General features: G+C 40.0%; 1 protein-coding gene and 2 long non-coding RNA genes across 3 annotated transcripts; all 3 read left to right on the top strand.

The window, feature by feature from the left end:
• Window positions 1–32,836: 32,836 nt before the first annotated feature.
• On the top strand, window positions 32,837–33,665 carry LOC113353064. Its single transcript, XR_003361055.1, has 3 exons — window positions 32,837–33,085; window positions 33,401–33,490; window positions 33,601–33,665. It is a non-coding gene; the product is annotated as an uncharacterized LOC113353064 (long non-coding RNA).
• A 191-nt stretch (window positions 33,666–33,856) lies between these two features.
• Window positions 33,857–34,953, top strand: LOC113350769 (110 kDa U5 small nuclear ribonucleoprotein component CLO-like). The gene is made up of 5 exons (XM_026594891.1): window positions 33,857–33,879; window positions 33,955–34,015; window positions 34,121–34,319; window positions 34,451–34,561; window positions 34,888–34,953. The coding sequence occupies exons 2-5, from the start codon at window positions 34,011–34,013 to the stop codon at window positions 34,951–34,953; spliced, it is 381 nt and encodes a 126-aa protein (XP_026450676.1). The 5' UTR covers window positions 33,857–33,879; window positions 33,955–34,010.
• Window positions 34,954–35,654: 701 nt separating this feature from the next.
• Window positions 35,655–36,479, top strand: LOC113353065. The gene is made up of 4 exons (XR_003361056.1): window positions 35,655–35,690; window positions 35,790–35,891; window positions 36,068–36,120; window positions 36,244–36,479. It is a non-coding gene; the product is annotated as an uncharacterized LOC113353065 (long non-coding RNA).
• Window positions 36,480–72,089: the final 35,610 nt, after the last annotated feature.

The raw sequence follows: 72,089 nt of genomic DNA on the forward strand, positions 1-72,089 counted from the left end.
GGTTTTTAATTGATGGGTAACAGTGGCATTGTTGCGGGGTAAGCATGAGATGGTGACATACAAGAGTAAAATCGAAAGGGCAAGATGTGAACAGATTGCCAAGGAAGTTCGACTAACCTTGGCGGAAGGCATGAGGAATCTGTGATCCTTGCATTAGCGGATTTTCATAAATTCTGCCTGGCCATGGGGTGTTGGCATCAGCGCTGCAACTTTGGCTACTGACCGGTAGAGATGGCACTGCAACTTGGTCCGTGGAATGGGCGCTGGCCGGTTAGGAAAGGTAGATGGTGTTGTTGGCTTTGAGTGATTGATGGCGCTGCTTGCTTGGCTACATCCATGGAATTGTGGTGCCGGCTAGATCCGCGGAGAAGCAGTGATGGCACGGCTGGCTCCTGATTTGTGGAACGGTGGATGGTGCTGTTTTGAACGGCTAAGATGGCGCCGCTTCGGCTGGCTAGGTCAGTGGCGCTGCTGGCTATGGAAAGGTGAATGGCGCCTGGTTTCAGTCCATGGAGCGATGAAAAATGGCTTCAGTCCGCGGAATGGTGGGAACAACACTTGGAACTTTGGCTACCAAACAGTGAGGATGAAGCCGGCTAAGTCACAGGATGAACGGAGATAACACGGCTTTGATCGCGGAGTGCTGGAGTCATGGCGCTGCTTGCTAGGATGTAGAGTGAGCGGAGATGGCGTTGCTTGTCTGGTGGAGCGGGCGGAGACTATGCTGCTTTGAGCGGTGAAGAAGGCGCTCCTTTGGCTAGGTCACAGAATGGCAGGGAGAGCGCCTGGCTGGCATTGCGGGTCAGGTTGCCTCATGTGCACGACCCGAAAGAAGAAACCTTCTTCTACTCAAATTTCAAAGTACAATGCATATAAAAATGCGTTTTCCACCCTTTTATTTTCGTATCTTTGGCTTTATCTATGTAGCGGCAAGCCTCTTTCCATCAGCAGTCCAGGTGAGCCAATTATCCTTTCTTTCATATAGATCATCATAGAATTGCATCCGTCCTCTTCACAGGTATCGTCTCGCGTCTTTTCTCATAGTTCTCCATTTTGTGTTCTTCATCATGTAGATTGCCGATGCAGACATAATGTAAAAATAATTTTTTGTAGTGCACAATGGATCTTCGGTGATGATCATACCTCTGACTCTTCGGATAAATTTTTTGAAGTCGACGAACCCAAGTTTTCTTCACATGAGGAGATATTAAACCAAATCAACCCTTTGTTCCATGCAGCCGGCGGATTATTCAAGGCATGTCTCTCACCCATCTACGCATCGTGCGGGTGCGTGCTCAGGCTTTCATGGCTTTGATGGACATGTAGGATAAGTGGAGACATGAAGAAGCATCCCAGAAGTCGGGAAATATCAACTGACGAAGCTTCTCCACATCCCAATATCAGAGCTAAGCGATTCGCTTCTCGGTTGAAACGACGAAGGACTGAGCCTGAGAAACTTCTGGGCGAGAGCCAGTTTGATTATCTGTCCATAATGGTATCGTAATCCTTGATTCTGACGTGAATGAACTGGAGCATCCTCAAGAGGTTGTTGGAAAAGTTCTGGAGGAAGATGTTGACACGGCTTGCGAGACTGAGGCAACTTCCGGAGTGGGCGCCGTAACTGCTGTTGGGGAAGTTGGAGCGACCTGAGGATATTGTCAAGGTAGATGGGAAGACGGTGGAAGCATATGTTGGAGCCGTTGGAGAAGATGTGGGGACATATGCTAGAAATGTTGTCGAAACGGATTCGAATGGGATATTAAAGTTGTTGCTGAAACGGCTTCTGGATGGAATGTTGAAGCTGCTGCTGAAACGGCTTCTGGATGGAATGTTGAAGATGAAACAACTTCTGGATGGGATGTTGAAGTTGCTGCTGAGATAGCTTCTGGATGGAATGTTTGTTGTCGGAGAACGTGCTGGGGCAAGTGCTTGAAAAATCTGATGGAGGCGTCATTGACCAAGGTGTTCGTCATTGACAACTGGTTTCCAATTTTGCGGTTTCCTTCCGTAGAGAAAACAATCTTTTCGTAGCTTGTAGATGTTTTTGATACTTCAGTTTTTCTTTTTGTTCGTGCGACTGAAGCCATATTTCACCAAGTAATATTCTTTCATTTATGCTGCTTTAATAATTTCACATCTTTGATTGAATGAATAAAATCTCCCGGAAGAGACCTAAAACCCCTTTCGCGAAAAATAAGTTCTTCCACCCTTCCAAGGCGATTCAGCGTATGGGAAGCCAAATTACATAAATGACGCAGCAACAATGCTAGTAGGCGTGTAACATTCTCTCCGTTTAGCTACTTCCATGGGAACGCCTCGCATGTCGTGGCAACAGTAACTCAAAATAGGGAAAAACAGTAGCAATGATTAAGGATTTTGACCAACCTTTTATTGGATTTTCCCTCGCAAATTACACAGGACGTATGACATGCCGCCTGGGTATGTAGAAGTGTGAGCCGTCACAAGCTAGGAAGCACATCGTGAGAAGTAGAGAATCCTCGTCGGGCAAAAGTTAAAGCCAGATGTTCTTGAAGGAAGGTGTTTGTGTCGCCACTCGATGATCTTCTTCCTTGTACATTCCTTCTTCAGTATTTTTTTCGAATAAGATATTTCTTGTAAGGTTTGATTTTTTCTGGTTTTTAATTGATGGGTAATGACTTTGTGGGTTTGCTGGATACTTTTCCCTTGAGATGATTTAGGAAAACTTATTTTGTTAATTAAAATCGAAACCCTGATTATGAATGCAAGCAGTGGAATCATTTTGGAGGGATTACAAATATTGCAGGGAAAAGGGAAATTACTGAAGGAAATACTTAAAAGGAAAACGCTGGAGGAAAAGGTAGCACAACGTTTTAGGTATTGAAGGGCTTGGGCCATCGTGAATGAATTGTCACGCCTTCCAATTTGTAGGCATTGATGAGTTTGCAGTAACCACCCAAGATAACATCTGCCACCAGGTATGGCTCGTCTTCCCTTTCTTTAGGCGTATCAGGTTGAGCGGTAGCTTCACTTTTACATCTCCAACTTTAAACGCGGTCCTTGATTACCATATCTCCAATTTGAAACGGGTTTGGGCGTTGTGTAACCACTTGATTTTTGAGCTCGTTATCTTTGACTGAGGCGGATTCTAAATTTTTGACAAAGCATTTGAAAGGCCCATCATCCCATTCACATCTCTTAATGACGCCTGGGTTGATAACTGGACCGAGTCCCCATGCCTGACCGAGAGGAGAAGTGACTGGGTGCAGAAAGGTTATTCAATAAGACTTACTTGTGTTCGGAATCTTCAGATGAACGTCGACAGGCTTTCTCCAGGTAACTGAGTTACCTTGGTAAGTTGTTGACACGGCAACATGTGATCTTCAGGGTTGGATGGCTTGTTGGAAATTCTTTCGGGTATCGACACCGGCAGAGGGGATACTCCTAATTTCGCTTTATTGCCATGTACCCATGAGCGCCCAGAGAATCATGTCGTAATTTGAGAGTTCTTTGACAATGTGGAATTGCCATGTGTTAGAGCATCTCCCACCTTAATTTCAAGGTTGATGTAGCCATATGCGTCTATTGCTTCTCCTTCCAAGTTTTTGACCACAATTGGGGAAAGAGTAGCTTCCTCTTCGAAATTCTCACAGCTCTCAGAGTCTTGATGGTAACGATGTTTAAGTCAGAGGCCGCGTCGATCAATGTGCTATTAAGCTCGGCGCCCCTCATATAAACCGTGGTCAGCAGTCCCCAGTCGCATCTTCCAATACTGCTTCCTGAGAGAGCTTGGGATTCTAGCGCGGTTTCTTCAATAGGAAAAAGTCGCTTGCCCGACACAGCGCAATTAAGGGCTGCAAATATATCTTGACGCTGCGCCTAGGAGAAATAGAGAATTTCGCATACATGTTGCATCATGGATTGCACAGTTTTGTGAACAGAGTCCCCAGAGAGCATGCAACTCCTGAATGGAAGATGATCTCTGTGAACTCCCTCATTGCCCAGTTGAAGTTCTACTGCCTCACCTTTTCTTTGAAGATACGCTTTAATCTATTGCAGTGTCGGTCGGGTGATGGACAAATCTATGGTATCGGAAATACTTAGGATTTGTCGTTTCCTCTCAGTTGGTGGGCGCCTGATAGGAGGCAGCTTGATGGCATCATCCTGGATCCATGCTACTAAGAGTTCAATTACTTCTTCGATTGGGAACGGGAAATCTAAGGCTTTTCTCCGGCTTCTGGATGTTGCGCAAGAGCCTTAGCTGCGGTATTTCGTGGTGGAGCCGCCTGATGTGCTGGAATTGTGCGCTTGGATTGCTGTTCCGTCGCTGAGAGCTTTCCTTTTTCCTCTTTCACTTACCACGCTCACAGAGGGGCCAGTGTTATATTGCTTGTTAATGAGGCGTCTATTTCCTTGAGTTTCGCGTGCGTCTTCAACCTTGGCTGGCCTGGTTCTTTCCAACAATGCTGGTGTTGTTGTGGCCGACCGTTTAGCAGCCTCATGAAGTTCAAGAATGTTTGAATCGCAGATTCTCCAGTAAGGCACGGTAGATGGGAACCATGCCATTGATGCAAGAATATACTAATTGTTGTTCGGTCACATTTGGGTCGTGACAATCCAGCGCTTGAATTCTGAATCTTTTGACATAATCATTTGGATGCTCATTGTTTCGTTGAAACATCCTTCCTAAATCCGAGAAAGTATTTTCTCAGACACAAAAAAGTACTTCTTGTAGAAAGCCGTAACCATGTCACCCCAGTTGGATATGCTTTTGGTGCAATGTTGTTGACCATGTGTGATTTTCCGGTAAGAGACTTCGAAAACTCCTTCAAACGGAGAACATGATTGTATTCATGCTCGCCCAAGGATTCCAAAAATCGAGAGACATGTTCACGTGCATTACCTATGTCGTCATACAAGGAGAATTGAGGAGAAGAGTATCCTCTCGGAAGAGGAATTCTTTATGCTTCAGGAGGATATGGGGGTTGATGTTGATGTATGTCCGCAGAATCACTTTTGTCTCGGTTTCGAAGAAGTCGTTCCAAATCTTCTCGTGTGACAAAATTGGATGTTTGATTCCTCTCCGCTGGAGCTCCTTAACGATTCTCTTCATCTACAAAGGTGCGCCTGCTGAGTTATCAGCGCCAGGAGTATTGAAGGTGTTCCTTGTTGGCTCTGGTTGGTGTGATGCCTGTGGTAGCCGCTCCGTCAGTGTCTTGAGGAAAATACGCACTTCTTTCTGAGTCGAAGCCATGTCCGTCTGACCTCTAGCGAGAACTTCTGTCTTTCCATCAAATCAGCAATAGTAATATGGGATCGGCTTCTGCTGGCACCCCCAGTTTCTCGTCCTGATGGTTGAGTAGCAGCGGCTCTGGTGACGGTTGGAGGTGTCACACTTGAAGGAACGTTGAGGGTGGCGGCAGCGGCTCTGGCTCTGGTGACTGTAGGTGTAACACATGAAGGAACATTTTCCGCGTTGCTGGTGTTGACAGGTGGCATGTTAATTCCACTGGAAGGAATGTTAATACCGAGAGTATTTCAGCGCTAGTGTTTTCAGGGTTTTGTTGCTGATCCGGACCTGAGTTCTACCATCTTGAGATCGGGATTGAAAAATGAAATTTGGAATTAGTATTGCAACCGAGAGATTAATCTCCCACTGTGGTCGCCAATTGTTTGTGGGTGAAAACCGTTTCTGCTGATTTTGGTAATTTTGGGTGTGTGGATGAGAAACGAATCTAAACCCTAAACAATGCTCTGCACGGAGTACTTTTGATTCGAGAGATCAATCTGTACAATCCTGGCCTAAACCAAGAAATGGATGTTCCAGGCTTGCTTCGGTCACAAAGTGAAGGAGAAGGGTTGGTCTTAGGGAGGGAAGCGAAGAGAGTGTTGAGACCAGAATAGTTGATTCTGAAGGTGTGGTTGTTTATGACTTGTATCTGAAAGTAGAACTGGCTAGAAGAATGGAAAGCTACCAGGTGATTTCTAGATACTGTGTTGTTGCCGACCAAAACTTGTTGTTTGGTGAAAATAGGTGAAGCCTATTTATACATCATATTGAAACGTACCCTGATCTCGTAGGAAGTGGAAACGATTGAGTGGTGGAAGAAAAGAGTAACGTGTAACTGTCAGTCATTATGCTTCCATGATGAAGGAAGTGAATTCGTTTACACCGTTACTTTTTTACCACCACTAATTATCCTGCTTCATGACACTTTCTTGTAACGGGCATTGCACGCCGCACGCTGTAAACCGCCAGACCAATACCCTGATGAGCATCCCCCAGTTTGTGACATGTTTGATGTCTCGAGTGTTTTCGTGGAAAATATGTAGCACTTTGCTACGTGGAATGTCAAAGTCAAGGGACTTACCGCAGGAAAATAGCATGTAATGCTATTGGCTTGTTTTGGCTGGTCGCCTAAACTTGCCACAGGTTTGTTAGTTCGGTGGTGAACTTCGATGGCTGAGATCGCATCTCATGAAGGAGGGTAGCCGTTGATTATGGATACCTTGCGTTGGCGCCTGATAATGGCGCGGTGGTGTACGCCAGTGGCAATGTGGCATGGCTGGCATGACTCGTGCATGCCAGTGGCACGGTGATGCAAGTGGCGTTTGGCGTAGCCATGGCCACTAGATTTAGGCAGCTGGTCGTCTGAAACTTTCCACAAGTCTGTCAGTTCGGTGGCGAACTTGGATGGCTGAGATTGCATCTCATGAAGAAGGATGTCCATTGATCATCTCGATGTATAGCAAAGTGGTGCCTGGCGGAGCCATGGCATAGCGGCATGCCAGTGGTGCAGCCGTGGCAGCTGTTTTGGTATATTGGTGTTAGACCCAAATATGGCTTCTGGCAACATTGGCCTTGTTTCTAAGTTAATCTTGAGGCCTTAGGAGAGTCACTAGACTCAGTTAGCATGATAACTTTTAGCCAAATTAGGGTTTGGCGCATCGCAACTCTATTTAGCACGTGCGGCATGACTGCGGTATGGCGGCGTGGCTGGCATAGTTAGCACATGTCAGTGGCATGAAGTAGCGTCTGGCATAGCCATGGCCGCTAGACTTTGGCACCTCGGTGTTGGAACCACATGTGGCGTGGCAACATTGGCCTTGTTGCCACATCAATCCCAACGCTCTTAGAAACATTACTTGGCTTGGTTGGCGTAGCAACTTTGCCCAAATTATGGTTTGGCATGTCGAAACCCTAATTGGTGCGTGTGGCATGCGGCCGCGGCATGGCGACACTTTTTTGTGCAAATGGTGCCATAGCTATGCCAAGGCCGTAGTGTGGAAACGACCACAGAGTAAGGATTGTCGTGGGTGGCTATGACATGGAGCCATTCCAAGGGCTTGATGGGCCCCATACGGCTCGTGGCATGTTGTGGGGCGAACTGGCATAATTTGTGTTGCGAAAATTAGGGTTTTGGTTAATGTAGGGTCGTGCTTCTGACTAGAAAACCCTAATTTGAGCTTATCATGGCGTTGGCCCCGAACAGGAGGTAGGTTAGCACGTAGGGCGCTAGTTTATGGCATGTTGTCACGAAGTGGCATATTTGGCATGTTGGTGCGGCGGAGTGGCATGTTGGAGTGCCGCTCAACTTATTGGCGCAACATGGCACGTTCGGCATGTTGGTGCGGCCTTTCGAAAGCCAATTAATATGTTGTTGTGGCAGGGCGCGTTTGGCTTGCCAATTAGTATGGTGGCACGACAGGGTGCGTTTGGCCTTTAATGTATAGTGACGAGTTTAGAGCGACTTGATTGGTCAAGAAAAGGGATCGACCAAACATAAGGCGTGGCCACACCTCCAGTGCTCGTGGCGCATTTTAAAGTGACCTGATTGGTCTGTAGGAAGGAGAGGGGCCGGGCAAGCATGGGCGTGGCTACACTTATGGTGTGAGTGTGGCGTTTTAGAGCGACCTGATTGGTCGATGGAAACTGGGGCCGGCAGGTATGGGCCCAGTCGCAACTGGTGTGAGCGTGGCGGTTTTAAGGCGACCTGATTGGTCGAGGGAAGTAGGGCCGGTTTAGGATGGGGCGTGGCCAATGGAAAGTGGCGCCAAATGGCCTAAGGCATGCCACGCCTCCCTTTTCTGCTGCGTCTCCCTGTTTTCTGATTTCGGGCAAGGTTTTGCACTTACTAATTCATGGCGGATTAATTACCTAGTTTGCCTAGGCTTACTTTCGACAACCAAGGTCTGGTATACTGCGCAAGGCGCAAAAGTAATTGATTGAATTATATGTGCTGACACAGAGTTCTTTAAGTTCATATCCAGGGAGCAGCATGCTTTCTGATTGAATACTTATGCAAAGACCTTATCCTTGATAGTTGGAGATACGTGCTACTCTGCTGCGAGTGAACACAAATTGTCATGCCATATCAACATTAAGGGTTCAGTGGGGAACATAGCATAAAAGCATGCAAAGAAACTTATTTACAGAACATTGGATGGTTGCTACATGCGCCAGTCTAGATAAATTTCATGTAAATATATTGAATGGCTCAATAAATATGTCAGCGGAGAGGTTAACACTCATGGCTCCGTTTCCTTACAGAGTGACGTCACATCAGATGTAAGGTTTTATAATATTAACCCTAAGCTAAAACCACCATCAACACTTGTATTAGAGTCTCTACAATTACGGGTCGAAGTGGTCTTAACTAGCAATAGAATTATCAACCAACCATTCAATTTGCAACTTAAACGATTGGGAAATAACTTCATAAACATTATTGGCACGGTAGAGAATAAGCAATAAAAAACATTGCAAGAAACAGATAGTTTAAATATCAATTTGGATTCATGTTCGGACGTTGAAATCCTCCCTAATCAAATGCAATTAGACTGGAGTTCATGGAACAGAAACAGCAAACTATAATACTAAACAAGCAAACCAATCTAGCAAACCAACACAGCAGCAGGTGGAGTGAATGACAGCCTGGTGGTGACTGTGGAGTTGTTATTGCTGCTGGTGTTGGTCTCGAACTCAGGCCTGTGCAGCGCTCCGATGGCGGCTTTATTGCTGCTCAAAGCCTGGTACTGGATGAACTTGCTGGTATGGTATTAGTGGACTGCAGGTGATGTAGTGGTGGTAGTGGTGATAGTCTGTAGATGGTTGCGAAGGTGGATGGAAGGTGAACTACAGTTGTTGTATATGTATGAGCTAGTGGTGGTATGCAGATGTAATGATGGATATGCAGGTGGTGGATGTAGGTGGATATGAATGATGGATGCAGGTGGATATGAATGATGGTTGGTGGTGGTAGTTGTTCAGCGAGAAATCTCGCTGAAACTAGGGTTGCGGCGGTGGTGAAGGACGGGGTATGCGATGTTGTAGGTTTAGGTATTCTTTTTATATCTTCTAAGTGATGCAATTACGAATCGGATTGAACCCAACTTCTATTTCTTCGCAACTTCCAAGTTCTGTCTTTAATCCTCACCCTTTCTCGCTTCAATCAAACGGAAACAACAACATCCTTGAGTTTCTTGTCTTGCCGTCCAGTCAAGCTACATGTAGTCTTATAATCGAGTCCTAATCGCTGCCCAACAAACCCATGTACTCAGCCACTGAATCACGGCTAACAACTGCTTTTCCTGGCCACTTTCTCAAAATCAAAGATCAAGACTCACTTGTACCCACTTCTCGGCCAAACTTTGCTCAAAACTCGGTGTACTTGAGTTCCCTACAAACCCAATATTCTAAGCCTTCTCAAACACTCACCAGAACCATGGTCTAGCTGACAGGAAGGCTGCGTCAGTCAACTAGTTGCACTGAACTTGAATTTGTATAGTTGAGGCCTTTCAACAAACATTTTATGTGCCAAAAACGGTTGAAGCAGGGAAATGCCTTTGATGTTGATATCTAACCCATTGCATCTCCTTCCCTGCAATTCGAGATGGACTATCACACATTCAATCACACACATCATAATCTAAGAACTGCACTTCAATCTTCAATAAAATCCATGGCAGCAACATCAATTACTGATAGTGAAACTTCATCTTCTTTACTGATTTCCCACCAAAAGCTTCACAAATCTTCTACAAACTCGAAACTACAACTAAGCCAAGTCTTCTTCTGCGTATCAGCTTCGAAATTGCTGTCCTGATCTCCCCTGTTCATTATCAATTTCAATGGCAGTAGCTTCTCATTCTTTCTCACTTTTCTCGTTACTGGAACAAACCCAATTCATGACAAACTTGTACTGCGAGACCTGTGTTCTTCTTAGTTTCTAACTAACCCCTTGTAATCATCCGCCGGACTCATGGCTCGAACGACGACAGGGACTTGGTGCAGAGCTGGTGGAGCTTAAATGAGCTGGGACTGAATTGAATCGAGAATAAATCTCGACCTATTTCTGTAGAGTAGGCAGTTACAGAAACAGGTGGCCCTTAGCAAACGTCTGGATGTATTTAGCAGTCTTCAACTGGAATAAGTTGGTTGTTTATTGATCTTCCCTGAGCAGTAAATCCCTGGTGCTCCTCTTTAGAACACAATTGGTTGCCCAAGTTGTGTGTAGTTGCTTCAAAGCCTCGGTTCCTTGCTGCACTTCGAGTAATCATCAACTAAGGTTGCTGAAGCACTGGATTGAGCTCGTAATTTCCTTTTTTCCGTCACATGACTCCAATATACGTAAAAAACAAAACAAAGCATAATACCCGAAAATACAAGAGAAAATAATAAAGAAAAGTATACGAAATTGGTATTCAAATGATGTATTTTAAGCTCCTATCAAATTCCCCCACACTTAATCTTTGCTAGTCCTCGAGCAAACAAAAAAAATACAACAACTCCATGTCGTCGAGGTTACGGTTACTTTTAGCATAAATAACAAGCCTTTAAACCCCTAGGTGTCCCTAGTGGACGAGTTTTAGTCTCGTGAAGGTTTACAAGAGGTGTACCTACAAAACCTTTTACTCCAAATTCTAACTACCTGTGTAGAATCTATGAACGAATCCAAAATAACTACAGGAGGAGGTACCCTGATGCAAATCCAATTCATATATAAGTAAATAAAGCTCTACTTAGAAAGTCGAACAAACCACAATACTCGAAATCTAACTAACCACAATCACATATGAATAGATTAAGAAGATGGATATAGAGATAGATGGTTGCGATGTTGACTAAAGTGAATGGTGTTTCCCATATCTGTCTGAAGGTCACTGCCAAGATGAACCTATGAATCCTAATGGATTGAGATACTGGACTGAAATGTAATATCAACTCAGCTGGCATATACAATGGAACCAGTGGTCGATAATCCTAATTCTAGATCAACTCGACTGGAAAATACAAGGGAACCAGCGATCGATTTATTAATTGAACAATAATAATGATAACTTTTTTTTCCTTTTTTTTTTTCTTTTTCCGAATTGATAACATGATTAGATCTTTTGGATCCAAGCGCATGCGTCTTGTCAGCAGATTACATGGTAATTCCCGTGGATCCTGCGTTCCACGCTTGTTTGGGCGACAGAGACAGGGAGAACACACACATATTGTTATTCAAGTGTCCATCTATATTTTTTTCTTTTCTTTTTTGTTTTATTTTTTTTCATCATACACCGATTGGTCGAATTGGTCTAATCTTTTTTTTTTTAGTAACTCAATCCTCTATTTCATCCTAGCAGTAATAACAATTCGATGTTAGTGTCCCTCCAAATCACTTAGAGAAACAAAAAGTTCGCAAAAATAAAAACAGAAGGTGATATGGTGATGATTCGAGATATGGTAACAACTATCATGTTATTTCTAACACCCGAGCTATGTCCTTTTAGTTAATGGGTTCCTCAACTCCTAAAACCAAGATGTTCCATCCACTAAAATTGGTATTGTCATCCTAAAGGCACAATTTCTAGATTACGGAGTTTACAATTTTTTCTTTTTCTATTTTTCTATATTTTTTTTAACTAAAGGCATCAAACTCTAAAAATTATATACAAATTACATAACTACGAAAATGATACTCCAACTCGTAGCTACTTCTAAACAATAGAGATGAACACTAAACTAGCTATTTAGTTGGCATCTAATCCCAATTCAGCCAATATATACCTCATCGTCAAGAAAAAAATGCCATCTACTTAGAAAGGCTAGTGTTTATTCTAAATTGTTCAAAAATCTCTAAAAGTTAGAGTTTTGTATACGTCAATTTTTTTGTTCATATTATACCCTACCCCCACACTTAAATCAAACATTGTCCTCAGTGTTTCAAACCATTACAAAAAGAATAAGAGGAATACTTGAAAAAGACAAGGAAGTAAGAATTGGAATTGTGCACTTGATTGACGCATAAGAGAAACAATCAAAATAGACTCCCATATATCAACAATCTGAAAATTTGAGGATCCACCCACAAAACAATCTGCATATATAGAAATAGCTTCACAAGAATATTAGCATATTGTGGTAAAATAAAACTATTATCCCATGAGAGTCACCCCTACACTTAGTTTTTCTACACTCGAAAGTGTATACAAAACATAAGTGGAAGGCACTTCTATTTGTTCCTCTCGGCAAATCTGCATGGTGTTAGACTCAAAAACATATGGTGGATACTTGGATGCAAGAAATTCGATAAAATTTTTGAAGCACACAATTCCAGCCCCAAATGAGGTATCTTCCTAAAAGTCGGGTTAACAACTCTATGAGAAACTACTTCAAGTTTGGGAGGATCATCATTAGATAAAGATTCATGTAAAGGGTTAGCCAAACCTTGTAAAACCTCTTGTATTTCGGGGTCCTCGGCACTGCTGGAAACTTCCCTTCTCACATTACAAGTATCATCATTCTCACTCGAACTCTTGTTAAGACATTCGTTGGTTTCTTCTATAACCAAGTCCTCTCATTGGAAAAGAAATCAGAATCTTCCATAAGAAAATTATCGTAATCCTTACGTTCTTCATCACAAGTTGACTTCTCATTCAAAGTATCCACTATCTCTGAATTTGGGGTAGGATGCACAAAGAAGTCATAACCATCATCGCTCTCATACACAACATAGTCTTACCATCAATAATTGTAGTGTTTCTAGACTCAACTTCTTCCTTTTAAATAGGAGAATGATCATTATGATCATGAGTTGAGCTAGTATCACCATCATTATCAACATTTTCCAAAGGTTCATCATCCCCAGAATCTTCTTCTTGGGGCTCTTCTCCATTATCAACACGGCGGTTAACCTCCATATGTATGGCCCTAGAAATTGCCTGAAGAGTCTCTTCCGTTACTCCCTCTTCTTCCAACTTCTCATATTGTCTAAAGAGTTTCTTTATGTTAACACGTTTTCCGCTACTATTCACAATAGGTTCTCTAGACCATGTATCTTCCCTTTGAATGGGTGAAGGATCATAAGTACGATCCGGAACAGGTCTAAATACACTATCATAGATTTCACTTGGTACGAAACTCGGAACGTTGGGAGTTGAGTTAATCTGGTTCCATATATGTTGCAAATCCATGAATTTATTAGGCATCTGCAAGAAACTAGATTGGAACGTATGAGAAGTATAACTATCCCCCCATCCTTGTAATTTTTCACTTACATAACCACCAAAAGTTTGATGCGATGTATGAGAATAATCACAAGGTCTTGTAGAATAGTCACGATAGCCAAAAGATTGATTTTGATTATATCCCATATGGTTAGAAGCTATTGTAAGAGTGAGACTGAAAATCAGAATTATTACCATAATATGCATGGTCTTGTGAACCATATATGTTGTTCCCAAAAAGATTCATCTTGAAAAATTATGCGCACAACTCGTTTAGAGACTTACCTCTTGTTCCCAATTGTGCACACGCAAGAAGAATTGTTGTACCTGAAAAATAAGATTCTAAAATGATAAATTAGTAAAAGCTAAAAAATAAAAACCATATACAAAAACAGAAAATTAAATAACAACTCAAACTACCGACTGCTCCCCGGCAGCGGCGCCAATTTTGACGAGGTGTCGAACTTGCAAAAATAAATTCTTTACTTCTCTTTAAACTAACTAGTAGTATACGGAAAAGCAGGTTCGTTCCTAAGGGAGAGTTGATCTAAAGTTTTCGATTCAAATTTCTGAATGAAAATAATGCAAATAAATAAATGCAAACAATGAGGATGAGAATGATCAAGGATTCTTTCTCAGTCACTAAACGTGAATCTTATCAATATAACTATGTTTCTGCAAGGTACCTTATTACTAATAACCCTGGAATATTTAGTATGCTCAAATACTATGCATCTCATGAATTCACCGGACACGGAAGCGTCGACTACCGGATTCTACTTGCAAAGTTTCGTAGAAATACGCTCTCTAGGTGTGACTTAAACAAAGCATTAAGTTCTGTGAGATAGGTTATTCCTAGTGACAAATACATAAGCTCGATTCATCTACTAGTGTCATTCAATACATATGATTACTTAACAAAATCTCATCGTCAATAACCACATATTACTACTTGTATTAAGAGTCTCTAGACAATTACGGGTCAAAGAAGTCTTAACTAGCAATAGAATTATCAAGCAACCATTAATTTGCAACTTAAACGATTGGGAAATAAATTCATAAACGTTATTGGCTCGGTAGAGAATAAGCAATAAAAAAAACAAATTGCAAGAAATAGGCAGTTTAAATATCAATTTGGATTCATGTTCGACGTTGAAATCATCTCTAATCAAATGCATTAGCTACTGGACTTCATGGCATAGAAACAACAAACTATAATACTAAACAAGCAAACCAATCTAGCAAACCAACGCAGCAGCAGGTGGAGTGAATGATAGCCTGGTGGTGACTATGGAGTTGTTATTGCTGCTGGTGTTGGTCTCGAACTTAGGCCTATGCAGTGCTCCGATGGTGGCTGTATTGCTGCTCAAAGCTGGTACTGGATGAACTTGCTGGTATGGTATTAGTAGACTGCAGGTGATGTAGTGGTGGTAGTGGTGATAGTCTGTAGATGGCTGCAAAGGTGGATGGAAGGTGAACTGTAGCTGCTGTATATGTATGAGCTGGTGGTGGTACGCAGATGGTAATGATGGATACGCAGGTGGTGGATGTAGGTGGATATGAATGATGGATGCAGGTGGATATGAATGATGGTTGGTGGTGGTAGTTGTTCAGCGAGCAAATCTCGTTGAAACTAGGGTTGCGGCAGTGGTGAAGGACGGGGTATGCGGTGCTGTAGGTTTAGGTCTTCTTTTTATATCTTCTAAGTCCTGCAATTATGAATCGTATTGAACCCAACTTCTATTTCTTCGCAACTTCCAAGTTCTGTCTTTAATCCTCACCCTTTCTCGCTTCAATCAAACGGCAACAACAACATCCCTGAGTTTCCTGTCTTATAATCGAGTCCTATAATCTAGCTACCTGTAGTCTTATAATCGAGTCCTAATCGCTGCCCAACAAACCCGTGTACTCAGCCACTGAATCATGGCTAACAACTTCTTTTCCTGGCCATTTTCTCAAAATCAAAGATCAAGACTCACTTCTACCCTGACTTCTCAGCCAAACTTTGCTCAAAACTCGATGTACTTGAGTTCCCTGTAAACCCAATATTCTAAGCCTTCTCAAACACTCACCAGAACCATGGTCTAGCCGACAGGGAGGCTGCGTCAGTCAACTAGTTGCACTGAACTTGAATTTGTATAGTTCAGGCCTTTCAACAAACATTTTATGTGCCAAAAACGGTGTGAACCAGGGAAATGCCTTTGCTGTTGATATCTAACCCATTGCATCTCCTTCCCTGCAATTCGAGATGGACTATCACACATTCAATCACACACATCCATAATCTAAGAACTGCACTTCAATCTTCAATAAAATCCATGGCAGCAACATCAATTACTGACAGTGAAACTCATCTTCTTTACTGATTTCCCACCAAAAGCTTCACAAATCTTCTACAAACTCGAAACTACAACTAAGCCAAGTCTTCTTCTGCGTATCAGCTTTGAAATCGCTGTCCTGATCTCCCCTGTTCATTATCAATTTCAATGGCAGTAGCTTCTCATTTTCTCACTTTTCTCGTTACTGGAACAAACCCAATGCATGACAAACTTGTACTGTGAGACCTGTTCTTCTTAGTTTCTAACTAACCCCTTGTAATCATCCGCCGGACTCATGGCTCGAACGACGACAGGGACTTGGTGCAGAGCTGGTGGAGCTGAAATGAGTTGGGACTGAATTGAATCGAGAATAAATCTCGACCTATTTTTGTAGAGTAGGCAGTTAGAAAAATCGGTGGCCCTTAGCTAACGTCTGGATGTATTTAGCAGTCTTCAACTGGAATAAGTTGGCTGTTTATTGATCTTCCCTGAGCAGTATATCCCTGGTGCTCCTCTTTAGAACACAATTGGTTGCCCAAGTTGTGTAGCTCCTTCAAAGCCTTGGTTCCTTGTTGCGCTTAGAGTAATCAGCAACTAAGGTTGCTAAAGCACTGGATTGAGCTCGTAATTTCCTTGTTTTCCGTCACATGACTCCAATATACGTAAAAAATACAAAACAAAGCGTAATACCCGAAAATACGAGAGAAATAATAAAGAAAAGTATACGAAATTGGTATTCAAATGATGTAGTTTAAGCTTTATCAGCTATTGGCACTATCAACAATCCACCTCCTAGCGAATCTCCTGAAGAAACCATAGGAAATCAGCCTACCATAGTTGATCTCATGAAGGTTCAGACTGAGATGGTTGCAACGCAGAAAGAGTTGTGTGCTTATCTCAAAACTCTCACGGACAAGGTTGCGTCTGAACAAACTCAGCCTCAACGAGAAATGAAAAGCTAAAAAAACATCTTCAACCGCTGATCCTGAAATCTCTCAATCAATGTTGTAGATGATGAAGAAGTCCGCAAAGCTGCAAACGATCCACCAGCAAAGGTCCTGCAAGTTTCATCACTCGAGAGGACCTGAAGCACTTTTTAGAATATCGAGGAAAATACAGGACATCATCTGTCCACCGTCACCAACCTACGTACTCTGCTGCTACACAAAGGATTCCTCTGCCAAAAGGTTATACCTCTCCAACGTTCACTCTTTATGATGGAATGGGCAATGCTCGAGAACATGTTTCTCAGTTTCTGGAATCACTGGGTGAACATGAGCACAACCATGTCGTCCATTTGAAGGAATTCTCAAAGTGTCTGACAGGAAGAGCATACACATGGTACAACAACATTGCACCAGGAAGAGCATACACATGGTACAACAACATTGCACCAGGAATCACTGGGTGAACATGGTTAATGCTTTCTACAGAAAATACTTCTTCGTCTCAGAGCAGATCACTCTCTCTGATTTAGGAAAAATGTCTCAGAAGAACAATGAACATCCTAACAATTATGTGAAGAGGTTCAGAGTGCAAGCTTTGGATTGTCATGACCCGAATGTCACAAAACAACAACTGATGGACTTGTGCATCAACGAAATGATCCCGGTCTATAGAGCCTTGCTGGAAAATCTTGGGTTCCAAACTTTCTCAGAGCCTCATGAAGCATCCAAACGATCAGCGACTATTGCACCTGTTTTACTGGAAAGAGCAAAGTCTGCAAGGTCGAGGAACCTCGAAGCAGCCGACGCCTATGTAGTTGCAGGAAATCCTACAACACACCCCTTGTAATAATTTGTAGATCTAAACATAAAAATGATGATAAGAATGCTAAAATTGTAAAGAGACACAAGGTTTACGTGGTTCGATCAATTTGATCTACATCCACGGGGGTTAGGTTTTACTATGATTATTTGTAATTACATCTTGATTACATGGAGACTCCATTAATGAGTATTTGGAGCTCTAGGTTCTTGAAGGAGGAAGAAGAAGGAGATAATAATAACACAACCAATTCTACTTTCTCTCTCTACAGAATGTATCCTCTCCTAAAGTGTGTCTATCTTTCTGATTATCTCTCCCCTTTCTCTCTCTTGCCTTTCTCTTTATATAGGTGTTTACATAGTGGATGACAGCTAATATACAACTAACATTTCCCCTAATTTCGGATCTGGATTGCGGTATTTTCGCAAGCTTACAAATGTAACATTCGCAACATTCCTTATTTTCGCAAGATCATCACACTTTTCTCATGTTTAAGTTGATGTCATATGTTATGTCGTTTCTGAAATCATCCTGCGATGTCTTCACGATGTGTTGTTAATAATTTCGCAAGCATATTCTTCTGTGCGAGATTCTGATCCTACATCTTGCCTCTTTTTTCTTGAATATTGCTTGAAAAGCGATCTTTAAGAAAAAATCCACCTTGTTGTAGTTGTTGGAGGAACGAGCGAAAAAATATCGGACTTGAAAAGTACGTACTTGACTCTATTCTTTTGTGAAGTTATGGAACGTTGCGAAGTAAATAAGAAGTATCAACCCTTGAAGTATGCGAAGTATGAAGTATCCTTGATGAAGTATAAAAAGTACTTAATCCTCGAAATATAAGAAGAACTCTGCGAAGAAAATAAGAAGTATTTGTCCTTGAATAATAAGTATTGCCTCTATTCGTGCGAAATTATTACTCCATTTTTGGTGAGGATTCTTATTGTTCATTAGCGAACGTCCGCTTTGGGAATGATTCTTGCCGAGGAGATAAAGAACATAAAATGTTTTCTTGGTAATCCATAGTTGCCTCTGTTCTTTATCTATGAGGGTAGTATCCTTGAGAAAATGTTGAATGTGTGAATTGTTTCCTTATTCTTATCTTTGCCTCTGTATCATGTTTTGTGCTCATGCAATAGTATAATCTCTTCAAGTTGCTTATAATTGTGCGAAATAATTGAGCGAGATAATCACATCATTCGGAAGAATCATATTCTGCGAAATTCTGACACATTCTACGAAATTTTGAATCATTCTGCGAAATTCTGAATCATTCTGTGAAGTTCTGAATAATCTTGCGAAATTCTTGAATAATCCTATGAAATTCTGAATAATCCTGAATAATTCTGCTAAGTTCTGCGATATTATTGCGAAATTCTGCAATATTATTCCGTACAGTTTTGTAAAGTACTAATGCGAATATAATGCTTATTTGATGATTATGTTATGAAATGTGTATGCGATGTTTATGCCATGAAATGCTTATGCAATGCTTTTATGATGCGAGTATGATGCTTGTATGATGAGAATGCTTATCTATTGCAATGTATAGTTAATGTTTGTGTTACTTAGCTCATTTTGCCGTCTAAAATTGATGTAGCTCTAAATTGCTTCCATTCTTCATTTTTCTGCCATTTTATTTAGTGTATGCATTCTTCTTCATATATTTATTGTTCTTCACAAGTTTTTACTTGTTTTTCATCTTCCCTCTTTCCTGCACTATTAGTATCTCATAACAATATGATCATAATATCAAGTCTGCGGCATTTTCACTGCCTCAGTTTCATTTCCATGTACATATTCGCAAGCTTGTTTGCTTACATATAATAATTCTCGCAAACTTACTTGCTTACTCATTTTCTTATGTGGTCTTATTTTGCCTTCCTAGTTAAAGATCTTATTTTGCCACCTCTTGTCATTGCGACAAAATCGCAGGACGTCTTTGCACTTTCATGAAAAAACCCATTGATCTTGCCTTAACTTTTTCTTTTGTATTATTACCTCTTCAGGATTGTTGCGACAATATGACAGGCCTAAATATTCTTGCGAAAATAAAGCCCCATGACATTGTCGTCTTGCGACGAAATCGCAGGACGTCTTCACACTTTCATGTAATGACCCATTGATCTCATCTTATCTTTTTCTCTAGTATTATTTCCTCTTCAGGATTGTCGCACAAATATGACAAGTCTTAATACCCTTGCGAGTAAAAAGCCTCATGACATTTGCGTCTTAAGACACTTATAAGCTCCCTAATGGAGGGTGCCGCCCTTATCTCCCCCCTGGTTGCCCCTTCAAGGAGGCGTACTTCTACAATATAAGGTTAGCTCCTCCCATCCGGTCTTTACAACAACCAGTTGTTTTCTCAGCCTCTTGTCCCTTTTACCTATAGGGCTTATGGTTACGAGACTGCACCCTAAGTGGTGTTTTCTTCGGGCCGAGTGCAGCAGCCAATACTTGTCAAGAATGGCAAGGTACGCTCCAGACGCCCCTGGCACTCTTGACTCAACCGTGTACCTCGACGCCTTGATCATATTCTTCACTCCTTAGAAGATACCCCTATTCGTCCAACCTAAAGCAAAAGCTTAGGTTGAAAATCCAAGGTACCTCTCCTGGATGGGCTTTATTGACTCCAAATCTCCATGACTCAGGTTCCAGGGGCGGTGTAACCTTTTCGCTGAGTCATGCAACAGGTACCCCCTTCTATGACGTACTTTAGGTCTTACATTTGCCTCTTGCGAAATTTTATTCGCGAACTAGGGTGTACGCCATAAAAGTTCGCCTCTATCTGCGAAATTTTATTCGCGTTTCTGCGAAATGTTCGCGTCTCTTTGATTCTGCGAAATGTTCGCGTTTCTTTATTCTCTCATTCATCTTTTCATTTCTGTCATCTCTTTCATTCATTCTTTCATTTCTGTCATCTCTTTCACTCATTCTTTCATTCTCATAATATTATATCATTTGAAGCAAAATAAATATTCAAGAGAAATTCTAATACATTGTAATTATGAAATCTTTGTAGTTGTGAAATCTTTGTAATACATTTCTTTTGTCAAAAAATTTCATTTAATTGCAAGTTCAAATCGTTTTTCTTTATTTTGATTTCCTTTGTATAACTTGTTTCGTCTCATCCGATAAACATCTTTCATGGAAATGATCCTAATGAGGTCTTATGCAGCCTGTTGATGGAAGGTCTTACTAGCCTGTTGATGGAAGGTCTTATTTTGCCTCCTACTACTCTCCATGTTAGATATCATTCTCATTTGAAACAAAGCAAATATTCAAGAGAAATATATAAATTGATCTGTCCGAGATTTTTCTCGGTTTCTTTTGTAATTGTGGAATCTTTGTAATTCTGAAATTTCTGTAATTCTGCGATTATACCGCCTTTTGTAAATCAAATCAAAAATCTTTTATTTTCTGTAAAAGAAATCTTCTAGAAATATATATAAATTGAATTTTTTCGGTTTTTTTTTCTTTTTTTTTTTGTAATTTTGAAATCTTGAAATCTTAGTAATTTTTGTAATTTTTGAAATCTTGAAATTTTTGTTATCGTGCGATTGAATCGCTTTTTGTAAATCAAATCTAAAATCTTTTTATTCGTTCTTAGTATAAAGTAAAACATTCAAGGAAGTGGTACTTATCTTTCATGTGAGTCGTTGTTGTTGTCAAAGAAGTGAATAAATGCCTTGAAATGTATGAATTTCGCGCAGCAAAAAGAAGTGCGAGAAGTGAGACTTGAACCCTTGACCTGCTTCTTGGATTTTCTCGCACCACATCAACTGTGCTAAGCCTCTCTTGCGAAATAATCAAAGGTCTTGCGATGTAATCAAATTCCAACTGTGTGAGAGGCAATTCTGTATAAATTTCGTATAACAAAAATAAACATGTGAGAAACAAGAATTGATCCCGCGACCTGCTGCTTGCATTCATGCCTCCTGACCAACTGTGCAAGCTTCTTCTTTGCGAAATATCTCTGCGAAATTATCATCAACTCTCTTCTGTGCGAAATAATCATCAACTCTTTTCTGTGCGAACCAAGTGTGCGAACTTTCTCATGCGAAATAATCAAAAACAAATATGCAAGTGGCAAGAATTGATCCCATGACATTCTCCTTGCGAATTATCACACTGAACCATCTGTGACAACTCTGCTGTGTGAAATAACTAAACAACTGTAAACCTTTATCCTCATCTTCACCCTTAATATCTTAAATATAAATATGCGAAAAAGGCACGCGTGAGGTGGGAATCGAACACGCGACAATGAGCTCATAAACTTCGCACATGACCAATTGTGCTGCCTCTTGTTTGCGAAATAATGAAACAATATTGCGAAATTATTCATTTTTTCGCTCTCTGTAAAAAAGAATAAAACTATGTTCGCAGGCGAATTCGAACTTGCGACCACGAACGCACATACTGCTCTCTGGACCAATTGTGCAAGGACCTCTCTGTGAAATTTACGCATAACTTTTTTCCTTATTCTTTTATTCTCCCATGCAAATGAGAAGAAAATGAAAAATATGCTTCTCTGCGAATTCGAACCCGTGACCTATTTGTTGTTTGCTCAGCCTTGAACCATCTGTGCGAATTTCTGTTTGTGACAGAGATCAGAACTTCTGACTCTTATCATTATCTTCGTCTTTCCTTTGTTTCTTCACAAAATGCCTGTTGCTTTCTCCTGAACATGAAAATCTTCCACTGAAACTTCCATTTTTTCCTTAAATTTCACCACAACAACTAATTTTTTCTCTCACTCTTTTCATGTCTTTGAATTGTTGATGATGTTTACTCCCTGAAAGTTTGATTTCTTCCATAAAATTTCCATTTTTGAACTTAAACTTTGTAGATCTAGAAAAATATGAACAGTAGCTAATCTTCATGGAAACTTCTTGAACCAACAAGCTACAGGAGGGATAAACCCTTTACTCCTCCCTGTTTCTAGCGCCAAAAATGTAGTTGCAGGAAATCCTACAACACACCCCTTGTAATAATTTGTAGATCTAAACATAAAAATGATGATAAGAATGCTATAATTGTAAAGAGACACAAGGTTTACGTGGTTCGATCAATTTGATCTACATCCACGAGGTTAGGTTTTACTATGATTATTTGTAATTACATCTTGATTACATGGAGACTCCATTAATGAGTATTCGAAGCTCTAGGTTCTTGAAGGAGGAAGAAGAAGGAGATAATAATAATACAACCAATTCTACTTTCTCTCTCTACAGAATGTATCCTCTCCTAAAGTGTGTCTATCTTTCTGATTATCTCTCCCTTTCTCTCTCTTTCCTTTCTCTTTATATAGGTGTTTATATAGTGGATGACAGCTAATGTACAGCTAACATTTTCCCTAACTTCGGATCTGGCTTGCGGTATTTTCGCAAGCTTACAAATGTAACATTCGCAACATTTCTTATTTTCGCAAGATCATCACACTTTTCTCATGTTTAAGTTGATGTCATCTGTTATGTCGTTTCTGAAATCATCCTGCGATGTCTTCGCGATGTGTTGTTAATAATTTTGCAAGCATATTCTTTTGTGCGAGATTCTGATCCTACAGCCTAGTCAATAATCAGTACAATCTCCAGCCTTCAACAAGCGTTGTTGCTGAAAGGAAAACCGAGACACAGCATCAGAACGCTTCTCCAACATCCCAGGCTCCTCTGAAGACACAATGAAAAGATAACCAATCCTGAAATGCACAAACCTCGACCCGGCATCAACGAACGGGAAATTGTCTGACATACTCAAACTTCTCTCTTCTCATGAAGGAGTGATCGAGTTACTGGAAGTCTGGGTTCAAGATGGTGCAATCAAATTGTCGTTCATTATGAGAGAGCCAACTGAAGAAGAAATGGAGAATCTCATGTACTGTCTCCTTCATAGGTTCATCGATCATCCAACAAGTAACTGCAATATTTTGAAGCACATATTCAAAGAGAAGGCTGATCCCTAGCTTCAACTGGGGACTGAAGGAGTACACAAGAATCCCCTCCAGTCAGAACCTTTACACTCTGAACAACCAGTCAAAGAAGTAGTTCAATCGTTGATCGAGCATATCTGTGAAATTGCTCTAGATGTCTAAGGCACAAAGGAAAGACATGTTCACAACACCGAATTACATTGTGTCAGACATCTATCCTGGAAATATTCCTTGAACCTTCATCCACAGACACGGAGATGCACGATTGAGGACTACTTACCACAGACCATATCAGAGGAAATGAATTCGGAAGAATGCTGATCGATGCTGACACCACTATCAACATCATTTCACTGAAAACCCTCGGAGACGCAAGCATTACTTTACAAGAAGCTACTTGTGATCTATCTCAATCAGATAACTTGAAGGAACGCTCGGAAATACTTATGGTTATATCAACATAAGTTCAACCTAGGCAGAAACCAAGTTTCACATAATCAGGAAGATCCAGGATATGACATGTTCTTCAGACGAGCGTGGATTCATGCTGAAAAGATGGCTACTGACAAAGCATCTTTGGTTGCACATCTCTCCAATGAAGAAAGTTCTGATCCAAAAGATTTGGCGGGTATTCCGTCATCAGAGCACTTGGAGGAATTTGGAACTTTGACGAGGTTGAAGCAAGAACCTGCAAAGATGCATAGACATTCATCAAGAGATTTCGCACTCAGGCAAGTCTCATTCCTCCCATGTCTATGTAATTTATTTCCTCACATGTTATCCTAGCATGGGGACTTAATATGCTATAAACTCTGTTATTGCAAGACGAATGGTAGCTTCGCCGCATTAGTATTTTACCAAGTGGTTGAATCTGACATTTCTCCGAATCGAACACTGAGACATTCATTACTGAGATGATTTCCAAGCCTGGCAAAAAACACTTTGGACGTAGCCTTGTAGGAGTGTTCATGTGTGCCACAAAATCAGAAAGCTCTGATGTCTGCACAAGTATTGAATCCCACTACTGCAACGAAAGGAGTGATGAATCAACAGAAGATACTCAAGGCCGAGATGATCAAACCTAAGATCTTAAGGGACATGACGCTTCAACGCTCAAGCATCTAAGAAGCCTTCAAATTGTACTCCCAATCAAAGAGTACACCTTCTATAATGGCGCCTCTAGCTTCAGCACAAATATCTCGACGATGACACACTGATTCAACACCAGCACGATCAAAGTGTAACTGAATTTATCCCATGATAAGACTTCTGAAGCAGATGCAACATCATTCATCCATGGATGGCACATACTCCTTCAACATACACCGAGGACTTGATCTTATTGGAGAAATCAATTTATTTCAATAAATGTTATCCACATAACAAGTTATTGCAACCTGATGTGATTCCATCAAACTTCATCGACGGGTCTCTCTACATCACAAGCGCCTGCACGACTGAAGAATTTCCTCTCTTCACCGATCACATCCATAATGGAAACTGCCGCTGTTATCTACCGCAACAACATCGATTCCCTGACAAGGCACTTCACAGTAAAGGTTTGGTAGAATTTTTGTTAAACCCTACAGCCTTATCTTAAGGACGCTCAACTCATCAATTAGTTCGTGAATGTAAAGGCTCACTAGATGAAGGAGTAAAGACTATGTCGATAATCATGGATCTAGCCTTTTCGGTCTCTGGAGAAACTCCGACCATAGTATCGGCATCAACAAGCATTTCTGGAGAAAATTCTATCGTGATCCAGCATCAACGACGGTCTCAGGGGAAACATCCTCATGACCAGCTTCATCAACTACCCGTTCTCTGAAGTGTTACTCGATGGATCGGACTTCTCCAAACACTAATGATTCATATCAAGGTGTGTAAACATGAAATGTGTTCACATGAAAGTCTTTCCGAAGCTTGCACAAGCGGGCACAATCCCAAGTCTTCTACAAAATGTTCTCATCACCTCTACAAATGAGATACAACATACTTCAGCCCATGGGTTTACAAAAACGTACCAATGAGTGAGGAATGGGACAATACTTCCTCAACTAAAGATGTTCGTCTATGTCTCTTCTACAACATACCAAAAGCTCCCATCAATCGTACATACAAGCTGAAAGATATGGCCTCCACACTCAAGTTCATGGAATCTGAAAACTTGCACGGGATTACAAGTTACAAATGTGCATGCTTCCTTGGATGACCTAGACAACTCCAAATTGGTGATTTTTTTCTCATATGATAACTCGGTCTCTTAGCTTCAAAAGTTGGGATCAACCACCGAACTCCGACGACGTATGAGGTTCCTATAGCCTCCAGAGCATACAACATGCAAGCAGAAATTCGTAGACGGGATTCATAACCTCTACAGTCGATCGATGTCCACCAGGTCTTTTCGCTAAGTCCTTCATCAAGGTACCTCCTACTTCGACCACCTAGGAGTTTACATCAAGTTTTTTGTACCTGGGTCCTCTATCTAGGTCTTGCCAGAAGAAGGGAAAAAGAAAGGGAGAGATTTAACAAAATACTGGGGACTGACGGTCCACTGATCATGACGATCAGTTCACAGTCCAAGAACCGTGACTGGCACCAAGTTCACCTACGCTAATCATTCATCATAAAACGAATGCTACAACCAAGACACACAACCATGGTCATTACATCATCCCCTCTTGAGAGCAACCTCAGTTAAGGTCCCGTGACCAAGGTTTCAAAAGTGATGTTTCTACGACTGACAGAAACAAGATGGCACTGCAAGCACCATGCTCATGTATCAATCACGGGTCCTGATCTCAAGTGCATCAATGTCATTAAAATCCTTCACCAACCGTTCAATATATAAGCGAATGGTCTAAAGACACAACAAGAGTATTTTACAACAAGCTCGTCTGAGATGATTTTACACTGTCCCGCACAAAGCAGCTAGCTGGGAGAAACTGGTGAAGAATCTAGGGATGAGTCATATATCATATTCTTCGTATGGATGTCCTCTACAACATATCCAAAATTCACAACCATTGGATAAACGAGGAAAGAGATGTGGTTGAAACATTGGACTACATGCCAGCTGAAAATTTTCTGAAAGTCTCCTGGAAGTTTACTGTTTCGTCAATTTCGGCCATTAAACGTGCTCAAAAGCCGAAACGCTTCTTTTCTAAACTTGGAAATTTTTTGAGGATGAAGAAACATGGGTAGATAGCGAAATCCCAACATCGGACGAAGATTCTACAATATTTTTGCTAGAAGACCTAACTTCTGAATTTTCTGATGACGAATTATGACGAAATTCTTCATTCATCAAAATCTGAATCAGGAGCTACACCATCAACGTGAAGCCGAACTTCATATTCAGCCGATAATCTCACTTGGTGAAGTCGACGGTGCTTCTGCTGATGAGATATGAGCTTTTCATCTTCAGCTCTTTTCTTCTGTGATATTTCATGACGTCCCTGCTTTCCCTCCGCATATGCTAATACCAATAAAGCATATATCTTAGCACGGACGACTCCCAGATGATCGAGAGACATACAATGTGTCAGCCTTCCAGTGTCTCTGAAAGGTTGATTCACCTCGGCATGAGCATCTGCAGAAGTCTTCATCTTTGACTTCATAGAGCGTTCCCTAGAAGAGCCAGAAGAGTGGTTGTAACCAGAAGTCACCAATATCTGAGGCGAAAGACATGGAGTCATGGATATACAAATAAAAAACGCGTAAAAAAATGGTAACAATCCAACTCTTACCTATTTACAATTTCACTAGCTGTAGTGATTATAACGTCAGAATTCGAAAACTTGCTCATTCCTTCAACCCTGCAAAGACGAGCAAGATTCATTATTCAAAATCATGACTTGATTTTCATAAAACCATGAACAACCCACGTGAATTTTAACATCCACCGGTTTTTCAAAAATTGGACAGACATCCATTCTACAATTGTGAAAACTCACATACAAAAATTATTTCACCATGTATAATTGTCTACTTTCAACGTTAATCAAAACGTTGATTTTACAAAAAAATACGTTTTAACGTGAAACTCACGTAAATTTGAAAAACATATATGTATATATATTTTTGCTCCCTCGAGAGTATATTTTCAAAAATTTTTGAAAGCTTACATATCGAAAATAAATTTTTCATGAAAGCTCATAGACAAATATTTTTACTAACAGACGCACGTCTATTCAAAAAAAAACTTTTTCTCTCGTACAAGCATCCACCTACGAAACGAGAGTTTATTAAAATGTCACATATTTTTTAAAAAAATCTCTCCTACATTAGCGATTATTGCTAGTTTCTTAAACTAACGATCGAACGAACGTTTGTTCCTAAAACAAGGGTTTTTACAAAACTCACGTCTATACATGCATATGTATATATAATTTTAACATGAACAACTCATGAACAAGTTATCAACTTCTGTAAAAGAAATAAAAAAAAGAACGGTGCTACACCAATTTACGTTTGTTAGACGATGCTCTGTCATGCTACTGGGATCTTCGTTCAAGCCATGGTTCGCTCATACAATCGAAAATCCGGTAACATTCTATCTTACGACTAAGTTTAATTACTTATTTAGTCTGTAACTAAAAAAGTCACCATCCAGTGCTGACTGAGGAACATGACTGTCCTACACTAAGAAAGGGACTTAATGTAGATGGTGGATTTTCGACAAAGGCTAAAATCGTAAAACCATAATTGTACATATTTCTGATCCAGCAATCAGATGAGTATTGAGGCTCATGTCTCTCGTTGAAGCATAAAAACTCATGCCGCAAGAGTCTCTCACTGAGTTTATTGTCTCTCATAGATGAATATGCAGTCTCTCAACTGAGGCAACGACATATCTCATGAATACTGAGCAATTTCAGTAATCACTTTTATATAGAATCGAACTATTGGACGGCTCCTAGACAGCTCGCCTGCTAGTATAGAGCATAACGTCTTCAGGATGTAACAATGTTTTCCCTGACTATATAAAAGACATGCATATAGAATCTTAACGATTGGACGGCTCCTAGACAGCTTGCCTACTAGTATAGAGCAATAACATCTTCAGGATGTAACAATGTTTTCCCTGACTATATAAAAGAAATATGACGCTTCAACAAGCTCATATCGCTCAATTCTTGAATAATTAATGCTCCTAGACGATGGTGCTAGTATAGAGTCATCTATTAATTATTTCTAAATCATTAGATTCGTTAACTGAATCCTTAGAAAATATTCTACGTTCTTCATAATATTTCATTACTTCAATTCATGGTTGTTCCCAGCAGAATTCCATGGGTTAGTGATAAATATTCAACGTACGGGCATCTGAGCCGCTATCGAGTAAGCCCCGACCAAAATGGTGCAAGTATATTCAGCAATAATGCACTAACGAGCACCTGAATGCACGAACGAGCATTCAAAAATATGAAGGAACGATGAACCTACCCAAAATATGAAGAAAAATAATAATAAAAAAATATTAAGCTAAGGCACTAGGGGACTGGGCCCACCGTCCGGCCAGTCATGCTGTGGCCAGTCCTACGCCTAATTATTTATTTTATCATATTTTATTATTTTTCCTTCATCTCATGAAAATCCCTTCATTTGAACAAATATCCTTCATTTTAAGGAAAATCCTCAGTTTCATGGTGTTTCCTCCGTATCAAGGAAATAATAAAAACTAGGAAAGGTGTCGCGGGACCGAGATCACTAGCCGACCGGTCATTCCCTAGTTATGGCCGGTCCCACACCTTTCGTTCATTATTATTTTATTATTATTATTTCCTTCATCCCATGAAATCCCTTAATTTCATGATATTTCCCTAAAATCATGAAAATAATATAAAAATAGGAAAAAATGCCATATGACCGGGCTTATTGGTCGGACGGCCATGCCTTGGCCATAACCGGTCCTACACTTCATGATTCCTTATTTTATTATTATTATTTCCTTCATCATATGAAGTTTCCTCAGTTTGAGCAAAAACCTTGATTTCTTCATATTTTCTCAAATGAATGCTCAAATGCACGCCAGAAAACATCAAAATTCTCAGGACTGAGGCACGATCACTTTGGTGTCATGAGCATATTAACTTGACCGACCAAGGTTGGTTCTTTGGCTTGCAAGAGGCCGGTCCCACACTTTTTCATCATTTGACCTAATTTGTTCACATTAGGTTCAAACTCTTCCAAACAATTTGGAATTTCATAAAACGATCGTCAGTCGGTCCCGTGACCAACCAGGGCCGGTTTCATGACCCCTTGATCGGTCCTTCATCTCTTTACAATTTATTAGGTTTTATCACCTAAGGTTCAGACGAACATTATTTTAATGAATGATTAAACCAGCATTTAATTATCTTTTCACCAACTGGTCTTCAAGAGACTTTGGTATTAGCTCACTCGAGCATTTGGGCGCTACATGGTCGATCCATCATCCCATGTAGTCGGTCCCTCCTTCACTCCGTGGTTGATTTTCAATAAATCATCAATTGATCAGAAATTGATCAAAATTAGGGTTTCGAATCCAAAGCTCTGCAAAACATAATTCTGAGCAGATTCAAACACTAATAATTTTACATTGATCCCGTGATCAACATTTTAATACTCGGTTCAGTTGCCAGTATTTTAAATTAATATTTTATTTGGTCCTGTTACCAATAATTCATCAGACGAGCAACATTCGCTCAAATGAGCAATATTTGCTCAGACTAAGGAATATTGGTTCAACTATCAATATTCAACAATTCATCAAGTGAACAATATTTGTTGACCTCAACTCTCAACATTTATTCGATAATTATACCTCTGTCTCAACAGACACGTTCAATTCATGAGTCCCAGAACATTTTTTCAACTCAGCAATACAAAGACTCATCGTCTCATCAAGTCAGCAACTGACTAATTAAAACCACGAGACATCAATCGTGTTACATGGGGGGATATTAACTAGGGTTTTTCTCTAGATGTCTACGACACGTGTGTTCATACACACGATGAGAATGTGAGCAAGTCGTGCAATCAGTTGGAGGAGTTAGCAAAGTAGTGGATGGAAAATCAACCAAGTCTCCGCATAATGAGCAACTGGTTTTAACACGATTTCCACTTCCCCACTCTTTGACTCCAGCAACTGTCACACTTCATGGGATCAAGGTGTTTACAATTCTAGCAATATAAATAAGTTTCTGAATCATGATTGAAAAACAAGACATTTTTTCGTCGACAAGACACTCTTTCATCGAACAAACAATTTTTCAGGGAACAAAAACTCATCGTCTGAACAGTTACTCTCAATAGAGCAAATTCAATCAATCAGAACTTATCTTATTTTTTCATGCAGAATACACAACACACCTATAGTTTCGATCACCATTAATATCACACATTTCTCAACTTCCCTCCTACAGATCGACCCATCCTCTCTTGTGACCGAATTGACTCTGGATCGGCCATTGTCTTGGTTTAGGCCGGAGTCTTAGAGATTGATCTCTCGAATTCAAAGCATTCCCTCTTGCAGTGCATCTGTGTGAGGTTAGACAGTTCACTCGGTTCAAGAAGTTTCCTCCGCACGGTCGTCTCCTCAATTCCTTAAAAACCAGCAACTCGTTTTTCCCCATCTACACCTGCCAATACACTAGTAAGTGCTGAGGAATTTGCACGTCTCAACACTAAGAGGAAGGATGTGTTGAGGCAGTATGCCTGGCAACACAGTAATAAGTGTTGAGGAATTTGAACGTCTCAACACTAAGAGGAAGGATGTGTTGAAGCAGTATGCCTGGCAACAAAGTAGTGAGCGTTGAGGAATTTGCACGTCTCAACACTAAAAGGAAATCGTGTTGATGCAGTATGCCTGACAACACAATAGTGAGTGTTGAGGAATTTGCACGTCTCAACACTAAGAGGGAGGATGTGTTGAGGAAGTATGCCTGGAAACACAGTAGTGAGTGTTGAGGAATTTGAACGTCTCAACACTAAGAGGAAGGATGTGTTGAAGCAGTATGCCTGGCAACACAGTAGTGAGCGTTGAGGAATTTGCACGTCTCAACACTAAGAGGAAATCGTATTGAGGCAGTATGCATGAAAACACAATAGTGAGTATTGGGGAATTTGCACAGCTTAACACTAAGAGGAAGGATGTGTTTAGGCAGTGTGCCTGGTAACACAATAGTGGGTGTTGAGGAATTTGCACGTCTCAACACTAAGAGGAAATCGTATTGAGGCAGTATGCCTGACAAGACAATAGTGAGTGTTGAGGAATTTTCACGCCTCAACACTAAGAGAAATGATGTGTTGAGGCAGTATGCCTGCAACACAGTAGTGAGTGTTGAGGAATTTGCACGTCTCAACATTAAGAGGAAATCGTGTTGAGGAATTTGCACGTCTGAACACTAAGAGGAAGGATGTGTTGAGGCAGTATGCCTGGAAACACAGTAGTGAGTGTTGAGGAATTTGAACGTCTCAACACTAAGAGGAAAACGTGTTGAGGCAGTATGCCTGACAACACAATAATGAGTGTTGAGGAATTTGCACGTCTCAACACTAAGAGGCCAGTATGCCTGGCAACACAGTAGTGAGTGTTGAGAAATTTGCACGTCTCAACACTAAGAGGAAGGATGTGTTGAGGTAGTATGCCTGGCAACACGGCAATGAGTGTTGAGGAATTTGCACGTCTCAACACTAAGAGGAAGGATGTGTTTAGGCAGTATTCCTGGCAACACAATAGTGAGTGTTGAGGAATTTGCACGTCTCAACATTAAGAGGATGGATGTGTTTAGGCAGTATTCCTGGCAACACAGTATTGAGTGTTGAGGAATTTGAACGTCTCAACACTAATAGGAAAACGTGTTGAGGAATTTGCACGTCTCAACACTGATAGGAAGGATGTGTTGAGACAGTCACTACACCGTATCCTGGTTTTTGCAACGCCGGGGTTTTTCGATTAACAACGAATATAATTTTTGCATATGGAGCAACAAAAATATACGTTGCACAATAGGAATTCCGTTGCTTTATTTATAATTTAACTTTTAGTAATTGCGTATAATTCATACACCGTTGATATAGGTTGCAATCCTGCGGTTAAGCTAAATTCCGTTATTTTCGAAGAGTTTTATAATTAATATTATTATTTTTATTTGTCTCTGAAGTACTAGAAATGAGTATCACCACAAACTCGTTCTGCTTCTTCTCTTCCTTTTCGACCCAGCTCTGAAAATCCTACAGATCCAACCTTTGCTATCACTATCAAAGACTAATCCCAACCTCTTCTCCAAATTAAAATCCATGTATATGATCTAAAAGAAAACCCCTCTTTTGTAACCCTAGATTTAAGTTATTTGTTCCTAAAACCAAAAGCAAACTCTCATCAAATTTTAGTTTACTTGTTCATATGCAAACACCTCTCACCATCGATTTCAAAAACTAATCATAACTGCATCTTTGAATCAAAACCCATCTCAGAATTAGAACCATAATCCTTTAACATCCCCTAATTTTTGTAACCCTAGATACAGTTGGTTATTCTCCCGAAATTGAAGAAAACCCTCATCTCATATTCGATATAGCTGAAAGTACAAGAAGAAGACTTCACCAGGTATAAACCCAATTTTTTTTTACTTTTTTTTGGTTATCATTACTTGATTTTATTTTGCTGTTATTGCTTGATTCTGTAAAGATTTTGCAAATTTTCCTTTTGTTTGATGTATTTGATGGAGTCATAAAGCATGGGTTTTATTTGATTTCAGCTTTGGTCCTATTTGATATCTCTATGGTTTCTTGAATGAGAACAATCTGTATTTACTTTGATTTTATGTTTTATGTGGGTATTGTTCTTTGTTTAAGATTTGAAACTATGGAAAGGTGTTTTTTTTTGTTGTTAACTATGTAATGGCTTTTACTAAATCTGCAGGCAGGACAGGATTGGATTCGTAATGATAATGGGTGAGTTGAGGGAAACGAGGATAGTGAAGAAGCATATGCTGCTACATCGAGTCATCTTGTATGTTAAGCCCTTTGCTGAGACTGGTTTGTAACTCAGTTTTTGGGAGTCATCTTGTATGTTAAGCCTTTGCTGAGACTGTTTTGTAACTCAGTTTTTGGATCTGCCAGGGGTTTTACTGATATGCTAGTTCAACACATCCCTTCTGCCAAAGAAGCTGCAGCAAGGAAAGTAGAGCATATATATAGTGAACCTCGAGATTCATCGGTTTTCACTCAATGGAGAGTTGTGATCCATCTGGACCTCTAATGGTTAATGTGAACAAACTCTACTCTAAATCAGATTGCAATCTCGTTGATGTTCTCTGTAAAGTTTACAGTGGTGAGATTCAGACTGGACAGATTGTGCCGGGAGAAGATTATTCACCAGATGATGAAGAGGATATGACCGTAAGGTTTACTATCTATATCCAAAATTTATGCTATTTTCAGATATTCTGACTTTTATTAATATTATTTCTGTAGGGACCCAACATGCTCTTAGATGATTGCCTTCCGGTGGAGCTGATAAAACTTGTTGAATGCTGTAAATAATTCCATAGTTCAAGGATAAAATAAATTTCACCAAGTTTCCTTCAGGACTAACCTTTTTCATTTCTCATTATATTAATCTGGATGATTTTATCTACAGGTTCCAATGGGGAGCACGTGAGGGACCTCTCTGTGACGAACCTATCAGAAATATGAAGTTCAAGATTGTTGATGCTAAGATTGCTCCTGAACCCATACATCGAGGTACTGGTCAGATTAGTCCAACTGCTCGACGGGTTACATATTCAGCTTTCCTCATGGATATTCCACGTCTTATGGAACCTGTATACTATGTTGAGGTAACTGTTAGTTATTTTATGAACTTCCCAAAGAAAAACAAAATTGTTGAAATCCGATCGATCATTTTGAACCGTTTCTTTATATAATCCTTTCTTTAACCATTTTTGCGCTACTTGTTGTACTTTTTCAGATACAGACCCCAATAGGTTGTGTATCTTCCATATATACAGTGTTTTCTCATCGACGTGGTCATGTTACGACTAATGTTCCTCAACCTGGTACGCCAGCTTATATCATAAAGGTCGGTTATAAAACTCTACTTCTCATGATATAAATCAACTGCACTAGTTGAGCTTCAAAAAGTTCAGTCGAGATTAAGCCATTCATTTGACATCTCATAAAGACCATTCCAATTCTGAGGCTGTTTGTCCAAGACATTGACTGTAGTTGCATGGTGTTACCAGCACCAACATAAAGAACACTACTTCCCACTAACATGTTTGTTATTTGTTCCAGTACTTTGCTTAACTCAATTTCCTATTTGATTTTCTACATGATACTACATAGTTAATTACCTTGTTATTGTCAGGTGTACATGTCAGTCTAAACTTATAATGATCTATGCAGATAATACTTCACTTTGCAGTAGATTCTTTTGCGGAGGAAAAGAGACCACAACTACATGAAAGATAAATCTTTGTTAAGAACACTTTTCGAGTTAATGTTAATGGTATCTGACTTCTTATATGATGATTGTGCATAACTTTCTCTTTATGTGCTCAAGTTAATTGGTGTTTGAACCTGTTCATGAGATACTAAGTTCGCTTAACTGATCTGAACGTTTTTGAAGGAGTATTGTTGAGTATATCGAGATTATCTGGGAACTACTGGGTACTTCTGGTATTATCACTTGTATAACTCATATCCTATCAACTGTGATAAAAGGGATCGATGGGTACAATTTCCAACAGACACCAGGTCCATGATACCAACAAGAATGTGCAAGTGTCATTCCTACACTGAAGAGATAATGCTCATCTCTGTCCTTGATTTTCTTTGTCTTTTTATTTTACTTGTATATAATTGGTCTCTGATTTTCTTGTGATTGCGTTCTTGAATCGTCTCGTTAGTGGTGTGCAGGTAGCACATATTGTTGTTTCATTCTGAGAGACGGTGGTGGAGTCCTCTTCGGTGGAATGTTTCGTCGAAACATTTTGTGAACTTTCCAAAGAAAAACAAAATCCAGAATATAAGTTAATGTTGAAATCCTATCGATCATTTTGAAACGTTTCTTTATAAAATCCTTTCTTTAACCATTTATGCACTACTTGTACTTTTTCAGATACAGACCCCAATAGGTTGTGTATCTGCCATCTATACGGTGTTGTCTTATGGACGTCGTCATGTTATGGCTGATGTTCCTCAGACTGGTACGCCAGCTTATATCTAATTTCTTAAGGTCAGTATTCTTTATTGTGAGATGTGCTCCTTAGTGTGCTAACTGGATACTTTTTTTTTCCTCTTTTCAGTTACTATAGCAGCAGTTAGGGCTATAACTACGACCCCACATCAGTTTGTGCAGAACTGTATGCACTTTCATATAAAAAATGATTGCATGTTTTGATTTTTAGGTACCAACGACTACTATTATTATCCATCATAAATATCTTTTAACACGACTTTGGGCATGCATATAGGTTCTTATCTAGTTTGCTACTTCTTTTGTTTTGCGTTTGAGATTTGTTCGATTATAGGTTTGAAATACATCAAATATATATAATGTTGAATTTTCATCCAATATTTCCAGGCATTCAAGAGCAACCTTTCCCAGTTTTCTGGGTTTAAACGGAATAAGATGAGGTAAAAAGAAATATTTATACTCCCGATTCTAAATTTTTTACTATAGATTTTGCGTCTGATCATTTAATACTTTGAAATCCATTTTTTGTTGTCTATGTGTTTACATGTGACAATTTTTTCAAGTGTGCAAGCTAAATGTGAAAGCAGAGAAGATGGGCATGACATCTGGCATGGAGCTAATGGTTTGTTATCCACTCCTACTATTCTTTTTTGATGAATTTGTTTTTAACCCCTGTAAGAATTATTTTGATTTTTGATAAATAGACAAACTAATCGACTAAGATTCATGAAACTAAACCAAGAATGTTGTTCTTGTCGTGTCAATTGATCGATTAAATGTGCAATTTCACTTAGTTGTTTCATTTCATCGATGGCTTTTGTCAGTTTATATTATCAAAAGGGTCTAACTCCTGTTAGAGCATTGCTCGGTCGAACTCGCATGTGTTGCTATCTCAAGCATGTTTGTCAATGTTAGTGATCAAACCTATAAGTCTTGATTTCTAGCCTACATAGCTAAAGGTCTCGGACTAGGATAGAAAGTGTATTTGAGCTCAAGACTCCATGGCAATCATCATACAAGACGAAGGACTACTCAAGGAACTGGTGGATCTTCATCGACTAAAAGGTATGTGGAGACTTGAACTTATCTGTCACTCAAAAGTCCATTTACTCTATCTCCTACTCTTGAGACAAAATTCGTTATGATATATAGACTTTCATTATACACATTTTCTATTTAGAGCCGAGTTTATCTCGCCTATCTATTTCTCGAAATGTGTGTTGGTAAGCTTTCGCTTTAGCCAAATTCATCTGTACCTAGTGACGAAAGTCATGTTATGTTTCTATCACTTTGAAAATTGCTCTGACGAAAAATGGTCTGTGAATAACGGTTATATCCGTCCTCTGAGAATGTTTCAATGATTGAAATGAGATTTTAGGTTACATAACCATTAGTAGGATATAAGCATTATTGTGGAAACACATATATGTATAAGTCCTTATTCCTTGAACCAAAGTTTGCGAACTTTGTTGATCAAGAGAAATGGAAGTGGCGTGAGCCACGTCCGCGAACTTGCGGAACTTCTCGGCCCGAGATTTTCTGCATGAGTTCGTGTACCCCTTCCATGAGCTTAAGTCCGCGAACCCAGTCCGCGAACTTGAGCAGGTTATATCTAAAATCGGTTGTTCTTGAACTAATGTTTAAATAAACTAAGGAATACTTTTGCAAACCGTGGCTATAAAGTTCATGAAACGATTCGAGTGAATCAAACCGATTTTGCTTCAATTGTGTCTTTTGTAGTTACATAAGATTTCCTTGCAATTGAACAACTCTCTAACTAGTTCATTTGAGTCATTTGAACTAGTTATGGTGAAGAAGAATAAGGTTGATATGAGAGTAATCATATGGATAACCATTTGGTTGACTTGTTGAACCAACAAATGTTAATCTTTGGGTATGGTTCATAAACCCAAAATTGGACATTTCATTTGTGTGTGACAAGCTAAATTTTCGATCTAACGGTTGAGAAATATTAGCTTGAATCTAATCAGGTTTTCATCTAACGGTGAATATTGAATGCTTTGTTACTAAGCTAACATTGATTTCAAACTCTAATTTGAAAGTGTATATAAGGGAGAATTCTAGCAACTGGGAAACCTAATCCCCACACATTCTGTGTGATACTAGTTGTGCTAAGCTAGAGTCGATTCTCCTTTAACCTTTGGTTTCTTCTTCTAAACCAGGTTAACGACTTAAAGACTTCATTGGGATTGTGAAGCCAGACCGATACTACTTTTCTTGTAGTTGTGTGATCTGATCTTGCATCTTCTATCGTACGAGTACAATTGAAATAATTGGCTTGAGATTTATATCTCCGATAGGCAAGATAGAAAAGAAGTCACAAACATCTTCGTCTCATCGTTTGTGATTCCATAATATCTTTTTTCGCTGCGTCGATTAAGATTATTGTGAGGTGATTGATAATACTAAGTTGTTCTTAGGGAGTATAAGTTTGGTATTATTTATTGGTTCATGTTCACCTTGATTTATCAAAAAACGGAACAAAACTCGTAGGTATATTCATGGGAGACGGATTTATCTATTACCGTAAACTTTTCTGTGTGATACAGATTTATTTATTAAAGTCTTCGACTTTGGGTCATAACAACTCTTAGTTGTGGGTGAGATCAGCTAAGGGAATCAAGTACGCAGTATCCTGCTGGGATCAGAGGCGTGGGAGCATAACTGTAACTTGGATCAGTATGAGATTGATTGGGGTTCAACTACAGTCCAGACCGAAGTTAATTTGGAGTAGGATAGTGTCTGTAGCGGCTTAATATAGTGTATGTTCATTCTGGACTAGGTCCCGGGGTTTTTCTGCATTTGCGGTTTCCTCGTTAACAAAATTCTGGTGTCTGTGTTATTTCTATTTCGCATTATATTTGTTTATATAATTGAAATAATACAGGTTGTGCGTTGTTCAATCAATTAGAATATCCGACCTTTTGGTTGTTGATTTAAATTGATTGACACTTGGATATTGGTCTTTGGTACCATCCAAGTTATCTCTCTTTGATGAAGACTCACAGATTTCTATTTGCTTGAGTAAAGATCAAATCGAGAGATTGAGATATAAACTCTTTGATATACTTTTCATTGATTGAGTCTAACTGTCTAGTTGATTCTCATAAAAGTATATTGGAGTTTGTCCATACAGATTGCTAAGAGAAATATTGGGTGTGGTTGTTAGACCCCCGCCTTTTCAATTGGTATCAGAGCAGGCAAACACATTCAAGACCTTATAAGTCTGTGTTTGTAGCGATCTGACTCTATGGACAGAGGTGCTATCTCAACTAACGTACCACCAGTCTTCGATGGCTCAAATTACTTATAGTGGAAAATTGCTATGCGAGCTTTTCTTCAAGCGCGTGATTTTCAATCATGGGTATATGTTGTTAATGGCTATGATCTTCCCATTGTGGCAGTTGGAGATGTAAACGTTCCCAAACCAACTGATGAATACAATCCTGCTGAGATACTTGCTGCAAAGCAAAACTCCGACGGTTTAAATGCGATCATACATTCCATTACCCCAAATCTTCAGCACTATGTGTCTACCTGCACTAAGTCTAAAGATGCCTGGGATATCTTAGAAACTGTATTTAAAGACAATAGATACGTTTCTAAGAAGCACTTCATCGATGGAGGAAATAACCTCAACACCCTTTTCAAAAATATCTCTCTTGAAAAGGTAAAAATTCTTGATCCAAATTATGTTCAGACCTTTGCATTCAATGTTGTTTCCGAGACAAGCGAATCCTCTAACTTGTCTTGGGCTGATGAATGTTGTTCATATGGTGACTGGTTCGATAAACCATTGATAACAGAAAGGATCAAGGATTTTTTTTCATCTCTTGTTGCTAATGATTCTGTGAAATAAAAATCCTTAAGTGTCAACGTTGTGAATACGTCTGATGAATGTGATGAACCCGCAACTCTTGCAGCAGAAACATCTACATACTCAAAGTTTAATTCAGAAATTGAGTCTGACACAAAGATTTCTTGAAAATGGAGGTTCTTCAAGAAAATCTTCAATTAAAAGCTTCATTGAAGAAATTAGAATCATTAATCCAGGTGAAAGATCTTGAGATAGACTGTCTCAATGATAAACTCATAAGAACCATTGTTCTAAAGGAAAAAGAGATTAATACTCTCAAAGATGATCTACAACGATTTTCTGGAAGTTCTGACAAAATCTCAGCAATGTTATTTGGTCATAAATCCTTTGGAAACACAACTGGTTTAGGATTTAAAATCAAGACTGCAAGTATTGTCAACCCTGTTTCGAAATCATGGGAAATTAAAGGTTGACAGTTGTGATAAACAAAAGTAACTTTAACAAGACAAAGGATCCTCGATTTGTTCGTTTTGTGGAAATGCGAATCATGTTCAAAGCTCGTGTTGGAGGTTCAAGAGGAACCAAAAAATAATGTCCAGCCTGCAAAAGATGAATCTGGATAATCAACATAGGTCTCATAAAACCAATGCTTCCAGAATCAGAAGAGGTAGGAAACCTGTTTATACAACAAACCTTGGTAAATCATTATGTGATAAACAAGGGGAGCGTTTAGCTCGCAACATCTCTGTCTAGTCCCAGAGACGTTCACATCCTCATGTTTAACTTGAGAAAATGAGGCCTTGCATCTTTGTGGCTCAAGTATTGTATTTATTTTTGTTAAAAAATATATATTCTCCTAAAAATATAGATATTGAATCTTTAAACAATAGAAGACTTATTCTTATAGGGTTTAGACGTTCACAAGTCTATTTATTTCATTTGTAGACTCCTTTCTTTTTTCCCTAAAAAGACACAGTTTCATGGCTCCTGTAACTAGAAGCATCACGAGCAGAGATACAGTCGAAGCAATCAACGTGTATCTGTGTAAAGGAATCTCTTCCTCAAGGGTAAAGAAAGTGAAGACTACAAATTGTGGAGAAGGTTCTTCCTCTAACTACCTTTTGTCTTTTTATCATCATGATGATAACTTTAGGGGTTTGGTGAAAGATTTCATCAACAAAAGAAACAATTTAAAATCTCAAATTGTTTCATCTTTAGAAGAGATAGCTCACTATCAACAAATGTTGTCTCTAACCAAGAACACCTTGTGTGAGCTAAAAAGATAACTTAGTGAGTTGACTGATATTTCTGAAGATTTGGAGGAATTGAACGATCCCATAATCAATGGGTTTTTCAATAATGAGAAGGAATTCTCTGTAGAGGCTCTGAGAAAGATCTACAACGATTAGTAAGTCTTAGGATGAGAATTCTATGTTCTTGTTTTTATTAGAAGAATAACTAGAGTTTGGAATAGCCTTTATTGTGATTACCCATAGCTATGTACAATGTTTTTCATCTTCATGTTTTTAGATTTATTGGTTTAAATTCTAAACTTGTTTGGAAGATGATTTTTGCAGTATTAATCTTTATGGTTTATATATTGCAATATTATTATGGGATATGTGTGTTTGTGTCCGTGAAATTGATTGTCCCATATCTTGTCAAAAGTAAAGTTGTTCATCAATTGATATGCATGTATTGATTAAAGAATGAATGGACTTTTGACAATTACAAAAGTTAAGCCTATATTGTCAATTATTGATGGAAGATAGGTTACAATATTTTGTTTGCAAGGATTATGTCTATTAAATGTCGTTATGCAAATAGTGATGGAAAATAGAATGAATCCTTGTGTATTCTGCAGTAATTGATCTTCGCCGATCTATGTTTTAGGTATTACTGTGAGGCTCCGTAAAGTGTCTTATGTTGAGCATTAAACAACCAAGTTGATTATTTTTTATTATCTATGTTGTTGTTCCGTAAGGTACTTTATGTCGAGCATTTTCAACTAAATTAATCATCTTGATTTGTTATTTAGTTATGACTCCATAAGTTTTCTTATGTTTGAGCGTTCATGACTGGGTTGATTGTTTTCATGATTAACTTAGTCATTGCTCCATAGACTCTCTTACGTGAGTGACCAATTAAATTGATTACTTTGTGATTAGTTTGATTGTGTATTTCGATTATATTAATTATGGGTTTACTTGTGATTGATCTAATTGAGCGCTCTTAAGTCTCCATAAGTTTACTTGTGTTGAGCATTTTCGGTTAAATTAATCATGAACTTCTTGTGGTTAATTTAATACTTTGGATTCAAATTCATACTTGTATGTGATTTGTTATGTCCAAAGAAATCCTTCTTTTCTCTTTCGAAATTAAGGTCGCTTTTGTTGTTCCCTTGGGAATGACATTTTATGGGGAAGAGTTATTTTTTGAACTTGCGCTTAATTGCCAAATCTTTGTGGGGAGTGCGGCTGTGGAATATTATAGAGGTTATCTTGTATCTTTATAAACTCCTTGATGAATGCATTTAGCTTCGGCTTTATGATTGCATCTAAAGAACAAGTTGATATTTTTGCTTTCTTTTGGTCATGAAATGTCTCTTTCGGAAATTTCATTAGGATCCAGTTCTTCTACCTTTGCCAATTTTATTGACAAAAAGTGGGGGAATTAATATGTAGTTCACACTACAAATACATATGGTTTTCGGATCATTATGTAAGGGGGAGTGGTTTCCATGTGAGATGGAGTATTGACTAAGGGGGAGTGATACATATCACCATAGTATTGTTGTTGAAGTTGTGATACAATTGAACTTTGATGATGTATAATGATACTATGACACTGTATAACAATGATTGAGAGCTATTGTTTTCTTGTTGTTATAACTACGGATTTTCAACAACGATGATGCTAAACTTACAACCTTTGGGATCATTGGAGTACTTGGAAGTGACGAAGATTTCGAGTAATGTTGAAGATTAGGCATGTGGAATAGGAGCTACAAAAGTTAATTTTTTTTTTTGTATTCCATATGTATTAATAGTTTTGCCAGTAAAATTGACAAAGAGGGAGATTGTTAAAGCATTGCTCGGTCGAACTCGCATGCATTGCTATCTCAAGCATGTTTGTCAATGTTAGTGATCAAAACTATAAGTCTTGATTTCTAGCCTACATAGCTAAAGGTCTCGGACTAGGATAGAAAGTGTAGTTGAGCTCAAGACTCCATGGAAATCATCATACAAGACGAAGGACTACTCAAGGAACTGGTGGATCTTCATCGACTAAAAGGTATGTGGAGACTTGAACTTATCTGTCACTCAAAAGTCCATTTACTCTATCTCCTACTCTTGAGACAAAAGTCGTTTTGATATATAGACTTTCATTATACACATTTGCTATTTCGAGCCGAGTTTATCTCGCCTATCTATTTCTCGAAATGTGTGTTGGTAAGCTTTCGCTTTAGCCGAATTCCTCTTTACCTAGTGACGAAAGTCATGTTATGTTTCAATCACTTTGAAAATTGCTCTGACGAAAAATGGTCTGTGAATAACGGTTATATCCGTCCTCTAAAATGTTTCAATGATTGAAATGAAAGTTTAGATTACATAACCATTGGTAGGATATAAGCATTGTTGTGGAAACACATATATGTATAAGTCCTTATTCCTTGAACCAAAGTTTGCGAACTTTGTTGATCAAGAGAAATGGAAGTGGCGTGAGCCAAGTCCGCGAACTTGCGGAACTTCTTGGCCCGAGATTTTCTTCTGGAGTTCGTGTACTCCTTCCATGAGCTTAAGTCCGCGAACCCAGTCCGCGAACTTGAGAAGATTATATCTAAAGTCGGTTGTTCTTGAACTAATGTTTAAATAAACTAAGGAATGCTTTTGCAAACCGTGGCTATAAAGTTCATGAACCGATTCGAGTGAATCAAACCGATTTTGCTTCAATTGTGTCTTGTGTAGTTACATAAGATTTTCTTGCAATTGAAAAACTCTTTTACTAGTTCATTTGAGTCATTTGAACTAGTTATGGTGAAGAAGAATAAGGTTGATATGAGAGTAATCATATGGCTAACCATTTGGTTGACTTGTTGAACCAACAAATGTTAATCTTTGGGTACGGTTCATAAACCCAAAATTGGACATTTCATTTGTGTGTGACAAGCTAAATTTTTGATCTAACGGTTGAGAAATATTAGCTTGAATCTAATCATGTTTTCATCTAACGGTGAATATTGAATGCTTTGTTACTAAGCTAACATTGATTGCAAACCCTGATTTGAAAGTGTATATAAGGGAGAATTCTAGCAACTGGGAAACCTAATGCCCACACATTCTGTGTGATACTAGTTGTGCTAAGCGAGAGTCGATTCTCCTTTAACCTTTGGTTTCTTCTTCTAAACCAGGTTAACGACTTAAAGACTTCATTGGGATTGTGAAGCCAGACCAATACTACTTTTCTTGTAGTTGTGTGATCTGATCTTGCATCTTCTATCCTACGAGTACAATTGAAATAATTGGCTTGAGATTTTATATCTCCGATAGGCAAGATAGAAAAGAAGTCACAAACATCTTCGTCTCATCGTTTGTGATTCCACAATATATTTTTTCGCTGCGTCGATTAAGATTATTGTGAGGTAATTGATAATACTAAGCTGTTCTTCGGGAATATAAGTTTGGTATTATTATTGGTTCTTATTCACCTTGATTTATCAAAAGACGAAACAAAACTCGTAGGTATATTCGTTGGAGACGGATTTATCTATTACAGTAAACTTTTCTGTGTGATACAGATTTATTTATTAAAGTCTTCGACTTTGGGTCATAACAACTCTTAGTTGTGGGTGAAATCAACTAAGGGAATCAAGTGCGCAGTATCCTGCTGGGATCAGAGGCGTGGGAGCATAACTGTAACTTGGATCACTGTGATATTGATTGGGGCTCAACTACAGTCCAGACCGAAGTTATTTTGGAGTAGGATAGTGTCTGTAGCGGCTTAATACAGTGTATGTTAAATCTGGACTAGGTCCCGGGGTTTTTCTGCATTTGCGGTTTCCTCGTTAACAAAATTCTGGTGTCTGTGTTATTTCTATTTCGCATTATATTTGTTTATATAATTGAAATAATACAGGTTGTGCGTTGTTCAATCAATTAGAATATCCGACCTTTTGGTTGTTGATTTAAATTGATTGACACTTGGATATTGGTCTTTGGTACCATCCAAGTTATCTCTCTTTGATGAAGACTCACAGATTTCTATTTGCTTGAGTAAAGATCAAATCGAGAGATTGAGATATAAACTCTTTGATATACTTTTCATTGATTGAGTCTAACTGTCTAGTTGATTCTCATAAAAGTATATTGGAGTTTGTCCATACAGATGGCTAAGCGAAATATTGGGTGTGGTTGTCAGACCCCCGCTTTTTCAACTTCTTTTTTGTTTTTGAATTGAATGCAGTAAACATGTTCTTGAAGTCGAGCAAAGGTGGTTTGTTTTGGGAGAGCATTATATAATGAACTTCACCACCAGACAACCAATGCAATCCAAGTAATTACTTTGTTGAGTTCTTTTAGATTTTATATCCATAAACTGTTGAAATTTTGTATCAACTTCAAGGGACTATAGTACTGTCCTGTGCATGCTTCAAACCTTGTTACATATATTGAAATTCCTTCAATATGTATAAACTAGTTTTTCTTTGCATCTATGTTCGAACTATCTATCTAGAATGTTCTAAGAGGGTATTGTAATACAGGATTTTGAGAAATACAAATATAGATTTTGTAATCTTGTTTTTTTTAATTAGACATTATAAATTCTGCAACGGATATAATTGTTACTATAATTAGCCTTACCGTTGCTTTAATTAATTAAAGAAACGTATATGAATATTGCCAAAAATTAAGCGGTGATGAAATTTTTAGCCACGTCTATAAACGTGGTAAATCAGGGATTTTGGAGTAGTGAGTATGCCTGGAAACACAGTAGTGAGTGTTGAGAAATTTGCACGTCTCAGCACTAAGAGGAAATCATGTTGAGGTAGTATGCCTGACAACACAATAGTGAGTGTTGAGGAATTTGCACGTCTCAACACTAAGAGGAAGGATGTGTTGACGCAGTATGCCTGGCAACACAGTAGTGAGTGTTGAGGAATTTGACACGTCTTAACACTAAGAAGAAGGATGTGTTGAGGTAGTATGCCTGGAAACACAGTAGTGAGTTTTGAGGAAGTTGAACGTCTCAACATTAATAGGAAGGATGTGTTGAAGCAGTATGCCTGGCGACACAGTAGTGAGTGTTGAGGAATTTGCACATCTCAACACTAAGATGAAGGATGTGTTGAGGCAGTATACCTGGAAATACAGTAGTGAGTGTTGAGGAATTTGAACGTCTCACCACTAAGAGGAAGGATGTGTTGAAGCAATATGCCTGGAAACACAGTAGTGAGTGTTGAGGAATTGCATGTCTCAACACTAAGAGGAAGGATGTGTTGAGGCAGTATGCCTGGCAACACAGTAATGAGTGTTGAGGAATTTGAACGTCTCAACACCAAGAGGAAGGATGTGTTGAAGAAGTATGCATGGCAACACAGTAGTGAGCGTTGATGAATTTGCACGTCTCAACACTAAGAGGAAATCGTGTTCAGGCAATATGCCTGACAACACAATAGTGAGTGTTGAGGAATTTGCACGTCTCAACACTAAGAGGAAGGATGTGTTGAGGCAATGTGCCTGGCAACACAATAGTTGGTGTTGAGTAATTTGCATGTCTCAACACTAAGAGTAAATCGTGTTGAGGCAGTATGCCTAACAACACAATAGTGAGTGTTGAGGAATTTGCACGTCTCAACACTAAGAGGAATGATGTGTTGAGGCAGTATGCCTGGCAACACAGTAGTAAGTGTTGAGGAATTTGTAAGTCTCAACACTAAGAGGAAATCTTGTTGAAGAATTTGCACGTCTGAACACTAAGAGGAAGGATGTGTTGCAGTATGCCTGGCAACACAGTAGTGAGTGTTGAGGAATTTGAACGTCACAACACTAAGAGGAAAACGTGTTGAGGCAGTATGCCTGAAAACACAATAGTGAGTGTTGAGGAATTTGCACGTCTCAACACTAAAAGGTCAGTATGCCTGGCAATGCAGTAGTGAGCGTTGAGGAATTTGCACGTCTCAACATTAAGAGTAAGGATGTGTTAAGGCAGTATGCCTGGCAACACAGTAGTGAGTGTTGAGAAATTTGCACGTCTCAACACTAAGAGGAAGGATATGTTGAGGCAGTATGCCTGGAAACACAGTAGTGAGTGTTGAGGAATTTGAACGTCTCAACACTAAGAGGAAAACGTGTTGAGGCAGTATACCTGGAAATACAGTAGTGAGTGTTGAGATTTGCACGTCTCAACACTAAGAGGAAGGATATGTTGAGGCAGTATGCCTGGAAACACAGTAGTGAGTGTTGAGGAATTTGAACGTCTCAACACTAAGAGGAAAACGTGTTGAGGCAGTATACCTGGAAATACAGTAGTGAGTGTTGAGGAATTTGAACGTCTCACCACTAAGAGGAAGGATGTGTTGAAGCAGTATGCCTGGAAACACAGTAGTGAGTGTTGAGTAATTGCATGTCTCAACACTAAGAGGAAGGATGTGTTGAGGCAGTATGCCTGGCAACACAGTAATGAGTGTTGAGGAATTTGAACGTCTCAACACCAAGAGGAAGGATGTGTTGAAGAAGTATGCCTGGCAACACAGTAGTGAGCGTTGATGAATTTGCACGTCTCAACACTAAGAGGAAATCGTGTTCAGGAAATATGCCTGACAACACAATAGTGAGTGTTGAGGAATTTGCACGTCTCAACACTAAGAGGAAGGATGTGTTGAGGCACTGTGCCTGGCAACACAATAGTTGGTGTTGAGTAATTTGCATGTCTCAACACTAAGAGTAAATCGTGTTGAGGCAGTATGCCTGACAACACAATAGTGAGTGTTGAGGAATTTGCACGTCTCAACACTAAGAGGAATGATGTGTTGAGGCAGTATGCCTGGCAACACAGTAGTAAGTGTTGAGGAATTTGTAAGTCTCAACACTAAGAGGAAATCTTGTTGAAGAATTTGCACGTCTGAACACTAAGAGGAAGGATGTGTTGCAGTATGCCTGGCAACACAATAGTGAGTGTTGAGGAATTTGAACGTCACAACACTAAGAGGAAAACGTGTTGAGGCAGTATGCCTGAAAACACAATAGTGAGTGTTGAGGAATTTGCACGTCTCAACACTAAAAGGTCAGTATGCCTGGCAACGCAGTAGTGAGCGTTGAAGAATTTGCACGTCTCAACATTAAGAGTAAGGATGTGTTAAGGCAGTATGCCTGGCAACACAGTAGTGAGTGTTGAGGAATTTGCACGTCTCAACACTAAGAGGAAGGATATGTTGAGGCAGTATGCCTGGAAACACAGTAGTGAGTGTTGAGGAATTTGAACGTCTCAACACTAAGAGGAAAACGTGTTGAGGCAGTATACCTGGAAATACAGTAGTGAGTGTTGAGTAATTTGAACGTCTCACCACTAAGAGGAAGGATGTGTTGAAGCAGTATGCCTGGAAACACAGTAGTGAGTGTTGAGGAATTGCATGTCTCAACACTAAGAGGAAGGATGTGTTGAGGCAGTATGCCTGGCAACACAGTAATGAGTGTTGAGGAATTTGAACGTCTCAACACCAAGAGGAAGGATGTGTTGAAAAAGTATGCCTGGCAACACAGTAGTGAGCGTTGATGAATTCGCACGTCTCAACACTAAGAGGAAATCGTGTTCAGGCAATATGCCTGACAACACAATAGTGAGTGTTGAGGAATTTGCACGTCTTAACACTAAGAGGAAGGATGTGTTGAGGCAGTGTGCCTGGCAACACAATAGTTGGTGTTGAGTAATTTGCATGTCTCAACACTAAGAGTAAATCGTGTTGAAGCAGTATGCCTGACTACACAATAGTGAGTGTTGAGGAATTTGCACGTCTCAACACTAAGAGGAAGGATATGTTGAGGCAGTGACTTGAAACACAGTAGTGAGTGTTGAGGAATTTGAACGTCTCAACACTAAGAGGAAAACGTGTGGAGGCAGTATGCCTGACAACACAATAATAAGTGTTGAGGAATTTACACGTCTCAACACTAAGAGGAATGATGTGTTGAGGCAGTATGACTGGCAACACATTAGTGAGTGTTGAGAAATTTGCACGTCTCAACACTAAGAGGAAATCGTGTTGAGGCAGTAAGCCTGACAACATAATAGTGAGTGTTGAGGAATTTGCACGTCTCAACACTAAGAGGAAGGATTTGTTGAAGCAGTAGGCCTGGCAATAAAGTAGTGAGTGTTGAGGAATTTGCACGTCTCAACACTAAGAGGAAGAATGTGTTGAGGCAGTATGCCTGGAAACACAGTAGTGAGTGTTGAGGAATTTTAACGTCTCAACACTAAGAGGAAGGATGTGTTGAAGCAGTATGCCTGGCAACACAGTAGTGAGTGTTGAGGAATTTGCACGTCTCAACACTAAGAGGAAGGATGTGTTGAGGAAGTACGCCTGGAAACACAGTAGTGAGTGTTGAGGAGTTTGAACGTCACAACACTAAGAGGAAAACGTGTTGAGGCAGTATGCCTGACAAAACAATAGTGAGTGTTGAGTAATTTGCACGTCTCAACACTAAGACGAAGGATGTGTTAAAGCAGTATGCCTGGCAACACAGTAGTGAGGGTTGAGGAATTTGCACGTCTCAACACTAAGAGGAAGGATGTGTTGAGGCAGTGTGCCTGGAAACACAGTAGTGAGTGTTGAGGAATTTGCACGTCTCAACACTAAGAGGAAATCGTGTTGAGGCAGCATGCCTGACAATACAATAGTGAATGTTGAGGTATTTGCACGTCTCAACACTAAGAGGAAGGATGTGTTGAGGCAGTGTTCCTGGAAACACCATAGTGGGTGTTGAGGAATTTGCACGTCTCAACACTAAGAGGAAATCTTGTTGAGGTAGTATGCCTGACAACACAATAATGAGTGTTGAGGAATTAGCACGTCTCAACACTAGGATATTTAAAATTTATTTGATATGCCTAATAGATATAAAACATTTAGTTTAAGGATATATACTTAGCTCTGTCTTCGCTAAGCATGTCATTCACGCATGATTGGGCTTTGGGTATATTAGGCTCTCCCGTGAGTAAGCATCATCATGCGTTAGTGATGACATCAGGATGACGACGGATTGATAGACGAACAAAAGTCCCCAGGTCTTGATGGGACGAAAAATAGTCGGTTGTAAAGAGAGTTGTTCAACAAGACTTACTCGTGGAACCTGCGAAGCTACACTCTCTCCAGGAAATTGCGTCACATTTGCGAGTTATCCTTACGACAACAAATAATCCTCAGGATTGGACGGCTTGTTGGAGACCCTCTCAAGTATATATATTTGCAGGGAACATACTCCTAGTTTCGCTTTGTTTCTATGTATCCATGAGCGCCCCAGAACCATATCATGATTCGGGTATTCCTTGACAATATAAAACTTGGTGTGTGTTAGGGCGTCTCTTATCTTGATTTCGAGATTAATGTACCCATAGGAATCTATCGACCTTCCTTCTGAGTTTTCGATCATAGTCAGGAAGTGAGAAGCTTCTAGCTCTCAGAGTCTTGACGGTGAAAATGTTGAAGTCAGAGTCCGCGTCAATCAGTGTGCTTTTAAACTCGACACCTTTCAGGTGAGTAGTGGTTAGGAGTCCCCAGTTACGTTTACCAGCCGTACCTTCCAAGAGAGACTGGGATTTCGGGGTAGCTTCTCCAATTGAAAACAATCGCCTGCCCGACACAACACGGTTGAGGGCTGAAAATATATCTCGGCGCTGCGCCTTGGAAAAATAGAGGATCTCACACACATGCTCCATCATAGATTGCACGGTTTTGTGAACAGAGTCCCCAGAAAGCATTAATGCACAACTCCACCAATTGATGTTCAGTCACATTGGATCATGACAATCTAACGCCTGAATTCTGAATCCCTTGACATAATCATTTGGATGTTCGTTGTTTGTCTCCTTCTGAGTCGTGGCCATGTCCGTCTGAGTTCTGGAAAGAATTTCCTGTCTCTCCATTAAATCGATAATGGTAATGGGAGGTTGGTTTCCTATGTCTCCTCCAGTCTCTCGTCCTGACGAAGAAGTGGTAGCATCCCTGGTGATGATTGGAGGCGTCATGCTCGAAGAAATTTTAGGAGTAGAGGCGGCTCTGGTTCTGGTAATAGGAGGCGTCACGCCAGAGGGGATGCTTCCGGTGCTGCTGGTGTTGGTGCTAGAGGATGTAACGTCATGGGATGTGTTGACTGCGCTTGCGGACGGTACATTGGTGTTGGTCATTCCCTTTTGCTCTCGTTCGATACGTCCACATACTCTGTATGCATCGTCGTTGGCGGAGGCACAAACCTCAGACAAGGATTCAACATTTTTTGTGTCATCTCTGAAATTGGTGGCGTTCTCCAAGCGAATTTTTGCTGGCTCTTGCTACAGCCGGTTTGTCATACTCTTTAAGAGACAAAACGTCTCATTTTGCAGCTTAACAATATCAGCTTGATTTGCGACAACGTCTTCTAATTTTTTCCATAGCTTCCATGGTGATTGGATTTCGAGCATTGGTGGCTTTGGAAGTGTTTGGGATGGCAGGGGTAACTCATGAAGCGGAAAGTTGGGATTGGTGATTGAAGTGAATTCTGGTTAATGATTGAATTTAGACTTAAGATCCACCATCTTGAGTTTGGGAAGATTGGAATGAAAATTGAGAAATTGAATTCACAACCGAGAGATTAATCTCCCACTGTGGTCGCCAGTTGTTTTGGGGTAAAAATTGTTTCTGCTGGTTTTGGTAAATTTGGGTGTGTTCATGAGAAACGAATCTAAACCTTAAACAAATGCACTGCACGGGAGTACTTTAGATTCGAGAGATCAATATGTACAATCCTGGCCTAAACCAGGAAATGGTTGTTCCAGTCTTGCTTCGGTCACAAAGTGAAGGAGAAGGGTTGTTCTTAGGGAGGGAAGCGAAGAAGGTGTTGAGGCCAGAATGGTTAATTCTGAAGGTGTGACTATTTTATAACTTGTATCAGAATTTGGAACTGGCTTGCGGAATGTAAGCTATCAGTTCTTTTGTGTTTTTCTGGATACTTATGTTGTTGTTAACCAAAACTGTTGTGTTTTGTCGAAATAGGTAGAAACCTATTTATACAAGTCATAATTGAACGCACCCTGATCTCGTAGGAAATGGGAGTAGTTGAGTGATGGAGCAGTGGGGTAATGTGTAAATGCTCAGAAACCACGTCCCCACTATGAAGGAAACGGGTTAGTTTACACCCACTACTTCTTGCCGCCACTAACTGCCCGCTTTCCTGACACTTTCTTATAATGGGCGTGTTGCACGCTGTAAACCGCCAGACCAATACCCTGATGAGAATCCCCCAGTTTGTGACATGTTTGATGTCTCGAGTATTTTCGTGGAAAATGTCCAGCAGATTGCTGAGTGGGTCTTCTATGCAAGACCTAATTATTCGGATTAATTGTACGCCAACTAGGTGGCGGATACCCATGTGTGGCAAGTAAGTCAGCAGACTTGCCGCAGGAGAATGGCGTGTGACGCTATTAGGTTAGTCTTGGTGGGTCACCTAAGACTTACCATATTCCGGTCAATTCCGTGGCGAACTTGGACGGCTGAGATTGTAATTCATGAGAGAAGGTGACCGTTGATTATGGCCACATACCGTTGGCACCTGGTGATGGCATAGTGGCGGTGGCACGATTGGCACATGCCAGTGGCGTAATGGTATGATTGTTACATGCCAGTGGCATAGTGGCACGATTGGCACATGCCAGTGGCATAGTGGCGCGAATAGCACCTGGCGTAGCTGCGGTCGTTATATCTTGGCATATTGGTATTAGATCCAAATATGGCTCGGCAATATTGGCTCCAATTGTCGTATCAAACCTAATGCCCTAGGTAGCATTATTTGTCATGGTTGGCGTAGCGGCCTTACTTAAATTAGGATTTGGCATGTCAGAACCTTAATTAGCGTGTGTGGCATGTGGTCGTGGCACGATGACGTTTTTTATGCAGATGGTGCCATGGTAGCGTCAAAGGAATTATGGCAGGGCCATAATGTGGGAAAGACCACAGGCGCAAGGATAGCCATGGGTGGCCATAGCATGGCGCCTTTTTTAGGGTTTTATGGGCCCCGCATGGCTCGTGTCATGTCTTAGGGCCAAAGTGGCGTAATTTGGGCCACGACCAAGAATTGGGGTTTCGACTAATGCCACTAAAGCAAAAACATGTTTACTGATAAGAATACGCTGGGTGGAGTCTGTTATGGCGTTGGCCACGAACAAAAGTGGGTTAGCACGTAGCTGCGCTGTTTGTGGCACGTCGGCATGTTACTGCAGCGGAGTGGCATGTTGGCATGCCGATTAGCACATTGTCGTGGCATGACATGATTGGCATTCCGATTAGCTTGTTGGCGCGGCATGCCACGTTTGGCATGCCGATTAGCATGTTGGCGCAGCATGGCACGTTTGGCATGCCGATTAGCTTTGTTGGTGTGGCATGGCATATTTGGCATGCCGATTAGCATGGTGGCCGTTTGGCATAGTTTGGCCTTTTAATGCGTGTGGCAGGTTTAGAGCGACCTGATTGGTCAATAGAAAAAGAGTCGGGCAAACATAGGGCGTGGCCACATCTCTAGTGCGCGTGGCGCATTTAAAGCGACCTGATTGGACGATAGGAAAGAGGGCCGACAAGTATGGGCTCGGCCACATCTCATGTGCATGTGGAGAATTTAGAGCCACCTGATTGGTCGATGGGAAAGAGGAGGTCCGGCAAGCAGCATGGGGGTTGGCCATCGGCAGGTGGCGCCGGCTGGCCTATGGCACGACCACACCTCCCTTTGTTACTGATCCTATTTTCCGCGGCTCCTCTTTTATTCCTTGTTTTCTGATTTTGGGTAGGACTTTGCACCTACTAATCCATGGCTGATCAATTGCCTAGTTTTCCTAGGTTTAATTTCGACCAGCAGGGTCTGAGATATTACGCGGGGGCAAAACAACCTAATTTTTGCAAATCAATTAGGTTAATATTTGAGTCTTGTAAATTATCAAAAATTTATTGAATTCGATGAATTCTGCGTGTTGACACAGAGTTCTTTAAATTTTATTGTCAAAGAGTAGCATTTTGATTCTCTTTTGTCTTTTCATGCTGTATGGGAACATGGGTTTGTTTCCATCTCGCAATTTTTATCATGATTGCATCATGAGTGTTCTTCGCCTGTAGCTTGTGAATTTCCGAATATGTTATTTCGTTTTGCTCCATGTAAGGATTAGATTGTTTCCTTTGGTTGGTTTAGTCAAACCCATGCCCAAAGTACCTTTATTTTTTCCCCAAACATGTTTTTGAGTCGACTGCAATTTTTGTCCGCCATTGTTGAAGGACTGTTCTTCCTACTGGTGTTAGGAATTACGAGACTTCCGAAGAAGCCCGCGCTGAAAGATCCGAGGCCTAGGTCGTCTACTGAGCCTCCTCCGCTTATGGATCATCCTGATGATACGCCCTCTCCACCCCCTGAGGATACTGAGATACCTGAGGGAACTGAGATGGTTGAGGTACCTGAGGTAGAGGAGGTTATTGTTGAGGATCTTCCTCCTCACTATGAGCTCCAGAATTTGCAGCAGCGCGACAAAGATAGATACGCTAACTTACCTTTGACTGAAATCTCCAAGTCTTTCCGTCTGCACAAGTTTGAGACCTCCTTTGTTGATGGCCCTGATGTTCTCAGTGAGTCTCTGATCCGGAGCTTCCCTTATGATGAGAACAATTTGATGATTAGCGTTGGCCAATTGGACGCAAGTATGTTTTTTCCCTTGTATAGTAGGAAGGATCCCTTCTACTATGATGTTTTGTCCATTTAGGGATGACTCTATGAACAAGACTCAGGTTCGAGGGGTCATGCAATATACTGGTAACTACTGGCGCGCCCTTCGTGAGTGTTGGTATCGTAGCAAGGATAAGACTACTCTGGAGTCTTATGACCCTTTTGTTGCTGGGAGGTCTAAGCAAGAGGATTATACTCCTTCCAACTTCAATGCTACTTATGCTGATGCCATTCAGGAAAGCAATCTTCTTCCTTGGAGTGTTGATCCAAGCCGCATCCATGTTACTTCTAAGCAGATTAGGGAGGGAAATAACCTTCGTTTGCAGGAGGAGATTGACAAGACCGGGTTGACTGTCATCCCCTACTATGTTAAGCTTTTCTTGACGAAGTCTGATCGCATTCGTCTGGACCATAATGATCGTTGGGCGCGTACTACTCTTCGTGTGGTGGGTCCTTGGACCTACGGATTTACTACTGCAAATCTCAACATTTCTCGTACAACTTCATCATTGCCTACTAAGTATGATGGATATCATCCTTGGGTTTTCAACCCTGCCGTTTCTCACGAGGTGAGCTTCGTTCCTTATGGAAGTTTTTTATTTTTCATCTTTGTGTTGCGGCATTATCTAAGTATTTTTGATACTTTCTTTGTAGCCTTCCCCTACTTCTTCTGCTGGGACTGCTCCGGGCTCTGCTGCTAACTCCGTAGCCACCAGGACCAGGAAAAGGAAGGCTTTGATTGAAGCTAGGCCAACACCTGCAGAGGTAAGGATTATAACCCTACCTTAGTTTTCTTAGATTCCTTTATATTTTACCCCTGATCCTTAACTTGCGCATGTTTTCTCTTAGAGTCTTCCAAGAAGAAAGGCAAGTTGAAGGCTGTGATCGATGTTGAGGAATCCGATGAGGATCCTAAGGCTGCTGAGCAAGAGCAGGATGGCAATGATGTAGAGGATGTCGAGGATACTACTTTTAGTCCCCATTTGGAAGACATTGGAGAAGATTTTTCCAAAGATAGCCCTAGTCCCCTTCGTGCTGGTTCTGTGGAAGGTGATAACCTTCAAGTTGATGGTGGTTTTTTGTTGGTAAGTCAAGTTAATGCTCAGGTTTCAACACATACTTTGATGCCAAAGGTACCATCGTTTTCTGCTCATCCACCATGCTACGCCTACTTCTTTGGCAAGCGCTCAGTCTGCCTCTACTTCCCCCGTTAACAAGGTTTTTGGACCTCCACCTTCGTCTCCATATTGGATCGTACTGGGTAATCTTCCTTCAGCTGGTGATATGGACTTAGGTGGTACCTCTATCCAAGCGTTTCTTTCCGTTCCCATCTCATCCACCATGCCGTCTCTTCGTCGTGGTGAGGATTCAGTGCTTGTGCTTCATGCTCGTTCTCAAACGTCTGGTGGGGTTTTCACGGATCTCGGGAAAGGTAAGTTACCTAAGATCTTGAGCCTTGTGAGTTCTGACGATGCCATCCTTGAAGCCATTCTGCGGGATTTAAAGGGCCCCTTTTCTGTTATGGTTGATCGTCATCGGTTGGCTGATTCTTTGGAGGTTTCCTCGAGACTGGATACTTTGACTGCTCAGTATCGAGTGGCCAAGGATCTGTTCTTCGACCCTGACTGCCTTCCCTCTAGTCAAAGCTTTGGTGAGATCCGCAGGGGTAGTGTCACAGAGATGGAGGCTTTCATGGATACCTATACTGATTTTCTTACTCGTCTTTCTGTGTTCTCAGTAAGTGGATTTTTCTTTGTTGTTTCTTGCATTGATTTGAACCTTAGATTGTTCTTATGCTCCGTTTTTTGCAGATTTGCAAGCAAATCGATGTTGGATGCACTTTGTTTAAGTTCTATAGGGCTAAGTGTACTCATTTGAGTGCTCTGCTGGAGCGTTCCCGCCAAGATTATGCCCTTGTTAGTGCGCAGCAGCCTTCTTCTGGTGATGCTGCTTCTGCCGCTAAGGTACCTTTGTTAGAGAACGAGTTAAGGAAGACTCAGATGTCCTTAGAAGCTTGTTTGTTGGCTCTTGAAAGAGCTAATAATGCTGCAAAGGTTGTTGAGGAGGGACGCAACGCCGCTGATTTTGCTTTGGCTGTTGAATCCTCCAAAGTTATAGATTCGTTCCTTCTTTCCCTTAGATTTGTTTTTACTATTTTCGGGTAGCATAATCCTGAGAGAACCTACGCCTGCCAGTTGGTAGCTCCGGTGAGCTTCGACGTATTCGAGAGAAGATAGCCAAGTTGACCTCCGATGTTTGGTATTATCAGAAGAAGTCTGATAGGTTGATGAATGTAATTGTCCATAATGAGGCCCAAATCTACCTTGAGTCTGCTCATAACTCAGACCTTGTGAAGAACATGACTTTGCTCCGTAAAGAATGTGACGAAACCCTCAAGTGGAAAGAGGATCTCATTTTAAAGAAAAAGGAGAACAATGCCTTAGTTGAGAAACGTCTCTCAGCCCAAGAATTTATCGGCAAGAATATGTGGATTTTGAAGATGCCTGCGCTTCCTTAGCTAAGGTTACGGCAGAACGTAACTTGTTGTCCTCTGAGGTATGTTCTCTTAAGAACAAGCTTAGCGAGGTTGGTTCCATGCCTTCTTCCATGTCTCACGCATCTAGGGTCAAGAGATTGGAAGAGTTAGAGAATGTTTACCAGGTTTTATCATCTGAGAATGCTTCGCTCCGGATTGATATTGAGGATCTCCGGACCGAACGAGATACCTTCGTTGAGGATCTTGATGCTGCTGAGGTGGATCTTGCAGAAGCCGAGCATAATTTAGAAGAATCCCTTAGCCATGCCAGAGGTGGCTTAGGATTTTCTCATTTCTGCAGCATTCTGTGTGCCCCGTATTTCCTTCGCTTCTTACTTATCCCTTTTATATCCGCAGGTCTCCAGGAGAATCTTGTAGGTGTGACTGCTAAGGTCAACCATCTTGAGGGCCAGGTATCTTCGTTGGAGATAGCTCGCCAATTTGATGTTGCTGCAAAGTTTAAGGCTGAGTGATTTCAGCAGGCTAACGATCAACTCAGTGCTCAGATGATGGAGCTTCGTCGGAAATCATCTTCTGACTTTGAGGCTCAGGCCTCCCAAATGAAGGTGCAATTCGAACACTCAACCGTTGATTATATCAATAGTGCTTTTGCTGAAGCTGAATGCCAAGCTGACGGAGTTGTCTTTCCTCATTTTCCTTACCTTTGATTCTAATATTTAAGTAAAACTCCTCTTTGTTGTTTGTGTCCTTTACTGAGGTATCTTTATTAGCTGGGATGTATCCTTTCTTTGAAACAATGCTTTTTGGTGGTTTGAACCTTTGCTATCTGTCATGTAACTTTTAAGAAATGTTAGACATATTATCATTTCACTTGTATCACTGCATGAGTATTTTGTTTTAGACGCAATGTGTCTAATTGGTCGCACAATCAAGTCATCACAAGGTGCTAAGGTATGTCTAACCTTTGGTGGAACATTCAACATCCTACCCAGATATCCTTTGTCCAGAAGGTATCATGGTGGAGAAGGTCCCTACGTGGGTAATAATTTTCCTGTAACCCTACGCGTTCAGCGCGGAGACTGCTTTACTTCGACAGGGTATCTCTATAGGGGATATCTTATTTTTCTTATGCCTCATAAAAGGAGCCATCGCCCCGAGGATCCGAGATTGACATATACGCAGTTATGCCTTGCCTTGCCTCATCGTCACTCCTGACGGAGGGTGTCTATTCTAACCAAATTCTATTAATCAAAGCTAATTTTTTAGCAAAAGGTTTCTTTCATTGATTAGTAAGGTCTATAATACCTTTGATCAGGGATAAAACATGATGGGTTGTTGTCGTTCCTTTCTTCTCCTGAATAATCGCCATTCTCTTATGGGTAGTACTTTTTGAGGTACATTGCATTCCAAGGGTGTTGTAGCACTTCACCTTTTTGGGTCCTTAGGTAGTAAGACCCTTTTCCGGAGATGCCGTATATGATGTATGGCCCATCCCACGTTGGAGCTAGCTTGCCCCACTCCTTCTTTCTTTGATACGGTGGTATCTGACTCAACATATATTCCTCAACCGCAAAGTTCTGAGGGATGACCCTTTTGTTGTACTCTCGAGCCAGCCTTCGTTGGTAGTTCACTATTTTTTGCAGCGCTACCTCCCTTCTTTCTTCAAGGTCATCCAGCTTTTCCAACATCAAGTCTTTTGTTAGATTTTTCTCCCAAACCTCCGTTTTTGTTGTTGGAAGTATGACCTCCATTGGGATGACTTCTTCGGCTCCAGGTCAACAGAAATGGAGTTTCCCCCGTAGTTGACCTTCTTGTAGTTCTGTAAGCCCACAGGACGTTGCGAAGCTGTTCGCACCACCTCCTTTTGTATACCCCTAGCTTCTTATTTAAGTTCATTGCTATGGTTTTGTTGGCTGCCTACGCTTGTCCATTGCTCTTAGGGTATATTGGGGTCAACTTGTTCTTCTGAATGTTGAAGGTATCAAACAAAATATCGATGTTTTTTCCTTGTAGATTCTTTCCATTGTCTGAGACTATGGCGGCTGGTATTCCGAACCTGCATATGATTTGCTCAAACAAGAATTTGAAGACATCCGTGTCTCTAATTCTTTCCAAAGGATTTGCTTCCACCCATTTGGTGAAGTAATCCGTAGCCACGATAAGATACTTTCTTTTCGATGTTCCCTCTATCAGAGGTCCGACTATATCAACCCCCCATTTCACAAATGGCCAAGGGCTGATAACGAGTTAAGCTCCGTTGCTGGTGCTTTGATTTTCTTGGCGAAGCGTTGGCACCTTTCACATCGCTTATCCACGTTCTTTGAATTTTTGTCCATGCTTATCCAGTAGTATCCTTGCATTTTGTCTTTAACTGCCAAGGACCTTCTTCCACTATGGTTCCCGGTATCTCCGTTGTGTATATCATGGAGTATTCTCCTTCTTTAGGTTCGTGAGAGGCACCGCATTAAGGGTCCGTGAATGACCTCCTATAAAGTATTCCTTCACGAAGGATGTACATTGCTGCTTTTGACTCGATTTTCCGTGCTTCTTTAACGTCGGATGGTAATATACCTTTGTTAAGGTACTGGTGGATTGGAATTATCCAATCATCTTCCACTTCATTGCCTTCGTCTGATGCAGACGGTCTTCCTCAGACTCTTTTGCCTCTTCGTCCGATTCTTTCACCTCTTAGTTGGTTTCTCCTTTGCATGCTTCTCTCATGGCTCGAGTTTGAACGGAAAAAGCCTCCTCGGCTCCTGAGATAGGTCCTTCTATCGAAGATTCGTATATCCTTCCAATTTGCACGGAGGTGGTGTTTCTGTCCCTTAGCATAGATGAAATGAATGCTAAGGTGTCTACATGCCTGTTGTCCTTTCGGCATACATGTCTGAAGACTATGTTGTTGATTTTGGATGCATGTTCCTGGGCTAGCTTCAAGTACGAAGATAGCACCGGGTCCAAAGTTTGATATTTGAGCTCTATTTGTCTAATGGCCAACTGAGAGTCAATAGTAAAACGAACATCTGATAAGCCTAGCTCCCTTGACAAGTGTAAACCATGTATGACCTCCTCATATTCTGTGATGTTATTGGTGTATTGGTCAAATTCTAACCTGAATGCGTAGATGAGTCGGTCTCCGGTAGGGGTTGTTATTACAATCCCTATGCATGCGCCTTCTCCATTGAAGGAGTTATCCACGAATATTTCCCACCTTCGCGAATTCTGAGGTTCTAGCAGATCCTCTGGATCTTGCTTGTCTTCCGCCATTCCTGGGATGTCGTCTATTTCCGCTTCTTTGCTGAGAGGTAGGTCTGCCAGAGAGTCTGATAGGATTTATGATTTCTCAGCCTTCCTTGTTTCGAAGATTATTTGGAATTGTTTGATCATGACATTTCATTTTGCCATTGTTCCAATTTTCTCCGTGCTATCGAGGATTTGACCTATCTGAGCCTTTGTGGAGACTCGGATGGTATGTGCATCAAAATATATCCTTAGTTTTTGTGTTGCCACTACTAAGGCATATATGAGTTGCTCCACTTTGGTGTAGTTGCGCTCCGCTGGACTTAGCGTTTTGCTGATGTAGTAAATGGGTTTTTCTCCTTGCCCTTGGTCTCGTACCAATACTGCGCTTACATCGTAGCTTGTTTCTGCTAAGTATAGAGTGAGTATTTCGCCTGCCTCCGGTTTCTGTAAGATAGGTACTGATGCCAAGTACTCCTTAGTTTTTTTGCTCGCATTCCGTGGTCCACATGAACCTGCTTCCTTTCCTTAGTGTGTCGAGAAATGCTTTGCATTTGTCTGATGATCTTGCTATGAATCTTCCCATGGAGGCTAAGATTCCATTTAGCTTTTGTACTCCTTTTTTAGTGTTTTTGGAGATGGCATCTCCATTATTGCTCTGACCCTTTCGGGGTCTACTTCTATTCCTCGCTTAGTTACCAAGTACCCTAGGAATTTTCCTGAGGTTACTCCGAACGTGCATTACCCCGTATTCACTTTCATGTGAAAGTTTCTCATGGCTTCGAATATCTACCTTAGATCTGATAGGTGGTTTTTCGCCTCTTTGCTTTTGACAGGCATATCGTCCACGTAGACTTCCAGTATCTTGCCTATCTATGGCTTAAAGATTTTGTCTACCAATCGCTGGTATGTTGCCCCCGCGTTCTTTAATCCAAAAGGCATCCTTGTATAGCAATACAAGCCTCGTGGGGTAAAGAACGCAGTATGCTCCTGGTCTTCTTCTGCAAGGGCGATTTGGTTGTAACCGGAGTAACCGTCCATGAAGGACAGCCTCTAGTGATCTTCGGTTGCATTGACCAGTTGGTCAATATTTGGTAGCGGGTGGCTGTCCTTGGGGCATGCTTTGTTGAGATTACTAAAGTCGATGCAAATACGCACGCCTCCGTTCTTCTTAGGCACAATCACCATGTTAGATATCCATGTGGGATACTTAACTTCTCGTATGAATCCTGCTGCTAGGAGTTTTTGCAACTCCTTCTCCACTGCTTCCTGGTAGATATCCGCCACCTTGCGGATTCGTTGCTTGAATGGTGCCATTTATGGTTTTATCCGAAGGTGGTGGGAGACCAAGTTCGGGTCAATTCCTGGCATGTCTTCCATTGACCACGCGAAGACATATGCGTAATCTCTCAGCAGCCTTTGCAGTTGCATCTCCTCGTCCTCTTCTAGTAAAGTTCCGACGTTGATCATCTTTGGCTCAGTCTCTGTTCCGATGTTGATTTTCTTTGTAGGTTCCACCAGTGAAAAGGTTGGTTTCTGAGGTTGTAGAGGAGTGCATTTCTGTAATTTTCATTTAGCAGAAGTGTCCGGTACCGGGATAGCGGAGGTGCTTTCCTCTTGAACTGAGGAGGCTTCGGGGACCTTGAAGCCTCCATCTTTTACTTCGTTGGCATTCTCCCTTCGTCTTTTCCTTTCGTGTTGCTGTGTAGCATCTCTTTCTTCGTTGAGTCTGACCACTGCCAGATTGCATATCCTTGCGTTTTTTTGATCACCTATGATTTCCATTTCACCCATGGGTGTAGGAAATCGAAGGTACTGATGATAGGTCGAAGCTGTTCCTCTTAATCGATGGACCCAAAGTCGTCCCATGATGACGTTGTAGGGAGAAGGTGCTTCCACGACACAGAACCTTGTATTGGTTACTAAGGGTACTGCGTGGACCTGCAAGAAAATTTCTCCTTTTGGTCTAGAGACTGCTCCATTGAAACCGTATATTGTGCAAGTGGATGAATCCATTTGCTCAGCTGTTAAACCCATGTGTAGGGTTCGTATAATAACACATTTAAGTATTTTCCCCCATCAATGAGGACCTTCGTAAAATTCCATCCATGGATTGGAAGAGTGATCACAAGTGGATAGTTATGCATCTCGACTTCCTGGTTGACGTCCCTTGTTGAGAATGTTAATGGCGTAGCCATCCATTCTTCATAAGTGCTAGTTGGTGGTCCACTTAGCTTGAATACCTCGTGGGCTTCTAGCTTTCTTCTGTTTCGAGCTAACTCAAGGATATCTTCGAGTAGCTCCTCCTGGACTTCGTTTGATAAGGTGATCATGTTAATGTATTTTCCATCCTGCGGTAACTCCACCCTTTTCTTGGGGACTACCTCGGTATCGGAAGGTTGTATCTGCACATGCTCCATGAATTTGCCTTCGTCTATGAATCTCTGAATGGTGTTCCTCAGGTGGTAGCATGTGTCAGTTGTATGCCCGGAGTACTGGTGGTATGCACAGTACTCCTTAGCATCCTTTGTTTTATCCGGCTTCTTTCCCCTAGTGTTAGGGTAGGGAAATCCCGGCTTCGCTCCTTCCTTGCTTAGAATGTGGGAGAAGGTTGTGTTTAGTTTTGTGTAGACTTTGTCTACAAAATCTTCCCTTCCTTTTCCTTTTCCTTTTCCATCTCCATACTTTGACCTTTTATCTCGAGAGCTACTTCTGCCCCCGGCTTCATTTTCCTCTTAAGTATATCCGGAATCGGTTCCAAAGAGTTCGTTCGCTGCAGAGCTGTTGTTGTCTTTGTCTATGCTCTGGGGTTGTCCTTTTGGATTTCTTCAAGTCGGATGTAGCGATCTTGAACAACCCGAAGCTCCCCTTCGAAATCAAGGGCTCGGTTGTGAAGCTCCATAGCTGAGGTTCTATCAAGTCCGTACTTATAGCAATTAATGCTAATTTCTAGATTGACTTTTCCGATTGCTTGGCACGTCTTTTGCCACATGTCTGTGTACTGCATCAATGTTTCCCTGGGTCCGATGGCTAAAGCAAATAGCCTATCTAACCCTGCCTTTTTTGATTTGTTATACATGTATGTCTCCAAGAACACGTAGACAATTGCTCAAAAGAGTCAATTGAGTTTGCTGGTAGATTGTCATACCACGCCAATGCTGATCCCGTCAAGCTTGCAGGGAAGTACCTACAAAGTACTATCTCATCTCTTTCCAAATGGGCAAGCACACGAGTGTAGTACCGTATGTGGGCTGCGGGATATGTGGTACCATTGTATGCCTGAAACCTAGGCGCCAGGCATTTCTCAGGGATAGGCTCCCTCAAAATGCGAAAAGACAACGGAGATGTTGTCGCTTCCTGGAGTACCTCTTCTAGCCTTGCTCCTGCGTGGACAGTTTTCAATTCCTTGTATTTCTTTCTGCATCTTCTCCATTTGCTCTATGACCATGTTCACATTGTGATCATCCCTGGAAAATGCCTCATCGTAGTAAGAATGAGATGGCTTGTAAGTTGGATCCACCTCATATGGATTGCGCCGTGTTTTCCTAGATACCCCTGGTGGGTTAAGATCCCCCCTTCGTCTTCCTGAGATAGCTCCGTGCTCACACCTCTTCAACGGAGGGAGAGTTTGGGAACCTTAGATTTGCACATCCAGCATATCTTTCAGGTTCTATTTTCCTAGGCCATCACTTGCATTGCATCCTCATGTTCCTTGTTTCGGAGTAGCAAAGCTGCTACTTGTGCTGCCATTTGTTCTTCATTGCGGATTCCACCATCCTGAGGAGTGCTGTCGGCCGGATCCTCAGAGTCATCCACTCCTTCTTCTATGACCGGAGCATCAGGATCTAGCTGGATTGGAGTAAGGTTTACCAACCCTCGTCCCGTAGGAGCTAAGGTTCTTGGCAACCCTGCGTTAGCCGCATGTGCCTTTGTAACCTAAGTTGTTTCTGGTAACGGCATGTCGTAAGGTTTTTGTGCTCCAGATGTTTGCCCCATCCCTTCGGTAGGGATAGGTGGATTGGTAGCAGCCGTTCTTCTTGCTATCTCGCTTTGTCCGTCCCCTGCTTCATTCCTTTGGTTTGTTCGAGACGGGTTTTGAGATTTGCCTCTTGTAATAGCAGGTCGTGGGTTTGTTGGTACATCACTTGGTTTCTGCATACCTTTGGCTTTCGTTATCCTGAGATCACATAAAAAGACGACAAAATCTGCTACTTGGGTGCCTTCGTCAAAGTAGCAATTAATGCTCTGACACAGAAGGCGGCTAAGCAACTTTTTCAGAAAAAAGAACTGAAATGACGTTTTGAAGAGATGGGTATTTAATCTCTGTTGATCTGTAAGGTTGCAAGTCTTTGAGGCTATGAACTAAAAGAACTTACGTGGGTAACGGATGAATGGGTCACTAGAAAGTGAAATCCTTCGCTATTACTTCTCAGATATCTTCGTCAAAGAAGATATGCAAGTTAAAACATAAAGGAACGTAAAAACTCAAGCTGCTGAGAAAAATCCTTCTAGCACCAAACTGTGACTACTAATTTTCCCATAGTCTATGTAATGTATATAGCTCAGAGGATCGGATACTAAGTAGTATTGATACCTCTATTGAACTGATAATGCTAAGTTATAAAAGATACTCATGATCACAATAATAACGAAGAACTCAAATATAATGTAAATACTACTAAGTTATCATGAGATACAAGAGATTACGTGGTTCGACTTTTGTCTATGTCCATGGGGTAATGAGTGATTTTTTTGTATTAAGTTTTGGTGGTTACAAAAATCTTAAATACTTCCCAAAGTAATAGAGAGAACTCAAGTTGAAGTAAATACTTAAATTCTAAACATTAAAGAGGTATAAGCTTAAGACTAGATCTTCTTTTCCTAGGTATTGAATGCCCCTTGATTGTTGGTGAAGCTTGGTATTTATAGCCCCTTCTGCTCCAGATATATCTTTGTTGTCTTTGGGTTCATCGTCCCCCTAATATGCCTTCCATACAAATGGTAGCTTCGTTCACCGCACGCTTTCTCTAGTCGGACTTTGCCACCTCAGCTGACCCACGTTCCTTCGGGAACTACCCTGCCTCAGTACAGATTGTACCTTCGTTCACCGCTAGTTTCCTCCACTCAAAGTCCACCATATCATCTCTCTCCACGTGCTTTGGTTAACCATGTAGATAAGAGATTTGCGCATTAAATGCTGATTGGATATGTCATCTACCTCTGTCCCTTCGCCAGCTGCCCTTCTCTAGACTAGGCTCTAATTTTCCATCTTAGTCGTCGAGGTATTCCTCCTTGGGATGGGATAAAGTAGATCTGCAAAGGTGTCTTCTGCTACTCAGATTCCTGTGTGTAGCGAGGGCTATACAGTTATCCTACACACGACCACTAAATCCGTGACACGTGCTTCGCAAGATACTGATATTCACAGAGTAAACAAGTGATTTTTAATCATTAGGAAAGGACAATTGTACTTAAATGTTATATCTAACGAAAGAGTGGTGCATTGACTAAGGGGAGAAACATATCATATTGTTGTTTAGTATTTCATACTACAAAAGGGGAATAACAAAGATGTTCGGATTGAATATTTACCTAGCTTTCCTTTAGGGGGGTAAAAACTTTTGTTATTCAAATGTCAACAACGGGATTTATTGATTGAATATATGCAGGTTATTGTGTTGTTGAAACTTGGAATCAAGATTATGAAGAATGAGTTATTTTGTAATTCGTTTAGCTCCATATGTATATAGAGTTTTGTCACTAAAATTCACAAAGGGGGAGATTTTTTGAGCATAGCTCGGTTGAATCCACCAAGCATTGGTATGTCAAGTTTGGTTGTCATATTTTGGTATCAAAACTCATCTAGAGTCGCTTGATTAAATATTAGAGTCAACTTCGTTTAGGTTAGACTAGAAAGTCTATGAATATTGAGACATACAAGTATTAATCCAAAGACCTGAAGAATGAGAAGAATTAACGACTACAATGACGACATCATCCTTCCACTTAAGGTTAGTAATATTGACTTGAACTTGTAACACCCAGATTTTCGGGCCCGGATCTTGCTCGGATCCCATGCCCGAAAACCCGAAGTGCTACTTCGATACCATAGCCGAAGCCCGGCTACTAAGCCCAAGCTCGTTAAGTAATTCATTTGGACTTAATTAATTTATGGTCAAGTTACCATTTCTATCGCAGCGGAATACTTAGAAAATTATTTAGGATAATCTAACCGTTACTTTGACATGATTTTTAATTCACATGAACCCTGAAAAACTCTATTTTATCATAAAAATTAACTTCACCGTTAAAGATTCCAGATATAATCCAAAAGAGTTACATGTTTAAGGAAGAATCATAAAACCGAAAATCAGTTCACTCCAAGAATTTTACTGAATCCAAAAATTATTATGACTATACATTCTGAATCTAACTGAGTATAGTTTCATTCATAAATTTTTTATAATTTTTAGTTTAACTTAAAGACCTTTTGACCACAGTCAAACTCGTAGTTGACCAGCACTACAGAAAACCAAAACTGTGACACTCTGTTTTATAAAAATTATATAAAATCGTAAACAACTCAAAATTGGATGAGGATTGCCATTTTGGAAAGATAAAAGATAGAGGTTGGCTTTCTCAGAAGACACTAAGGTCTAAAAATAAGAGGATCATAATCTTAAAATAGGATATTTACGAGACATTTACATCTGTCAAATATTTTCTGGATTTAACATGGGTACACAAATTATTTTAAAAATATGTATACTACTCAAAAAATTCTACAATTTTTAAATAATGTCCCTTATGATGTTTTACATTTATTACAAAAAGAATAATATCAAAAACTATTGGAAATTTAAAATGAAAATCAGTCAACTCAACGTTATACAATATTTCATTTATTATACTACTCAAAAAATGAAAATCAGTCAACTCAATTTAATATGTATACTACTCAAAAAATTCTACAATTTTTAAATAATGTCCCTTATGATGTTTTACATTTATTATACAATATTTCACATCTTTAAATCTAAAATTAATTACATCTTTGAACTAGAATTTTACGCATAAACAACAATCATAAGGACTTAAAATTATTCTCTAGGCTCCACGTTGATCAACTCCTTGTCATGTATCAAACCTGGATTTTTTATCATAATACGACGTGAGTTGTGACACTCAGTAGGAAAAGAAGCAACAAAACATTTTATGCAACATTTTACAATTCCCTTTTTTTTTTAAAAAAGAAAGGGAAAATAATCGTTTGGTCCTTTTTTAGGTGGGCCCATGTCAGTTTAGTCCTTTGGTCAAACGCCTTTACTGTTTGGTCCATAATTATTTAAAAATATTAAATGGACAAAAGGACCCTTCCGGGTTAATTTCTACTTATTTTTTGTAGCAGTTCATTCGTCAAAATGAACTCCTGTTAATTTTTACTTATTTTTTCAGAAATCACCTAAAAACCAGAGTTCATTCCAGAAATGAACTCCATATAAAACATAAGAAAAACCAGAGTTCATTCCAGAAATGAACTCCATATAAAAAACCTAAAAACCAGAGTTCATTCCCAGAAATGAACTCCGTATAATCACCTAAAAATACAGAGTTCATTCCAGAAATGAACTTCGTATAATCACCTAAAAAACAGAGTTCATTCCAGAAATGAACTCCATATAAAAACCTAAAAAAACATAGTTCATTCTTTACATAAACACACACAAAAAAATCCATAAAAATCAGAGTTCATTAGTAGAATGAACTGCAGTAGCATCATCTTCATCATCTTCGTTGTCTTCAAACAGCAGCAGCAACAAATCCATGAAATCGTCGTCATCGTTTTCTTCTTATTCATCATCAAAAACAACATCAAAATTAAGATCTTCAACACAAGCAGCAAACATCAGAAAAATCAAGATCTATCATCTTCATCGTCATCTTCAACATAAATCTATCGTCGTCTTCATCATCTTCATCGTTTTCATCATCATCTTTAAAAGAAAACAGAGTTCATTTCAAGAATGAACTTCATCAAATTCATCATCTTCAACAATAGCAGCAGCAGCGATGAAGAAAAACATAAATCTATCTTCATCAAGAAAAAACATCAAAATCTTCATCACAAACCAGAGTTCATTCCTGAAATGAACTCCGTCATCTTCATCTTCTTCATCAACAACAACAACAACTCATCTTCATCATCTTCATCCTCTCCATCATCAACAACAACAACAGACGGAAAAACATCAAAATCTTCATCACAAACCAGAGTTCATTCCAGAAATGAACTCCGTCATCTTCATCTTCTTTTGTAGATCCGAAACTTACCCAAGCATGTAAGATGATAAAGATTCATCATCATCATAAATAGCAGCAGAATCTTCAACCTCACCGTCTTCATCATCAAAACAGAAGCAAAACATCAAAAAAAAAACGCAAAACTTCATCGTATTCATCATCATCATCGTTCATCTTCTTCATCACTAGCAGAGAAAAAAATAGAGAGAAGAGAGAATCGTTCATCATCATCTTCATCTTCTTCATCACTAGCAGGAAGAAAATAAAAAAGAAAAAGAGAGAGAAATTCTAGATCTGAAAATATATGAGAGAGAAAGTAAATCTGAGAATGATTCTTTTTCTCTTACTTTTTAACTATATATATGGTCCTTAACCAAAAGGGTATTTCTGCCACTACAAGATGACATTTACATCATCCATGACATCACCCTAGGACCAAACTATAATTTTTAGGACCAAACTATAATTTACATTACCAAATAAGACCAAACAGACAATTGACTAGGTCAATTGGACTAGACTCTCTCTAATATATTATTTGTAGGACCAATTGGTATTTCCTACAAAAAAAACTAGCATGATTAACAACACTGCAAATCCATGGAAACACCACATCCATAAACAAATAATATATTCAATCAATCCGCTCGTCCCAGGGAGGCCATATTAACAAAAGAGTCAAATCAATCAACTGCTCGCCCCAGGGAGCCCCACGTGGGTTTAGGGATTACTGCCAAGAATAACTCGTATCCCATCAAAGAAGCCTTTAGGGATTACTGCCCATGGACCGCAGCCCAAAAACAAAATCATGCTCACATCATCATCAATAAAATCATTTATCATCCATACAATAATAAAACTTGTAAATCTGAAATTAAAGAAAACTTAAATAAGAAAAGATTTTTGATTATGTTGCGCCTACCTCAGACAATACCAATACAAACACGGATCTGAAGTCTCCAAATTAACCGGTGCTAAAGGATCCCCTAATTATCTTCACTGCTTTATGAGATATGCCAAAAATGATTTTCAAGTCTGTATTATTTTTCTTTTCTTTTAGTTTTGCTATAACCTAAGCGCCGAACGGAAGAAATGTTCTTCTGATTGACCGACTAAAGTGACCCCTCGTGATATATATAGTCCAATTTATTAAAACCCTAATAACGATCAACAAATGGTGTTGCGACATGTGACACTAAAAGCTACAGTATAATCTTAAGTTAATTAGGATGAAAATTCGGTCCAAGTTAAAGACTCCAACTACACACGCGTACAAAAAGTTTTGTTAACAAAACCAGATCCACATTCATTTACAATAAGAATTCTTCATTAATTAATAGCCCAATTAAATAATGACACGTGGCAATAATATATACATATAAAATCTTCACATTCTTTTATCGGGTCTGGTCTTGCTTGGCCTCTCATGCTATTAAGGAAAACTCTTAATGAACAAATATGAATATTTAATATTTTTAAGACTAATCCTTGGTCGATAAGTGTCAATTTTTGTTAACTAATATATATTTTTTTGTACCTAATCAAAAGTATTAGTTCCTTTTGAATTAGCAAGAAACAATCTGCTTGGTTATCAAAACAAAAATTACCAAAATACCCTTCTACATGAAATTACAAAAATATCCTTTTGGTAAAGACGAAAATACCCTTGAAATTGGTGCGGATATTACAGAACTTGTTTCCATTCCTAACCTATCTTTTAAGTCGTGCTATATTGAAAACATAACATGCGAAGTTGTATATAAATAAATACTCTAGTAGATAGACATGATCATAATAGTATGGTCATAGTATTAAGGAATTATATTACGAAGTATAACGCTTATCTTTTGAACTTCGTAGGTACGACATCAACATAATCTTGTATATAGTTTTATGATTATGTGAATGGGTTTATGGTGAAGATTTCATCCTAGGAAACGATGTTTTACATTTGTTAAAAGGAAGTACGTTCGTGAACTTGTTTCATGAATTGAAAGGGAAATCAATAGGTATATTGGTTCGGCTATTCATTGCATATTCTTTGGATGAGCAATATGTGTGAGTTGGTAGAACCAATCTTAACTCAGGTTTTGTATCTTAGTATAACCAATAACAATTCTTAGACTTATGATTTGGTATGACCGGTTCTAGTAATTGGTGTAACAGATCTTGTAATTGGTGTGACCGATTCTGGTAATTGGTGTGACCGATCCTTGTAATTGGTATGACCGATCCTAGTTACTGGTATGACCGATCACAAGTAGTTACCGTGTTTAGGTAGAATCGATCTATGTGATTGGTATAACCGATCTGAACCGATGTATGTGACTTGGTAGGACCGATCACAACTAACCATTGTGACTTGGTATGACCGATCACATAGTATTCTTGGAATATTGGTAGAACCAATTATAAACTTGTTTGGAAGTGTGGTAGAACCGATTACAAGGTGTAAATCCGTTTTTTCATTAATTACATATTTTCTTCATGAACTTGTGTAGTTTCGGAATTAGGGTTTGTTGTGTAAAGATGTCAACATACTTTGAACATGAGCATTAACTATTATCATTTATTGTTCAAAGATATTCCTTGGTACTCAAGGTGATCTTGTCCCGAAATTGTAGGATCAGAATCTCGCAACAATAATATCTTAGCGAAATTATCAACAACACAACACAACAGCGTCGCAGAACAATTTTAGAAATGATGTAATAAACGACATCGGCTAAAATCATTAGAAAGATATGATGATCCTGCAAAAATTAAAGAGTTTGCGAGATTAACATTTGTAAGGTTGCGAGAATGTCGCAGGCCATATCCGAAAATAAAGGACAGATTAGCTGTCATCCACTATGTATTTCCCTATAAATAGTCGTTCAACTGAGAAGAAGAGAGAGATCTTTTTGGAGAAAGAAATAAGTAAATAGGAGAGAGAAAGTCTAGAGCAGAGGTTATTCTTGATTCTTTTATATTTTCTTGTAAGAATATTCAAAGATTCATCAATAAAATTAAGATTGAAAATCTAAAAATGAGTTGAGTATTAATGAAATCATATGAGGGGTGTAGTGTAGGATTTCCTGCAACTACATAATGGCGCTAGAAACAGGAACTTGAAGATCGAAAGTTGAAGATTATTGTTGAGATTGTTCAAATCAAGAAAGTGATTAAATAAATCAGTGAATCAGTTAAAAGAAAAATGATTAGAATCAATGAAGATGACAAAAGATTGGAGTGTAATATGATAACAAAAACGATGGTTAATGAATTCCATGAAAACATCAAAGGAAGAATACATAAACGAAATTTTGAAGGAAGGAAGGTTATGGCGGTAGAAAAGACATCACCCTTGAAAGATTGGGAAAAGCAAAAAATTACATTCATGGCGGCAGAAATACCAAAAGAAAATTTGAACCACACATCTCCATTGGTTATTACAGTGCCTATTACGCGAAAAGAGAAGGAGACAACAACAAAATCCACGGGAGAATGGATATTGAACAGAACTATAATCGATACAGGAAGTTCGGTGGATATAATATTTTATTATGCATTCCGAGGAATGGGATTTAAAGATGAAGAAATGTC

Source organism: Papaver somniferum, chromosome 2 (assembly GCF_003573695.1).
Source record: "Papaver somniferum cultivar HN1 chromosome 2, ASM357369v1, whole genome shotgun sequence".
Lineage (NCBI taxonomy): Eukaryota > Viridiplantae > Streptophyta > Magnoliopsida > Ranunculales > Papaveraceae > Papaver > Papaver somniferum.

What these genes read in the sequence shown, in the direction of transcription:
- LOC113350769 (XM_026594891.1), top strand. An exon ending in AACCTGTATACTATGTTGAG is followed by an intron (nt 34,320 to 34,450) that starts GTAACTGTTAGT and finishes GTACTTTTTCAG; the next exon opens with ATACAGACCCCAATAGGTTG. An exon ending in CGCCAGCTTATATCATAAAG is followed by an intron (nt 34,562 to 34,887) that starts GTCGGTTATAAA and finishes TGATCTATGCAG; the next exon opens with ATAATACTTCACTTTGCAGT.